Source organism: Lolium rigidum, chromosome 3 (assembly GCF_022539505.1).
Source record: "Lolium rigidum isolate FL_2022 chromosome 3, APGP_CSIRO_Lrig_0.1, whole genome shotgun sequence".
NCBI classification, from domain to species: Eukaryota; Viridiplantae; Streptophyta; class Magnoliopsida; order Poales; family Poaceae; genus Lolium; species Lolium rigidum.
This window is the reverse complement of record NC_061510.1, coordinates 101,312,145-101,373,288: the sequence shown is the minus strand read 5'-3', so window position 1 is coordinate 101,373,288 and position 61,144 is coordinate 101,312,145. Positions and strand designations below refer to the sequence as shown.

General features: G+C 47.2%; 4 protein-coding genes, 1 long non-coding RNA gene and 1 pseudogene across 7 annotated transcripts; 4 read left to right on the top strand and 2 right to left on the bottom strand.

The window, feature by feature from the left end:
* Positions 1-1,739: 1,739 nt before the first annotated feature.
* On the top strand, positions 1,740-13,106 carry LOC124702046. The gene is made up of 25 exons (XM_047234144.1): positions 1,740-2,086; positions 2,175-2,234; positions 2,331-2,423; positions 2,654-2,882; positions 3,406-3,512; positions 3,635-3,697; positions 4,222-4,322; positions 4,769-4,863; positions 5,093-5,113; positions 5,786-5,881; positions 5,985-6,105; positions 6,209-6,367; positions 6,465-6,655; positions 7,015-7,286; positions 7,704-7,805; positions 8,017-8,193; positions 8,281-8,469; positions 8,599-8,840; positions 8,916-9,062; positions 9,911-10,136; positions 10,342-10,470; positions 10,568-10,711; positions 11,803-11,988; positions 12,337-12,396; positions 12,489-13,106. The coding sequence occupies exons 1-25, from the start codon at positions 1,826-1,828 to the stop codon at positions 12,558-12,560; spliced, it is 3,543 nt and encodes a 1,180-aa protein (XP_047090100.1). The 5' UTR covers positions 1,740-1,825; the 3' UTR covers positions 12,561-13,106.
* Positions 13,107-13,562: 456 nt separating this feature from the next.
* Positions 13,563-14,080, top strand: LOC124697936. Its single transcript, XM_047230460.1, has one exon. It carries the CDS (start codon positions 13,563-13,565, stop codon positions 13,947-13,949), a length of 387 nt encoding a protein of 128 aa, XP_047086416.1. The 3' UTR covers positions 13,950-14,080.
* Positions 14,081-41,234: 27,154 nt separating this feature from the next.
* Positions 41,235-41,981, bottom strand: LOC124698214. The gene is made up of 4 exons (XR_007000906.1): positions 41,955-41,981; positions 41,556-41,749; positions 41,407-41,466; positions 41,235-41,303 (listed from the first exon to the last, which is right to left on the bottom strand). It is a non-coding gene; the product is annotated as an uncharacterized LOC124698214 (long non-coding RNA).
* An 8,350-nt stretch (positions 41,982-50,331) lies between these two features.
* On the top strand, positions 50,332-51,496 carry LOC124695264. Its single transcript, XM_047228128.1, has 2 exons — positions 50,332-50,400; positions 51,140-51,496. Exons 1-2 carry the CDS (start codon positions 50,332-50,334, stop codon positions 51,494-51,496), a joined length of 426 nt encoding a protein of 141 aa, XP_047084084.1.
* Positions 51,497-56,129: 4,633 nt separating this feature from the next.
* LOC124695263 lies at positions 56,130-58,304 on the top strand (annotated as a pseudogene).
* Positions 58,305-59,156: 852 nt separating this feature from the next.
* Positions 59,157-60,451, bottom strand: LOC124702044. 3 transcript variants are annotated; one of them, XM_047234142.1, is made up of 4 exons: positions 60,058-60,450; positions 59,885-59,977; positions 59,566-59,766; positions 59,157-59,456 (listed from the first exon to the last, which is right to left on the bottom strand). In XM_047234142.1, the coding sequence occupies exons 1-4, from the start codon at positions 60,268-60,270 to the stop codon at positions 59,415-59,417; spliced, it is 549 nt and encodes a 182-aa protein (XP_047090098.1). In that variant the 5' UTR covers positions 60,271-60,450; the 3' UTR covers positions 59,157-59,414. The 3 variants fall into 3 exon arrangements, with proteins under 3 accessions (XP_047090098.1, XP_047090099.1, XP_047090097.1); XM_047234143.1 differs by having other exon boundaries at positions 59,629-59,766; positions 60,058-60,438; XM_047234141.1 differs by having other exon boundaries at positions 59,157-59,766; positions 60,058-60,451.
* Between the last annotated feature and the right edge of the window lie 693 nt (positions 60,452-61,144).

Here is a 61,144-nt window from a genome sequence, read left to right as displayed (position 1 = left end):
GAGAGTTCATTGCATGACATGTCGAGAGACTCCAATGATCCAAGAAAGCCGATCTTCTCTGGAATCTTACGAGAGGACTGATTACGAGAGATGTTGATGCTTTTCAGATTAACAAGAGATGTTATCTCAACTAGAATCTCTTCAACCAAACTGTTGAGGATAATTCAAGGCCAACCATATAAACGAGGCAGCTGTTTAATCAAGGTACTGACCTTTTGTTACCACTTCTAAGCTATCGTCATATTTTGTTGCTTTGTACCCCTCAGAGTGATAACTCGACCACAAGGGGTTGCTTAGCCCTTGTGGATGATCCTGAGTCATTGCTTTCATATTGGCCAATGTATGAGGTACGAATCCTGATATTTTGTTGTTTGCAAGGTCCAAGTATTGCAGGTATATAAGTTGTTTGACCTGAGTCGGAATAGCGCCGGAGAATATATTATGTCGCATGCGGACATAAGATAGAGCTGGCACTCTTTTTCGGCTATCCATGTTGGTAACTTTCCGGTAAACTTGTCATTGCCAATATCAAGAATATTCAATTCATTGTTTCTAGACAAGTTATTTTTGTACAACATTAGAGCTTCAACTGAGAAGGTTGCATTCATCTTCTTAGTTCCCACTGATACTTCAGCTCAATCAGGAAATCATCCTATCAGACAGTTCTTTGCTGGATCCAAGACGTTCGAACCATGCAGTGCCATTGTTACTGTTCTAAAAAATCAATATATCACTAAAAAATGGAGCACCAAAGTTCTATGGTAGTGGCCCTGATAAAGTTTCTGGAAATGTCAAGTTCAACCAAAGCCTTGGTAACCGTGGCAAAGTACCAGTGAGCATATTAGAGTTGAGGTCAAATACTATAGGCATAGCTGAAGACCATCGTGTTGATTTTGATTACAAGAAATGTTTAAATATTAAACATTCGACAACACCGCTGAAAACCAATCTGTCATATGATCAACTATGTCTACATCAGAAATGCCACGGTAAGTAACACCACCTGCCTTTTAACCCATAAAGAAAAGTGTGGACAAAGTTTTCTAGAAGGGAAATAAGCCCACTGTAATTTAAATGGAGGAGTCCAATTTGAACTGATCACCATGTGCAGAGAATTGTAAGATGAGTCTGGTTCTTCCAGATTCATTAGACTGCCTCCTCTGGTATAGAACCATTGAACTAATTGTCATCTAGATACAATTTGCTGAGCCCATCAATCTCACGCGGCATCGATCCTGCAACCCGATTAGTTCCACTTTGAAATTTTCCCACGGTGATGGAGGAGGATCGTGTGTTTCCTTAAGAATCTAAAGATGATCTTTTTGTGATGCCCTCAAGTTGACTTGGTGATCCGTTGCTACTAGTTTGCTTTTGCTTTGTCGTTCACGGAGAACTTCGTCTTCTTTAAGCTGTGTCTTTTAGTTTCAAAAAAAAAAAAAAAAAAAACTGTGTCTTTTTCTTACATTTTGTGTGTTTAGGTTGTGCGTTATGTTGGAAGCTGTTAAACAGTGCTCGCGTATCTTTTGGCTATTCTGGCTTTATATTAATAGAAAATCTGGTTATTTATATATATCTTTCGGTAGTTTATTTATTTGAAAAAAAGAGAAAAGCAAAGAACCCCTCGTCGGTCGTTCGCAAGACCGGTCCGGTTGGAGCAGCCCAGCCAGAGCCAGCTACAGCATCACACACCACCCACCAAATCCAAACTGGCGGTTGGATCCATCGCATCGCAGCACTTCACCGTTCCAATTGCTCCCCACCCCGGCCGCACTGCTCGCCGGAGATCTCACTACCGCACGGCCGCGAGCCCACCACGCCCGCGGCCATGTCTTCCGGCTCCGGCTCCACGCTGATGGATCTCATCACCTCGGATCCAGCGCCGCCCTCGGCCGCCGGTGCGTCCTCGCAGCAGCCGTCCTCGGGCGGCTCATCGGGGAGGTCCGCGCCGGCGCCGGCGCCGGCGCCCGCCCCGGCGGATCGCAAGTCGAAGAGGGCCACCCTGATGCAGATCCAGAGCGACACCATCTCAGCAGCCAAGGCCTTCAACCCCGTCAAGAACCTCCCCCAGCGCAACAGGAAGAAGAAGGCTCGTCCCCTACTGCACCGCCGCCTCCCTCATTTCTTCTCTACTCTGTTTCCAGTCTCACGCTGCATTCTCTCTCCCCCTCCTGCAGCCCGTCTCGTACTCGCAGCTGGCGCGGAGCATCCACGAGCTTGCAGCCACGTGCGACCAGGTTCGTTGTGCTGCCTCGGTTGCTTCGAATTGCGTGATGTGAGCTTGGATCTGTTGCCCTTAGCTAGCTGCTCTCTCGTGCCATACCCTTTCACAGAAAAGTTCCCAGAGGCAGCTCGTGAACAGCGTGTTCCCCAAGCTCGCGGTGTACAATTCCGTGGATCCTTCGGTGGCTCCATCTCTTCTCATGGTAAGCATCCCATCTGATACTGCTCTTGCTCTAGCTATGCTTCCGTATAGACATCCATTTTAATTTTTACAAATGGAAATGAGCCCAACTCCCAGAAAATTCAGCTATGCTACTTAAACACGTGTTCTATGTTGTAACTTAAATTGCACGTACATCCAACTCTATGTTAACATTAGCATAATATAGCCATCTTTTTTTCTCTTACATCGAGTTAATTTCTGTTTTTACAGCTCCACCAGCAATGCGAGGACAAAAATGTTCTGCGCTACGTATACTACTATCTTGCCCGAATTTTGTCAGATAATGGCTCCCAGGGTTCAAGTGCTGCCGGTGGCATACCCACGCCAAATTGGGATGCTCTTGCCGACATTGATGTCGTCGGAGGAGTGACTAGAGCAGATGTCGTGCCCAGAATAGTTAATCAGCTTTCAGCAGAATCCACCAGCGATGATGTTGAATGTAGGTTCTATACTATCACCTCAGTGTACATCACATCGTATCATGCAAAAATCTGTGTCCTGGTACAGCTTTTGGCCACTGATTATAGAACACCTAAATATTTTGTTGCTGATGCTCCCTGATTGCATCAAAATCAGTCATGCTTATTCTTTTCACAACGTTAAACTTATGACCCCACCTTTTTGGAAACTGGTCTCCTCTTGGAGGTATTTTGGAGAGGCATAGTGACAATTTTATTCCTGGCAATCATTTCGTCCTTACTAAAAATGACACCATACGACCAAGCAAGTTTCTGAAATGTCATAGTTTTTTTTACATGTTCTGAAATGTCTTAGTTGAAGGTTGAAACTAGGCATGCTGACAGCTGACCATCTTGTTTATGAGAAAATACGCATTTTAAATATATTCATGTTAGGGTCAGCAAAAGAACAAGAAAGTCTTATGTTAACCAAATGTTTTCAGTCTCTTGCCTTCTTCAAGTTGTGTATGCTCAATTAATAATTATGGATGCTGGTATTTGAAGTTCACGCGCGGAGACTTGCGGCTCTGAAGGCCCTAACATCCTCTTCCACAAGCAGTTCTGAGATGTTGGAAAAGCTTAGTGAGATTGTGTTTGGCATTTTGGAAAAGGTATGTCATACAGTCCCTCATTCTCAAGCTTATACTTCTTTGAGCTCCTTACCAGTATCCCTGGTTTCTGGCTAGAAAGTTTTACGGTGCTGTGTTCATGATATTATTCTGGATACTTTCAGGTGGCAGATTCTAAACAGAAACGAAAGAAAGGTATATTTACCAAGCAAGGTGGTGATAAGGAGGTACTATTTAGATACAAGAGTGTGCATTTAATTTATGTACTGCAAAGTGCTTTTAGTGTGGTTATAACACTCAACTCTTTTCCTGAGACGTATGGGTATATCTGATACATTAAAACCTTAAATTACAGTTATTGGTACATTATACCTCATCTGACAGCTTTTCTACCTTATATAAGTATATACTACCTCCGTTTCAAGGAATAGGGCGTACTCGTATTTCAAGACGAACTTTGACCATAAAAATTGAGCAACAAAATCTTGATTATATTATATGTAATTAGTATCGTTAGATTCCTTTTGAAAAGAACTTTTCAATGATACTAATTTCATACAAACAATGTTTATCTATTTGAAGTAATTCTTGGTCAAACAAAAAACACGTAAAACGAGGGCGCCTTATTCCTTGAAACGGAGGTAGTAGTAACAATGAAAATGATTGCATGAATTCAATTTTTTTTAGATTCTCATTTATTACGACTGCGAGCTATCCTTATGTTTTTTTCTAATTTTAATTAACTCTGCAGTCTATTTTACGGAGTAACTTGCAATACGCTTCTCTAAGTGCTCTGAGAAGACTGCCACTTGATCTTGGCAATCCAGCATTTCTGCACCGAGCTGTCCAAGGGTCAGTATAACCTTATTGTCTTTAGAATGCTAAAATTAGCTTATTCTCCATCTTATAATCTATTTTGCACCTATGTTTATTTCACCAATTTCCAAGGGTTGTTATCACATGTAAATAAATAGATTCTGCGATTTGGAGCATTGTTCTATGGTTGCAATAGTATCTCTTTGTGCAAAACATAGAATAAACCATGACCCATGTAGTGATGCACTAACTGGCTTTTATCTATTTCTTATATTCTGTTGAATTACTCTATTGATTTGTTATCTTGTTAATATTTGTGTCAAAATGAACAGTCAACTTGTTGTCTGTCTTAGTGAACTGTCTTCTTCTACAATAAATTTGCAAATGTGACACTATGTAGCGTCATTTACCAATAGTAGGAAATAGGAGCATGCTCCTGCATAACTGTCATTGTGTTCTCATCTGGCTTCATACAACTGCAGGATTGAATTTTCTGACCCAGTTGCAGTAAGGCATGCCTTGTCAATTATATCGGAAATTGCTGTTAGAGATCCATACTCTGTTGCAATGGCGTTGGGTCAGTTTCTGCTGCTATTAATCGTTCAGAATTTCCGTTTTTAGTCTGTTAAGTGTAGTTTATTATGATGTAGAATGATGTTGATCTTTTATGCTCTAGAAACTGGGCAATGCTAGAAATGTCAAATGTAAATTCCAGTTAATATTTACATATTTTTTCAATTTCACACATCTGGTTCCATGTTATTTCTTTAGTTTCTCACCATCATGTATTACTTGATGTTTTGCAGGCAAAAACGCACAGTCTGGTGGTATATTTCGTTATCCTTATCTTTTTTTAGTTGAGTTTTTCATTATCGTTTGAACAAAAATACTTTAGGGCTTTCAGCTTATCTAATACTCCCTCCGTTCATACTTCTTGTCGCAAATTTGGATGTATCTAGACATATTTTGTCAATAGATACATCCGAATTTGCGACAAGAATTAAGGAACGGAGGGAGTAATTGAGAACTTCTTTGTGTCTGACATATGATTCTAGACTCGCAGTAATAGTTCGAATTAATTTGAGTTTGAGGAATCAAGTTTCCACAACCTTTTCCACCTTTTTTGCGGAATATTTCTCGATACTCCTTCTGTATTCAAAACACATATTGTGATAGGCGTCGTATTTTGTCAATAACTGCATATATTTTAAGACCAATCATATATCCATATCCAAGTATACTTACTTGCTGCCACATGAACAGTATATAAGTAGTAACCAAAAACTAGTAACCTGTGGGTTATGGGTTACCTGACTTGGAATAAGCGTCAACTTTTGTTATCATATTTTGTTCCCCGTTCCCCCTGAATGGCAGTGCCCAGCTACCCACCTTTGTCTATAAACACTTGCTTCCTGTTTTGCCAACATCAATGATACGGGGATTTTCTTCTTTACACTTCGATGCACTCATTTGTTGTGTGATGTGTCAAAATGAAACAGGAGCTCTTCAGGACATCCTTCATTTGCATGATGTTCTTGCAAGAGTGTACCTTGCAAAGTTGTGCCATTCAATATCTAGGGCTCGTGTACTGGATGGTAAGTGCAGTTTGTTCTTGTATCTGTGCATGAATCAAGATGAGCACTCTGCAATTCCAGAGGGCATGCATTGAATTGTCGATCTGACCAAATATTTACACAGAGAGGCCTGATATAAAGTCACAGTACAGTTCTCTCCTTTATCAACTTCTTTTGGATCCAAGTGACAGAGTCTGTTTTGAGGCTATACTCTGTGTTCTGGGAAAAGTTGACAACACAGAAAGGTGGCAATGATGTTCATCAAGTTATCCTTTTATTTATTGTGCTTCTTTACCTCAGATGGAGTTATATGTTGTGTAGTTAATTATCAATTATCACGTCTTGCAGCACTGAGGACAGAGCTGGCGGATGGATTCGGTTAACTAGAGAAATTCTCAAATTGCCTGAGGCCCCTTCTGTAGCATCAAAGGGTATTCTGTCAAAAGCCAGTGAAAAATCTTCGAAAGCAAGGCGTCCTCAACCCCTCATCAAACTTGTAATGAGAAGGTTTGTCATATATCTTGTGATTGTTCAAGTGTCTGATCGCTCCATTGCCCTGTATGCTGGTTCTTGGATGCTTACTATCTATTTCTTGTTCTGTCAGACTGGAGAGCTCTTTCCGTAGCTTTTCCCGCCCTGTTCTTCATGCTGCCGCAAGAGTAGTCCAGGAAATGGGTAAAAGTAGAGCAGCTGCCTATGCTTTGGGTGCTTATGATGAGGGAGCCAATCTTCAAGCTTATTCAGACAATGCTGATTCTCTTGATTCTGATCTTAATGAGAACTCGCAACCTGAAGGTACTAGGATGTTATCATAGCTTTGAGTTATTCGACTACATATTACGAAAACCATAGGCGCTTTACGTTGATTTAAATCATACCTAATTACCTATTGCTTCTGTCAATTTGTTCTGGATTGACTTTACTGGACAACTATGAAGTTAGCAAATATTATGTAAATATGCACCTCTTTCAGTTAGAGAGTGCAATATCTCTTGCATGAATCTGAGTGTATTGAGGCATGCTTAAAAGTTCACTACTGAGCTACCTTAACCTCCCACCCCTATTTTTTGTTAGGCATCAGACTACCTGTCTCATGTTTTATATTAGTTTCACTTTCTAATAAAATCATCTAACTCTGCATGTGCATGGTGTAGCTACCCGGAAAGCTAAACCACTATCCAACGGACATGGTGGATTGGATACAGTAGCAGGATTACTAGCATCACTAATGGAAGTAGTGCGGACAACTGTAGCATGCGAGTGTGTATATGTTCGAGCGATGGTCGTCAAAGCTTTGATATGGATGCAAAATCCACACGAGTCTCTTGATGAATTGAAATCTATCATTGCGTGTGAGCTGTCTGACCCAGCCTGGCCTTCTTCTCTCCTGAATGATGTCCTGCTAACCCTACATGCCAGGTTCAAGGTATTGTGCCCCCTTTCACTGCTAATAGTATACACACTGTCTTTTTTTTTTTTTCCTGTGTGAAGTTGCTCTTCTTCCCCATCTTGATGGCTTATTATCAGCCGTGTACCTGAAATCTGTCTGAAACTGGAAGCAACATTTATCTGTTCTCTATGTTCGCCTAGTTTCCAAGGTTTTTGTTATTTAAAATAACATTGTTAAAAAATGCTATGAAACTTTTACAGGGCTTTTCTTTGCCTTCTTTAATACAAGATTTTATTGTTGCAACTAGTTAATGTTTGAACTATCTTCGTTTGACCCCCTTGTTTATGTGTTCTATGATTATGATGTGTGCATTTACTGCTATTATTTTGACTACCAGTAATATGTTCTCATTTACTTGATTTAACCGTATTCTGGTTTGTTTTCACATGATAGGCAACCCCTGATATGGCTGTGACTCTGCTTGAGATTGCTAGAATTTTCGCTACGAAAGTTCCTGGAAAGATTGATGCTGATGTTCTACAACTGTTATGGAAGGTAGCCATTTTTTCATAAAGTATTTTCCATTGTTCTTCCGAATAGGTGACCCAACCATTTGTAGTCCTATGCAAAGCTGCAGCTAATTTAGCATATAGCCCTTGGCTTTTTACAGCATGTTGGTGTTATACTGTTATGCAATGGTTTGCATGTCCTGTTTTGTATAGGCAATAGTAACTTCCACAACAAATAACAATTTTTGTCTTTCCAGACATGCCTTGTAGGAGCAGGACCAGATGGAAAACATACAGCTTTGGAAGCTGTGACAATAGTCCTTGATCTGCCACCACCTCAGCCTGGTTCAATGTCTGTACTCACGTCTGTTGATATGGTTTCTGCCTCGGATCCAAAATCTGCAATGGCACTGCAAAGATTAGTTCAAGCTGCTGTGAGCAAAACTTTAACTTGGTTAATTAGTTCATTGATCATGAAATCAAAATGTGCTGATGCTTTGGCCCTTCAATTTGTTCAACAGGTTTGGTTTCTGGGAGAAAATGCAAACTATGCTGCATCTGAGTATGCATGGGAATCTGCAACACCTCCTGGCACTGCTCTAATGATGCTTGATGCTGATAAAATGGTTGCTGCAGCAAGCTCCCGTAATCCTACACTTGCTAGCGCGCTAACACGGCTCCAAAGATGTGCATTTAGTGGCAGCTGGGAGGTATGCACCTAATAAAATGATACTTTCGTATTTTTAACTTGACAATGTTGTGGGGGGAGACTGAGATGATACTGCATCTTCTTATACGTGCTTTCCGTTTTTTCCTTACCCTATTGTTTACTTCTGTAGATCCGTATTGCTGCTGCTCAGGCCCTGACCACCATTGCTATAAGGTCTGGTGAACCATATAGACTGCAGATATATGAGTTTCTCCACGCTTTGAGTCTGGGCGGTGTGCAGTCAAACTTTTCAGAATTGCAGCTAAGTAATGGGGAAAACCAAGGTGCTAGTGGTACTGGTCTTGGATCTTTGATAAGCCCAATGCTGAAGGTCTTGGATGAAATGTATAGAGCTCAAGATGAGCTTGCTAGGTACGTTGTCCACAAAATTCCTCTTGCCTGTTCTATAATAGTTTTGAAATGATTGCTTTGTATGGATTTTTGCAGGGACATCCGTCAGCATGATAATAGCAAACAAGAATGGAGTGATGATGAACTGAAGAAACTTTATGAAACCCATGAGAGGCTTCTTGATTTTGTTTGTTTATTCTGTTTTGTTCCAAGGATTAAATACTTGCCTTTAGGTCCTACCAGGTATGTATCTGTGATATTTGGTATTCTAATCTCCTCGTAGTTAAGTTGCTCCTGACACGAAAGGTTACTTCATTGTGGAAATCATTTATGAAGTAAAGCTGTAAAATTTCATGGCCCTCATCATCGTGAGTGTTGTCTGGAGCCATGGGCAATCCCATAAAATGGGTTTGGACTGTATTATCTTGGGCTATCTGGACCATTTGCTCCATATATTGCATAAAATTAAGTCTAGTTTTGGATCATCACCTGCGGGTTATGGTCCAAGCTGTCTACAGGTTCCACTGTTATACCATAGGGAACTTTTTTTTTCCTTAACCTTTAGCAATTTTCCTTTACTCTTAACCTTTTGTTTCAACCAACTTGGGATTTCATATAACTGGTGTCGTTCTCGTGATACTGAGAAGACTCACATGCTATGATGTTTTATAGTGATCACGGCCCTATAACGTAAATCAGATATTTTATGCTAGGTAGCCATCAGCTTAAGCTTTCTGGTCCGCACCTACTGCTAATTTCTAAATGTGTATTCTAATTGCCTATATTTTAAAATGTCTTTTACCATGGAAGATATAATATTTAGAAAAAGCTTGAATACTTGTTAAATAAGCTGTAATTATTCATTGGAGCTGCTTAGGGTTTAGGTGAAGTGTTATTTTTTCTGGCTTACGCAGTTCATGTAATCTACTTGACTATCATATTTTTATCACAAGAGAAATGTTGTAGCATCCCATAAGTTAACACTAGCTATTTCTCTACAGAGAGAAAAGGTTGAGTGTAAATGGCCAGCATCTTTTCCGTTTTTGATTGCTTGCAGTATTGTAATTATTAATATTGAGTATTTTGTACAGTGCCAAGCTCATTGAGATCTACCGCAATCGGCATAACATCAGTGCATCTGTCGGTCTAAGTGACCCTGCTGTTGCAACCGGAATATCTGACCTCATGTATGAGTCCAAAGAAGTACATAAAGAGACCAGCACTATGCAGTCTGGAATTGACCCTGATTTAGCCATGGCCTGGGCAGCAGGTTTGGAAGATGATGATTGGGCAAACAATGCCCCAGCTGTGGACAAAGTAAGAATCTTTAATTTGTTCTGATGCTGATTCCCCAGATTTCCTGATACCTATCAGTTCAGCTTAGAAAGCTGCCTGCTGTTATCGGTGGCAGATAGCTTAGTTGCTTAATCGTTTCCGCAACAGTTCTCCTTTTCCTCGCTGGTTGTGCTGAATTTGAGATTTTTTCATCTATTGGCTTCTTTCTTCTTTTATTGTATGATAGGTAAAGGACTTCCTTGCTGGTGCTGGAACTGATGCTCCTGATGTGGATGATGAGGAGGAGTACATGAATTCTAGGCCGTCAGTCGGTTATGATGATATGTGGGCCAAGACAATTCTTGAAACATATGAGGTGGATGCAAGTGTTACAATATTTGCTTAAACTACTTGACTCAAAATACTTATTTAAAATTTTATAGATAAATTACCCATTCTTTTATATGTTTCAGGAAGATGATGGGAGGTCTTCTGGTGGGTCCTCACCTGAGTCAACTGGTTCTGTGGAGACATCCATATCGTCCCATTTTGGTGGCATGAACTATCCGTCCTTGTTTAGTTCAAAACCACCGAGTTATGGGGCTTCGCAACAAACGGTATTTTGATTCATTCATTGTATAATTGCTATATTTTTTGATACAGTTTCTGTTATTGGATCTTACAATGCAGGTATCATATTTGTCATAAGACCATACTTTTCTTAAGAATAAGCACCATGCAACTTTGACAAACTAATTTCATAAATACTGGTATTTGCTGGTATGGGCATTGCATAAGATATGATCTGCACCACCTAAGGTTTGAAACCAGAATGTATCTCGTTCATCGGGGCTTGTGGTGCATCGCCGCACCCAACCCCTGTTGCCTTCTTAAAGTTTTGAAATATCGGGGAAAAAGTGAGGACATATGCATAGCATCTAGTATGTACTATGACACAAATTGCAAATCTTAATTTGGATACTGCATGAGAAACAAAAAGAAAAGTAAAATCCCACATGAATAGTACCTAATTAAATTTGGGTTGTGAATTTGATCAACACTTGTCTCTCTGTCTGTGTTTTGAATTTAAATTTTAAATTTTGTAAAATGATAGATAGATGGGATGCATCAACATTTTTCAGAATTTTTTGATAAAATTTAGAGTGGGCTACCGGGATAAGTTGCAACACGAGCCCTGCTGCAGCAGATGCGCTATGGGTTTGAAACACCATTTATTCCTGAAATCCCAGGCGCCAGAGGAATACAGGAAACCACACCATTTATTATCTTCACCGTATATAGTTTCCAATCTTCTCATTCCATTTTAACTGTTAGGAACTTAGGATGCTATTGGGCGTCTCACCACTGACCAAGATGAATCTTCGTTACCCAGCCAGTTACTGTTGAACGGATACAAACTCCGGGGTTCATCCTTGGAACAGGCTCATAAAATTTATAGCCAGCTTAAACTAATACTAGATCAGATGAGTTACAATAAAATCACGTCATATTTAGTTATAATCGAACTTTTAACATATGAATATTAAAATATATTCTTTTCCTATTTTTCTGTAAGGAAAGTATGCCATCGGATAGTAGTTATAGCTGTGTTGGTGTAGTATTTTAGATTGGCACTTCTACCCTGTGATTTCACATGGTATCTGTATTAAAAACACTGTTCCTGATATCCATTTTGGTTTTATTTCAGATACGTGAAGAACCACCATCATATTCAACATCTGTCCTACAGAAGCGTGAGTCGTTTGACAACCCCCTTGCTGGGCGTGGGAGCCGAAGTTCTGGATCACACGAGGATACCGAGAAGAGTTCCAGTTCCGGGAATCCTCAATCTGGGAAAGCACTGTATGACTTCACAGCAGGTGGCGATGATGAGGTAAGAAGGCTGTAATTCCTGGCTACATCTTATCTTTGTGAAGTCCAATGCATCCTTTCCAAGTTTGATGGGGTATTGTTTTTTAGAAGAACACTTATCTTCTATTGATGGATAGTTATTTACTTCCTGAAGCAAAAGTAGTTGGTGTTCATTTACTACTGGTTATACATTTTAGTTGGTGAAAAATACTCTATCAATTTTCTATCTTTTTGCAATAAAGACGGAACTTCAAGCGAATGTCAAATAATCAAAGTGTCTTTTTTGAAGAGAATCTTAAAATAATCAAGTTGTCTTTTCTTGTCTTGGAATGCAAACAAAATAACACATCATTTATGTAACTGTTTTCAGTTGAGTTTGAACTCTGGTGAAGATGTCGATATCGAATATGAGGTTGATGGTTGGTACTACGTAAGTTTTTATGACCTCTCGCCATTTATTTTACCTGTTCCCTGGCTGCAAATGAAACATTTCTAATAGGGCAACTGCTGCTATTTGCTTAGGTAAAGAAAAAGAGAGCTGGAAGGGATGGGAAGATAGCAGGTCTGGTGCCTGTTTTGTATGTGAGCTCGTGATAGCAATGAACCTTTGTGACATACTACTCTGAAGAGCTGGCTGGAGTAAATAGACCTAAGAGTGGCACACAGAAAAGCTTTTTATGATGTGCGTACTGGAGCTGCTAACAGTTTACAGGCACACAGCCTTGTGGAAGGGCATATCCAATCACCTTGATAGTTCTATGGTGCAGTTTTGTTTGCTTTTCATACTGCCAGGTCATTCAATTCATTGTTTATCTGTGGATAAGCATCTGGATGAGGGTTTTAACCTTTCATCTCCTCCGATCTGCTCCACCAGTTATACCCATTACCCCCTTCTTCAGTCGCCCCATCCGTTGTGCAATATATCCCATTGTAATTGTAGAACTATTAGCTGTGAAGAGGCTGTGGTAAACTGTAGCGGCTGAGTTTCCCCACGATTCTTGTGGCCTTGTGTATGGTGTGAAACGTGTGATTCAGTAGTAAGTAGTAGTGTTGTATCGATTTGTGTAACATTTTGTATTCTGGTGGAACAAGGATACATGAGAATATACCATAGCGAAGTGACCGGCATACATTGTATTACTCTCTTTGCATTTTTTTTTCTTTTCTTAACGGAGCTCCTTTGTCTATACGTTGAAGTGCATAGCTATGGTGATTTGTCGGTGTGTGCAGAGGTTGTGTGTAATTGGTGTCTTCGAGATATCAATATATTTATTTTATTGAAAAAACAGTGATTTGTCAGTGTCGCATGAAACGTTTAATCCAGTCATCCATCTGGTTGGACACGTCGCCAGTCCGTCTTCACGCGCCCTAAATTGTGTTTTCAACTCTATACTGCATCAGATTTACCGATCGTCATGACTTGTTCCATTGTTTTTTATCACAAAATCTATTCGTCGCTAGCAAATAAAGTGCGTACAGGTACACGTCTCTCTCAGCGGTCACCATTTCACCAACACATCGCAATTCGCAACAGAGCGGTCACCATTTCACCAACACATCGCAATTCGCAACAGAAAGCAAGCAGCTAGGCGGGCGATGGGGAAGAGGAGCAGCGGCGCCGTGGAGCCTCGGGAGTTCGGGAGCATGGAGGACTTCTGGGGCTTCTACCTGGGCCAGCACTCGAAGCCGGCGACGCGGCGCTGGCACTTCGCCGGCACGCTGGCCTCGCTCGTCTGCGCGCTCCTCGCGGCCGCCACGGGCCGCGCCGCGCTCCTGGTGGCGTGCCCCGTGCTCGGGTACGGCATGGCGTGGTACAGCCACTTCTTCGTGGAGGGCAACCGGCCGGCCACGTTCGGCCACCCCGTCTGGTCCTTGCTCTGCGACTACCGCATGTTCGCCCTCATCCTCACCGGCCGCATCGACGCCGAGCTCGCCCGCCTCCGCATCCGGCCCCGGAGCGACGCCGCCGTTCACCAGGAGTGACTGATCCGTCTCAAATTCCCCGTCTCTTTGCGTCTCGTGGTACCATCAATAAGTCAATTTTCCTCCCCGTGCACTTGCAGGTGCTAATTAAGTTCTTATTTGATGTGTGTCTACCGTACTAGCCGAGTATTTCCACGCACGGAGAATACCATGTGTCTTCGCAATTTGTGAATGCCCTGATCTTATTGTTCATCACCTGTTTGGCTTGGAGTCAGTGGTACACAAATTGGACCATGATGCAGCAGTCTCTGCCTTATTTCCTTCTTCTCAAGCCTGCTATATTAATATAGCAACCACACGGTACAACTGCTGGTGCATCAGTACAAACACGTATAAAAGAAAATATAAAAGAAAGAAAAGAGAAACAATGTTGAAAAGGTCGGATTGACAAAAACGAAGATGTCCCGCAATTGTTGTGTCCTTCAGAGAATTTCCACCACGCTCCTAGCACTCTGATACGTCGCGTACCAAGCAAAATCTTAAAAGGAATGCCACGATGATGACAATGCTGCACGGATTGGTCCTAGGGCTTTCCCAAGTACGCGCAGGGATAAGGGAGGATGGCTTCACCCAACGCTCTTCAAGAAGGAAGGGTGGCGCCTACGGGCGTCATCGCGTCAGTGTCGGCCAGACCGACAAGAATTTCTCCTGACCCTCGCAACCCCGCCCCGGACGCTCCAATGTGCTCCACCAAACTCACCACCCACCAACGTGCCACGATGACCTTGCAAACACCATCGCCGTCTTACCATGGCTAACGAACCGAAGCCAGCGGGACCAAGAAGGATGGCGAAATTGAGGAGCAGCGGGGTACTAGCCACACGGGAGGGGACCACCTCCACCGCCAATGGCGATACCCGTCCAAACAAGCCGGAAAGGGGCACACCAGACCCTCATGGCCTGACCGAGCACAAACGACCCAACTGGCCCATGCTCGTGAAGCCCTTGTCGGGATGTTGCAGGGCACGCGCCGCCACCCCAGCCATCCCCGCTCCAGCGCCTCCCCCGCCCACCGGAGGTAGCCCTGCTCTGCCGAGGCCCAGTCCCAAATGGGGCCCACAGGGCCCAGATCCGGGCTGGTAGGGCACCGCCGCCAACAAGCTACGCCATCGCTACCACGCTGCTCGAGAAGACGCGCCGCCGTCGGAACCTCCACCTACCGAAGAGCACCGCCGCCGAAACCTCCACCTACCGAAGAGCACCGCCGCTGGATGAGGGGACCCCACGCCCCTCCAAACGCACGGGTAGGAGCCGCTCCGCCGCCGCCGGCATCGCGCGGGCTTTGCCTGGCGGACTGTACCAACGGGGGCGGCCGGGGAGGGGAGAAGGGAGGCTGGTTCGCTAGGGTTTCACCGCCCTCCCGTTCTCTCGCCACCCGAAAGGGTGTCTCTGGGTTGGGTCTTCTGCCTTATTTCCCATAAATTACTTTGACAACATAGCGGTTTTTCGAGATCGGTGCACAGACTTTACAAGTAGAAGAACCTCGCAAGAATTTTATCCCATTAACGAATAGTAAATACAAGCATACTTGTCATTTGGTTTGTGAATGGCCAATTTAAGCGGAGTGGCTTCTTCCAGTGGAAATCATACACATCTGAATATCTGATATGACTGTAGATCATTCCTCGGCTCAGCTGTCGCTTCTGTTGGGCTTGTCTGACGCCTCACGCCTGGTACACCTGAAAGAAGCAAACGATTGCCTGGTTACCGCTAACGGATGCAGGAGGTTCTTGAACAGAATCGTATCGCTCGTTCGCGGATCATGAGAAGTGCAGAAATGCCGACTTGTATCGTAAGAGCGAAAGAACAGACAACCAGGATCATCTGTCTGCCGTACCGGCTACCGTGTCAGCTGGCGACGGGAACCACTCGTTGGTGGCAGGATTCCCCTTGCAGGAGGCGTGGCGCTCTGTGGAATCCGGGTCTTCGGAGAGTTCAAACGAGGCGCCAGTGGGCTTGTCATCTTGATGAAGCCCGTCCCAGTATGCAGGACATGCACCAAGTTAATTTAACAGCTCATGACACCGAGCTCACGACTCACGAGCGCCGATGGCTCCTGCCCCCTGGTTTGTTCTTCCTTCGCCTGTCGCGCACTGCTCCTCGCGAACTAATGGCGCCGGGTGCTTTAAGGTGAGACGCACATCGGGCAGAGCTTCTTAGGAAGAGCTAGAGGTGGCTAATTGTCTTGCTCCATCGACGGGTTCGTGTGTAGGAGCCGGCGGCGAGCCAGCGCAGCAGGCGGCGAGCAGAGTCAACCAAGGTCGAGCCGCAGCATGGTTGGGATAGAGATGATACAGGGGATCATGTGGTGGATGGCATGCCGTACTGGGTGGATCACACTGGACCCGGCCTCCGGAAACTGCATCCGCGGATCACGCTGGACTTGGCCATCTGCGGTGCCTCGTAGCTCGGCGGCGAGCAGAGTCAACCAAGGGCGACATGCGCGTCGTGAGCTGCATCCAATGGAGTGAACGGACCATGTCTGTGGCGCTGCCGCGCTGCCGGCCGGCATGGCCCATGTGGCGTAGTTTCTCCTCGTGGCCCTACTTTCACGCCAAGTTGCTCATAGCGCCTGCCCGCAGAACCTAATCTGATGATGCCGATGACCGCAGCCAAACTTCAGAGGAGATTGACGACACGGGCAGCCTCTCTCGAGGCCAAACGGATACATAACGATGGCTACAACTATGACTGCTTCTGCACCTACTGTGCTGCACTCCTGCCGCAGAATGTCGTTCATCTCATGGGCAAATTAATCAATTGTGCTCTGATTTGTACTGTCCACGAAAAGAGGTAGCGCGGACGCTGGCCTTGAGATGGAGCTACAGAATCTCAAACGGAAGCAGAACTGGAAATCTGCTCCTCCTCCCTGCTTTCTTTAATTCTTCAATTTTCCTCACGTGGAGTCATGAGATTTGAAGATTGGGGTTTGGGCACTAGCAGATTAGAGACTTATCATGTTTGAGAGGAAAATTACTGAAAAGGTTTCTTCGTGGAGCTCTGCCTGTGTCAGCAGAAATTAGAATTATATGATTTGAAAAGACAACTTCAGAACGCCCACAAATAGTTTCTTTTAGTGTTCCCTCAAACACGTTTAATCCTTACAAGGTTTTTCTTTTAATGTTCCCCCAAACATGTTAAATCCTTACAAGGTTTGGCCCATGTTACTATGTCATGCATGAATCTTTGGACTTCAGGGCATAGTCATTCACTTTTCTAAAAAACAATCAAAGGTTTTTGTGCGTTCCATTATGAATGTATGAACTTTAGGGCGTAGTCACCACGCACCGGATCGCGAGCACAACGTGGACACGCTGAAGATAGCTGATTTCTACGACACGGTTGTACCAACAATAACTTACTTTGTTCATCTTTGAGATGTGGTTTTTTCTCCCGGTGCAACGCACGGGCACATTAACTAGTTAATATAACAACCACACGGTATGGTGCAAACACGTTTAAAAGAAAAACACTAAAGAAAGAAAAGAGAAACAATGCCGAAAAGGTCGGATTGACAAAAACGAAGATGTCCCGCAGTCGTTGCGTCCTCCGAAGAATTCACACCATGCACCTAGCACTCTGATGCGTCCGTACCAAGCAACGCCTTCAAAAAGGAATGCCACGATGACGACACCACGATGACGACACTGGTATCCGGACTGGTCCTAGGGCTTCCCAAGTACGCGCAGGGACAAGGGAGGATGGCTTCACCCAACGCCCTTCAGGAAGGAAGGGTGGCGCTGCAGGCATCATCGCGTCGGTGTCAGCCAGACTTAAACGGATTTCTCCTGACCCTCGCAACCCCGCCCCGGACGCTCCAGTGTGCTCCACCAAACTCACCGCCCACCAACACGCCACCACAGCCTTGCAAGCACCATCGCCGTCTTACCATGGCTCACGAACCGAAGCCAGCGGGATCAAGAAGGATGGCGAAACTGGGCCGCAGCGGGGTACTAGCCACACGGGAGGGGACCGCCTCCACCGCCAATGGCGATACCCGTCCAAACAAGCCGGCAAGGGGCACACCAGACCCTCATAGCCCGGCCGAGCACAAATAACCCAACTGGCCCATGCTCGTGAAGCCCTTGTCGGGATGTTGCAGGGCACACGCCGCCACCCCAGCCATCCCCGCTCCGGTGCCTCCCCCCGCCCACCGGAGGCGGCCCTGCTCTGCAGAGGCCCAGCCCCAAATGGGCCCCACATGGCCCAGATCCGGGCTGGGAGGGCACCGCCGCGTGCCGCCCAACCGCCAACAAGTCACGCCATCGCCACCACGGCGCCCGAGAAGACGCGCCGCCGCCGGAACCTCCATCTACCGAAGAGCACCGCCGCCGGATGAGGGGACCCCACGCCCCTCCAAACGCACGGGTAGGAGCCGCTCCGCTGCCGCCGGCATCGCGCGGGCTTTGCCTGGGACGGGGGCGGCTGGGGAGGGGAGAAGGGAGGCTGGTTCGAGCGCTAGGGGTTCACCGCCCTCCCGTCGCCCACTCGGAGCGACGCGGAGGGCTGAAATGTTCTCTCGCCACCCAAAAGGGTGTCTCTGGGTTGGGTCTTCTGCCTTATTTCCCATAAATTACTTTGACAACATAGCGGTTTTTCGAGATCGGTGCACAGACTTTACAAGTAGAGGAACCTCACAAGAATTTTATCCCATTAACGAATATGAAATACAAGCATACGTGTCATTGGTTTGTGAATGTCCAATTTAATCGGAGTGGCTTCTTCCAGTGGAAATCATACACATCTGAATATCTGATATGACTGTAGATCATTCCTCGGCTCAGCTGTCGCTTCTGTTGGGCTTGTCTGACGCCTCACGCCTGGTACACCTGAAAGAAGCAAACGATTGCCTGGTTACCGCTAGCGGATGCAGGAGGCAGGGCCGGCCCAAAGGCCGGGCAAGAAGTGCGCCCGCACTGGGCCCCTGTGAGCTAGGGGCCCCAGCCCAGGTAGTAGTTCTACTACCAGTTGTTGAAATTTTCGATTTTAGGCCTCCAAAATGTTAAAAGGCCCAATTACTACCCGCGCTGAAGCACACCAATCGATCGATCGTTCGACTTCTGTCTCTCGTAAAAAAAACCAATCGTTCTCTTCTCCTCTACCAAGAGTCCAAGACGACTCATCTTCTTATTTCAAAAAAAAAGAAGACGACTCATCTTCTCTGTCAAAAATAAAAAAAAGACGACTCATCTCCCGCTCCCCCGAATTCCTTGAAGGGAATCGCCACTGCTGTGCCTTCCAAGATCTCGACCAGCCATTAACGGAGGCCAACGGCGCAACTCCATCGCTCCCCAAACTTAGAGCATCTCCAGTCGCGTCCCCCCAAACCGTCCCCTAAAGGGATTTGGGGCGCGCCGGACAAAAAAAGCGTTCCAGCCGCGTCCCCCAAAGCCCTTTTTTGTCCGGCGCGCCCCCATTCGGTGTTCGGCGCCCCGAGCCCGTCCCCGTCCCACAGGGGACGCACCGGGGACGCCGGACACAGCGAAAAGCGAGGCGGGGAGTGGCGGGGCCGACCCGTCGGCCGGCACAATTAATTTAAACCTAACCGTCGCCTACCTCGCGACGGAAGTTATTGGCGCGCAGCCGACGGTGCGAGTTCCGCGAGAGGGCGCAGCGACGCGTCCCGTCGCGCCTAGCTCCGCGTGCCGGCGTTAATGAGCGCCACCGCTCCTCCGCCTCCCTCCGGCCTATAAAAGGGGCGCCTCTCATCGTCCCTCTCACACACAAACCCTAGCGCCTCTCTCCCAAACCCTAGCCGCCACCATCTCTCAACAAGACTCGACGCTATGTCTGGTAGAGGCGGACCTCGCGGCCGCGGCCGTGGTCGTGGTCGTGGTCGTGGCCGCGGCATAGCTGAACGCTCGCCGTCGCCTTCCATGCCGCCGCCTTCATCATCGTCGGAGATGGACGTGGAGCCGGACGTCCCGTTCGAGTTCGTCCACGTCCTCGAGGGCGACCCGCGCGGCATCCGGAGGCTGCCGGACTCCTTCGCCGAGTACGTCGGCGGCGTACGCCCGCGCACGATGCATCCGCGGGAGCATTCGTGCGGCTACCGCCGGTGGATCGTCAAGGCGATCTACGACGCGCGCGGCAAGATGTACTTCAACATCGGCCGGGAGAAGTTCGCGCGCCACCACAGCCTCCAAGCCGGCTTCATCCTCGTGTTCTCCTACTTCGGCAACAGGGACATGAGCGTCAAGGTCTTCGACGAGAGGCGCTGCCTCCGGGACTACCACGTCGACAGGGACGACGACGAGCACCGACGAGGAGGACGACCGAATGAGTGTTGTTTCTTCGCAGCGAATACGTGCACGGAGGTTTCTGCCTGTTCGCCTCATCGGTAGAACCAACAAGGGCACCATCCTCCCGCTGGATTTTCCAGTTTAGGTGACTGGGTATGCCCTCGAGTGTTCTTTCTTAGCAGCGAACACACGAAACCTTCGATGCACGGCCTAGTTAGGTTTAGTTTCTTTGCAATATTTTATATTTGTGTCCACCATGGTTCAAACTATGTATTAGTTTGTGGAAAACCATGTTCCAAACTGTGTTTTCGTGTAAACCACGTTCCAAATTATGTATTAGTTTGTGGAAATTGAAATAAAAATGCCAAGAAAAATTATTTTAAATGTTTGGGGGCGGCGTTTGGGGACGCGGCTGGGGAGCGACGTCCCCCAAACGCGGCACGAACGAAACACGTCCCCCAAACGCTCGATCCGGCGCGGTTTGGGGGATGGTTTGTGGGACGCGACTGGAGATGCTCTTATCCCCTTCAATTCTCAATGGTTCTATTCGTTCCCAATGAAATAGGCGTTTGGGAATTGAGATTAGAGACAGGTGAACTTATTCAGCTCTTCAATCCACTGTTAAATAGCTTCCTTATTCAGCTCTTCAACTCAAGCAGTCAAGATCTTCATAGGAAAAACATAAAGCGATGGGGATGCGGCATTGAATGGATCCAGGACAGAGGGTGGTCAGTGCCAAAGTGCTGAAGAGAAAGGGGATTCTGTTCATGGGGGTGTGGTCTTATTGTTCATTCTACATAGATCAAGTCTACATCAGAATCGAGTCAGGTGCTTATGTTCCCTCTCTTGATTGTTTTATGCAATTTGTATCACTTATTTGGTGATATGTGTTCTAGAAATCTTTCACCCGATAGTGAAAAAAGGGAAGAAAAGAAAACATTTAGAAGCGTTGGTAGAATCTCAGAAAGGAGCTATCCTGATAATCCATGCCATGTCAATCTTGTATAACAAGTACCAGGATATGGACCACAGATTGTCGAGGACTAGAAACAGATGTAAGTCACTTCATGTAACCATCAATTTTGACAAACATATTCCTTTGCAGAAGAAAGATAATGTTCTCCCTTTTCAAGCCTAGCAAAATGGTCCTTTGTGAAATCAATATGGTTCCTTACTACCATCATTTGTCTGCTTGATCCAGACAAATAATTAGTATGTGCTGTCATTTTTAGAGCAAAAAGATTAGAACGCGCTGTCATTTTTAGAGTCGAAAGATCATGGATATAAGCTATGTACTCAATATGACTTTGTTAATGATATGTAAAGTTTTTTTTAGCTTGAAATACTGTTTTAATAATTTGTGTGAGTAAGGGCCCTTTGCTGTCATTTTGCACCTGGGCCCCATATAAGCATGGACCGGCCCTGGCAGGAGGGTTCTTGAACAGAATCGTATCGCTCGTTCACGGATCATGAGAAGTGCAGAAATGCCGACTTGTATCGTAAGAGCGAAAGAACAGACAACCAGGATCATCTGTCTGCCCTACCGGCTACCGTGTCAGCTCATCAGCTGGCGACGGGGAACCACTCGTTGGTGGCAGGATTCCCCTTGCAGGAAGCGTGGCGCTCTGTGGAATCCGGGTCTTCGGAGAGTTCAAACGAGGCGCCAGTGGGCTTGTCATCTTGATGAACCCGTCCCAGTATGCAGGACATGCACCAAGTTAATTTAACAGCTCATGATTCAGAGACCAAATGGTCACACTGGGCAGCAGGAAGATTGCAGAGACGGACCGTTGTGGTGCTGCTTGCCGACGCCGCCGAGGTCTTTGTAGTACTCCGTCTCCACCAACTCCTCCCCCGGCCTTGCCGCCCCCGAGCGCCAGTTTCTGCAACAAACAACCCACGGCCACGCGCATCGGCTCCATGCATGTAAACGAACCTCACGGCTGCCTGCGTCCAACGCACCCCAGTCCAGTCGATGCCGTTATTCTCCATTTTTCAAGTGCGCGTGATTATAGGAACGTAAGCGTGATTCCCTAACAGAAATCCGCAGGTTATAAGAACGCATCTGACCTACGAACTTGACGAGCCGTGAACCTCCAAGGCGTGCATCAACAAGCACAAGGCCGACCTCCTAAAACCCTAGCAGCGCGAGCAGCGGGTGGGGTGGGGTGGTAAGGAAGGACGTCCGACGCTCCGGAAGAGCCACCGAGGTGCCACCATGAAGCTGACGGTGAAGACTCTAATGGGCATCGACTTCCAGATCCGGGTGCAGCACCATGACACCGTGAGATTTGAAAAACGTGTTTAGGGTTTGCGTGGGCTTAAGCCTCTCACGCCTCTCTATATATATATTGATCAGCAGGTACAAATACATGTGTACAATACATGACAGAATACATATACTAGACCTATGTTAACACACCCCCTCAATCTGAACCGCTACTATGTACAAGATTCAGATTGGGTCCAAAACGGTCTAGCATCTGTCGAGTGGCTGGTTTAGTAAACACATCAGCCAGCTGATCATTGGAAGAGAGAAACCTGACTCGAAGATCTCCAGACGCAACACGCTCGCGCACAAAATGGAAGTCGATCTCAATGTGCTTAGTCCGAGCGTGGAAAACTCGGGTTTGCAGTCAGGTATGTAGCCCCTAGATTATCACACCACAAAATGGGTATATGCTGCTGAGAGACTCCCAACTCCTTAAGTAAGGATTCAATCCATATAGCTTCAGCAAGCACCATTAGCCGGCGCCTTATACTCTGCCTCGGCACTAGATCTTGAGACGGTAGGCTGCTTCTTCGAACTCCAAGAAATAAGGTTCGGTCCAACAAATATAGCAAATCCTCCAGTGGATCGTCGATCATCAACACACCCTGCCCAGTCTGCATCGGTATAGATGTTGATGTCGGTGGAAGAAGACTTGCGAAATCTCAGTCCAGTGCTCAGTGTGCCCTTAACATAGCGTAGAATGCGCTTGACGGCCTCCCAATGAGAATCAGTGGGTTGTGAAAGAAACTGGCACACCTTATTGACAGCAAAGGATATGTCCGGACGAGTAAGAGTCAAGTACTGCAAGCCGCCAACTACACTGCGATACCTGAAAGCATCTTCAGTACTCAAAGCAGTGCCGGAATCACGAGCAAGACGCTCGGCTGTGGCCAGTGGCGTAGAAGTGGGTCGACAATTCTCCATGCTCACACGGTGCAATAGATCCAATGCATACTTCCGTTGTGTCAATGTCAGCCCCCCTGAAGTGCGAGCCGCTTCAAGCCCAAGGAAGTAGTGAAGGGGACCTAGATCCTTAATGGGAAAACTGGCAGAGAGAGACCGAACGAGACAGTCAACAACACTAGGAGTGGAGCCAGCAATCACGATATCATCCACATATACCAGCATATAAACCTGAACATCCTGGTGAGTGAAGGTGAACAGGGATGTATCCGCTTTGGAAGCAACAAAACCAAGAGTGGCAAGGAGAGCACTAAGTCGGGCATACCAGGCACGGGGAGACTGCTTAAGTCCATATAAAGATCTCTGAAGTTTGCAGACATAGGAGGGATAACGCGCATCCTCGAAACCGGGCGGCTGCTGCATATAGACATCCTCAGAGAGAAAACCATGAAGAAAGGCATTGCTCACATCAACCTGCCGTAGAGTCCAGCCGCGAGAGATAGCAAGCGAAAGAACCAAGCGAACGGTGGCTGGCTTGACCACCGGATCGAAGGTATCACCGTAGTCGATGCCATGCTCGCTGAGTGAAACCACGCGCGACAAGCCTGGCCTTGTATTTATCGACGGAACCATCCGGGCGCCGTTTTGTTTTGAATATCCATTTGCTGCCGACAATGTTAACACCAGCGGGGCGGGGAACCAAAATCCAGGTCTTGGTCCGACGCGAGCGCAAGCTCCTCGGACATTGCATCCCGCCAGGCCGCATCATGCAACGCATCACGGTGAGACACTGGCGTGGCGAAGATGGCATGGCGGCGAGGGTCATAGCGGACGGTTCCGTCAGTATATTGCTTGGGGCGACGAGTATGATCACGTGCACGAGTGACCATCGCGTGTGTAGGCGCCGTGGAGGATGGCTCAGCCGAGGGTGTCGCGGTCGAGGGGGCGCCCTCAACAGCAGGCGACACGGGCTGGGACGACGCCGACGCGGTCAGCTCTGCGGAGGGCGCAGCTGGAGGCGAGCCAGGCGAGGGCAACGCAGGTGAAGGCGGGGCAGGCGTCTCGGGGAGCGGGACATGCACATGCACGTCGAGCGGCGATGTCGACGAATCGGCCGAAGCGGAGTCCGCAGCCGGTGCGGTAGGGAAAACCTGCATGGGAGAAGCACTACCTGGAACAGGTGCATTAGTGGACAAATAAGACAGGTCATATTTCCGCATATGATCACTAGTAGCCGGTTCGGTGGAAGGAAACGTGATCAGATCGGCGAGAGTGGACACATCGACATGGACACCTGGGGTGGCATAGGGGAAAACAGATTCATCGAAGACGACATCACGAGAGATGTAAATACGACCCGTGGAGCGATCAAGACATTTGTACCCCTTATGCATAGGACTATACCCAAGGAAGGTGCACATAGTGGAACGAAACGCGAGCTTATGTGCATTATACTTACGCAGACTGGGCCAACATGCACAACCAAATATGCGAAGAAAGGAGTAGTCTGGCTCGACCTTAAAAAGGCGATGAATGGGCGTGTCCTTTTGTAAGACAGGAGTGGGCATGCGATTAATGAGATAACATGCAGTGAGGAACACCTCATCCCAAAAACGCAATGGAAGAGATGAATGGGCTAAAAGTGCGAGACCAGTTTCCACTAGGTGACGGTGCTTGCGCTCGGCCACCCCATTCTGTTGCGAGGTATGTGGACACGAGACGCGATGAGAGATGCCGGTGCGCTGAAAATATCGGTGCAGCTTATGGTACTCACCACCCCAATCCGACTGAATGGCTTTAATCTTAGTGTCGAGAAGACGCTCTACATGCGCCTGGAAGGCATAGAAAACCTGCTCAACATCGGACTTGTGCTTGAGGAGATAAATCCAACGTAAACGGGAGTAGTCATCGACAAAGCTAACATAATATGTATACCCGCCCGAGGATGCAATGGCAGGACCCCAAACATCGAATGAATTAATTCAAGAGGCATAGTTGAAACACGATGGGAAGCATTATAAGGCAATTGTCGACTTTTAGCACGCTGACAAGCATCACAAATAGAAGTCTGAGTGTTGGAAGAACACACTAGATTATTCTGACTAACAATGGTTTGAACGACATTATTGGTGGGATGACCGAGACGATGATGCCAATGCGACGAGGTGGTCTTGACGCTGGAAGAAGCCTAGCGTCGTGGTGCGGGCGAAGCTCGACTAAGCGGAATTGGGTAGAGGCCGCCATGACTTCTACCGTGAAGAAGAATTTTCTTCGTGGCCTTGTCCTTAACAAGGAAAAAGAACTTATGAAATTCGACAAACACATTATTATCACACACAAGACGATAAACGGAAAGAAGGTGTTTGCTAATGTGTGGAACATGAAGGATATCACGCAAGTGCAAAGGTGAACCGGCTAGCTGAGAGTGACCAATATGGGAGATAGACAAACCTGCTCCGTTGGCCACCCGCACTTGATCCTTCCCGCCATAGCGCTCATGAATTTGGAGGCGATTGAGATCACTAGTTAGGTGATCGCAGCCCCCGTGTCCATAATCCAGTGGAGGCGGATCACTAGAAGAGGTCGAGCGCAGTTCCCGGCGCGGTGGTCGGTGTCGTAGCGCTTGCGGCAGTCCGCCGCCTCATGCCCCCATTGTTTACAAATTTGACAACGAGGGCGCCAGCGCCTGTTGCGGCCATTGCCGCCTCCTCCATTGCGGCCACCATTGCCGCCACCGTTTCCACCGCCGTTGCCACCGCCATTGCGGTAGCGATCCTGTCCATGGTCGCCATAGCCTTGGCCACCTTGACCGCCATAGCCGGGGCCTCCCTGCCCAGAGTCACCACCTGCAGGACGGCCGCCACGGCCGGTGTTGTTGGTGTAGCCCGGCCGTGAGACAACATTAGCGGAGGACGTCCAGTCCCCATCTTCCTCTTGCTGCTTCTGAAGGGCCTCGAAATTGAGGACATTGTTGTAGAAGACGGGAAGGGTAACCGGTACCGGCGAGAAATTCATCGAGGCGGCGATGGGGTTGAACGCCTTGCCAAGCCCGGTCAGCATGTAGTCGATGATCTCGTCATCGCGGAGCGGGGAGCCTGCGGCGGCCATAGCATCCGCCATCCCCTTGACCTTCTGCATGTATTCAGCAGCAGGCTTGTCCTCCTTCCTCAGCGCCTGGATCTGGCGCCGGAGATGCCGAACACCGGCGCTGTTCTGCGCGCCGAACATGGCATGCACGGCAGCCCATGCGGCGGCGGCCGTGGTGCAGCCTATCAGGCTGGGCTGCAATGTCTTCGTTCATCGATCCAAGGAGGAGACCGAGAACCTTCGATCGAGCGTCCACCGGTGCTCAAAATCGTGGTTGCTCACGGGGCGGGCGGCATCGCCGGTGCCCTGTGTAACCATCTTCGGCGGTGCCGGAGTAGAGCCGTCGAGGAAACCATGCAGGCGAGCGCCTGAGAGATTGGGGAGGGTGAGGGCCCTCCACAGCATGAAGTTCTTCCCGTCCAGGCGGACGGCGATCGGAGCGACGACGGGCGCGGCCGCGGTGGGAGCAGGCGGCGCGATCACGGGACCGGCGACGGTGGTGAGCGACAAGGCGGAAGAGGTCGCAGGAGTCAAGGCCATCGCGGCGGCGGCGGCGTGGGGACGCGGCGGCGGCGGCGGAGGAAAGCGCCAAGCTCGCTAGGGTTTAGCGGCGGCGCGCGAGGGAAGCCTCGCTCTGATACCAAGTTGAAAAACGTGTTTAGGGTTTGCGTGGGCTTAAGCCTCTCACGCCTCTCTATATATATATTGATCAGCAGGTACAAATACATGTGTACAATACATGACAGAATACATATACTAGACCTATGTTAACACCCTACCTACCTGCTCTTCCATTTATAGTACTACTGAAAATGTCAGTGGGACAGGAAGTCACTTAGATGAAGTGTGGCTTCTGGAATGGTAGAGGGATTCAAGCCCTGGGTAGGCAAAGGTATATAGATGAAAACCTTGTGCCTCTGCAACTAGACTATATTGGTTTCCAAGAAACTAAAAAGCAGCAGTTTAGCAATTCTTACCTTAAATGTGTTTTAGGGAACAGGAACTTTGCTTGGAATCACCTACCTGCGGTTGGTTCTGCAGGGGGAATTTTAGTAGGTTTAAATCTTGATCTGTTTGACATTATATCTTGGGATGTTAGAAGTTTTTCTGTTAGTGTTATTGTTAGGAATAAGATAAATGATATAACTGTTAGAATTACCACTGTGTATGGCTCTCCTTATGAAGAAAAAAAGGATGACTTTATTTCTGAACTTCATGAACTCTTCCTTCATTGGGAGGGTCCTGCCATTATTGGTGGTGATTTCAACCTTGTTAGATCCCAGTCGGATAAAAGTAATGGTGTCATTGATCATAGGTGGGCAGATAAATTTAATGCCTGGATAGATATTTGGGCACTAGTAGAGATTGGTTTAGCTGGTAGATCTTTTACTTGGGCCAATAATCAGGAAAACTTGATCATGAGTAGAATTGACAGGATTTTCTGCACAACTGAGTTTGAAGAAAAATTTCCTTTAGCTCATGCCAGAGCTCTACCTAGAATAGGGAGTGATCATACCCCCATCATTTGGGAGTCTGGATGTAGCCAGATTCCAAAGAAAAGTGGTTTTAAGTTTGAAAAATGGTGGTTATCTAGGCCTGACTTTAAGGATTTAGTGATCAAAGCCTGGAGTTTGAATAGGGGTAATAAAACTGCTATTGACAGTTGGCATGATAAGTGTAAGTATTTTAGGAAACTAGCTAGGGGGTGGAGTGCTAATTTAGAAGCTGATATTAGGAAGCACAAAAAAGAACTTATGGAGGAATATGACTCCTTAGATATTGCTGCTGAAACCCAGCCTTTAGATGATAATAGTAGGAAAAGGCTAGATGATATTATCACTGAGCTAAATACATATTGGATCATTGAGGAGACCAAGGCTAGACAGAGATCTAGAGATAGGAATATCCTTGAGGGGGATAGAAATACAGCATATTTCCATGTTATAGCTAACCAACGTAGAAGGAAGAAAAGAATCAATGTTTTAGAGGGACCAGAGGGTCCGGTTACTGATCAAAAAGGCATGCTTAAAATAGCTACTAACTTTTATAAAGAGTTATTTAGGAGGGAGGAGAGACCTGACATTAGGTTAATAGATGATTTCTTCTCTCATGAAGAGAAAGTTACTATACAGGAGAATACTGAGTTAGAGAAGATGTTTACTGAGAAGGAGATTAAAGAGGATGTGTTTGGGTCTTATGCTGAGGGAGCACCTGGCCCAGATGGCTTGTCTTTTCTGTTTTTCCAATCCTTTTGGGATGTGGTTAAAGAGGATCTCTTTGAACTTTTTGATGATTGGTATCATAACAGGCTAGATATATATAGATTAAATTTTGCCATGATCACATTGATTCCAAAAGAGGATGATGCAAAAGAAATGAGGAAGTTTAGGCCTATAAGTCTTTTAAACTGTGTGTTTAAGATTTTCACCAAAGTTATTACTAATAGATTCTCTTCCCTGGTAGATAGATTGATTTCCCAGCAACAATCTGCTTTCATTAAAGGTAGGTTTATCTTAGAGAGTGTGGTTTCAGCTCATGAAATCATCCATGAAGTCTATAGAAGGAAAGAGAAAGGTTTAGTTTTCAAAATAGACTATGAAAAGGCTTATGATAGAGTAAATCTTGACTTCCTTTATGAAATTTCCGCAACTTAGAGGATTTGGGGGAAAATTATCTCCATGATTAAACAGATAACCCAAGGGGATCTCGTTGGTGTTAAAGTAAATGATGAGGAGGGAGACTTTTTCCTCACTGGTAAAGGTTTAAGACAAGGGGACCCTTTTGCTCCCCTTCTTTTTAATTTTGTGGTTGATGTTTTTTCGAAAATGGTGAACAAAGGTGCTTCTTGTGGTTTGATTACAGGGTTGTGTCCACATTTAGTCCCTGGTGGAGTGATTAGTCTCGCAGTATGCGGATGACACCCCGCTTTTCCTAGAAAAAAATGAAAGAAATGCTATAAACCTCAAGTGGACCCTTACTTGTTTCGAACAAGTGTCGTGGATGAAAATCAATTATCACAAAAGTGAGTTGATGGCTATTAATATGGAGGAGGAGGAACTTGTTCCTTTCTTAGATATATTCCAATGTGTTGCTGGAAAATTCCCTGTGAAATATCTAGGTCTTCCTCTGCATTTTAGTAAACTCAAAAGAGAAGATCTGCAACCTTTGGTTGATAGTCTGCTTGGTAGAATGGCAGGATGGAGGGGGAAACTGTTGTCCTTAGAGGCAAAAAGAATCCTCATCCAGACTGTTTTATCTAGCATTCCTATATATATGCTCTCCTTTTTCAAGTTCCCCAAATGGGCTTTAGATCTTATCAACACTCGGATAGCTAATTGCATGTGGGATGATGTAGATGGGAATAAGAAAATTCACTTAGCTAACTCGGCCTTCTATTTGCATGAGGAAGGAGTATGGTGGGCTTGGTATCCCAAATCTACAAGATCTAAATATATGTTTAGTTGGCTCATGGGTCAAAAGATATATCTATGGAGAGGGGAGTCTTTGGAAAAGAATTGTTGATGCTAAATACAATACTAGAAACCCCAACATTTTCTGTTGCCAGGACATTAACCCTTCTGTATTTTGGAAGGGTATGATGTGGGCGGCTAGAGCAGTTAAGTTTGGTTATAAGTGGAAAATTGGGAATGGTAGAACTGTTAGATTTTGGGAGGATACTTGGTTTGGAAATGCTCCTCTATCCACTCAGTATTGGGACATTTATTTTGTGGTTAATCAACAAATGAAAACTGTTGCCGACCTATGGGATGGGCAACAGTTAAAATGTGACTTTAGAAGAACTTTTACTTCACATATGATGGAAATGTGGCTTGAGATTTGTGAAATTGCTCAAACCATCACTTTTTCCGTAGAAGAGGATCGCTTGATTTGGAAGTATGAGTCGAAAGGGGTTTATTCTTCTAAATCTTTGTATGCTATTATTAATTTTAGAGGGGTTCAACCAGCTTTCTTGCCTCGTTGTCCGGGACTTAAAAATCCCACCTAGAGTGCAAATTTTCCTCCGGTTGTTGTCCCAAAACAAGATCATGACTAGGGACAATCTTAGACAAAGAGGTATTCGAAACCTTTATATTGTGAACTCGTAGTGAATTAGAATCAGTTAAACACCTGTTCTTTGACTGCACTGGTATCTAGGTTGCTTTGGTCTGTGGTGCAAGAAATCTTTGATGTAGAAATTGTAGATTACTTATCCCTTGCATCGAAGTGGCTGTGCAATAAAAAACTGGAGCAGTTAAATGTGGTTTCATCTGCAGTTATTTGGTGCATTTGGAACAATAGAAATCACTTGGTGTTTAACAGAAAAACTTGGTTGTCCATGAAGCAGGTGTGGGGATTACTCCTATCATACCTAAGGATATGGCAGGTTCCTTTCAAAACCCTGGCTTGGGATCTGGTGGAAAAATTCAAGTGCGCTCTGGTGAGGAGACTGAGGATGGTGCCATCGCTGATGCCGGATTGAAATGCTCGTCGTTTGACTGGATTTCGACCTGGAAGTCGTCCACGACTTCTCTCCATCAAGGGCGCGCCTCTGAAGCCTATCTGTCCAAGCACCCGGAAGAGGCTGACAACATCCATGTGGTGATCTGAGGGCCTGACCTGGGAAGCTGGAGTTGTGGTTTAGCGCTTTATCCCTAGTGTTGCTAGTTCTTTCTGGCTACAAGTGACGAGGGAACACCTCGGCAATGCCTACGTATTGTAGACTAGGGTTTTCGGGAAGAGCGACGATGGAGATTCCGGGAACGAGATTAGGCACACGACGTACCCAGCTTCGGGTCCCCTCGGTGGAGGATCCCTACGTGCTGCTAGCAATCTACTATATGATCATAAGTATGTTTACGTGGTGCCGCCGTAGGCGGAGCTATGTTGTCTATCTGTTGTCCCCTTTATTTCGGGTGCCCTGGCTAGCTTTATATATGCAACCAGCCTAGGGTTTTACAAGAGTCCTAGTCGACTACTTCTTCGGGTTGCCTTGTTGGGCCTTCTTCGTATTGGGCCGAGCCGATCTAGGTATACCAATAATGGGTACCCGAAGGGTATGCCCATGTCAGTAGCCCCCGAGTTTATAGGGAAGTCGAAGACTTGCGTAGAAACTCCAAGCATAACCATCTCCGAAGTCGAAGAAAATACAAGGCGAGGTCCATGTCGAAGATCATGTGTAGCGTAGATGATGTCGACGATTCTTGTAATTATTTTTCTATCGGGTGCGCGACAGCGCTCCCGATGGGAGTAGCCCCCGAGTCTATGGGTAAGTGCTTGCACTTAGGCATAGACTCAAGTTGTACTACTCGATGAAGAACTTAACTATATTTCTGGAGGACTTGATGAAATCCATGTGCTCCCGATGGGAGTAGGCTCCACTCGAGTCGAAGAATCGAGTTGAGTCTACAAACCTTGATTGTCATATATGTTGTTGAAGTTATTTTTCTATCGGGTACGCGACCAGCGCTCCCGATGGGAGTAGCCCCCGAGGCTACAGCCAAGTGTTTGCACTTGGGTGTAGGCTCAACTTGCTTGTAATTGACTCCACAATTTTTCCTCTTTCTTATCGGGAGGGTGAACAATACTCTCGATAAGAGTAGCCCCGAGCCTATGAGCAGGTGCTTGCACCTAGGCATAGGCTCAAGTTGTACTACTCGATAAACAACTTGATGCGCCCTCTTTTTATCGACTCCGTGGCCGTTGCTATTTTTATTTGACATCCATATCTATATTGTACGGGGATAATGGTAATTGGGACTAGTTCATCCGACGGATCGTGTACTAGTTAACTGCTCTAGTGGCAATCCGCAAAAACCTACTTCAAGATCACGTCCCCGGACATGATCCCGGGATACCGGTGTTAACTCGACGAGTGCCGCTTAAGGTCTTACCATTCTGTCGAGTCCCAGTCATATTTATCGGGTACCTAACGCGTCCGTTAGGATTTTTCTTCGTATCTGTTGATACGGATAAAAGTAGCAGAGCGCAGTCTTTGGCGATGCCACGCTCATCAGAACGGATCTGGGGTCTTACCTTCGCAAAGTTTTGCGGCATTCAGAGATTATTCGCGACTTTGGCGCTCTGAGAATATTTTGTCAAGTGCCTTGTTCGGCTGATGCAATGACCCATTTTGCGGGTTCTTCTATATTTTTCTCTCGGGCTTGATGAGATAGCCGAATATATTAGTTCTTCTATATTGTCGTCAGGCATATCGCCGATGCTCTTGCTCAGAACAAATAACGAGTCAATGGACCCGAAGATTTGTCCATCCTCTTTTTTTTTTTTTACTCCTCTTCTTTTTTTTTTCTCCTTGATGATAATTTCGTCGAGTTCCTCCCTCAGGAAAATTTCTTCGGGTCCTCCTTGAGGACAATTCTTCGGATCCTCTTTGAGGACAATTCTTCGGGACCTCCTTGAAGATAATTTTTCGGGACCTCCTTGAAGATAAATTTTCGGGACCTCCTTGAAGATAATTCTTCGGGTTCCTCCTTGAGGATAATTTTTCAGGTTCCTCCTTGAGGATAATTTTTCAGGTTCCTCCTTGAGGATAATTTTTCGGGTTCTCCCTGAGAAAAATTCTTCGGGTCCTCCCTGAGGACAATTCTTCGGGTTCCTCCTTCAGAAATTTTTTTGTCGGGTCCTCGTCCTCTCTTGAATAAGATTTCGTCGGGTTCTCTTTTGAAGACAATTTCGTCGGGTTCCCTCAAGATTTCGTCGGGTTCTCTTTTGATTTCGTCGGGTACCTCCCTGAAGATAATTTCTTTGAAATTTGCTTTCTCCTGCACAAATAAACAAACTTTTTCTATCTTTTCCTTGACTCTCTTTTTCGCATGCGGTGTCAGATGCTCAGATTCGATGATATGTAAAATGAATATATGCCGCGCAGCCCCCAAGTGTCGGGTGCAACGAAAGTAAATGATAATAAACTTTGTACAAAATAAAAGAACACTTAGCTTTTTGGTCACGACGAAGTCGATGCATGATGAAGTCTTCGAGTGTAGATAAGAAATCTAGCCAAAGTAGAAACCGCATATTTGCGAAAGTGGATGCCACAAAATTGTTGATGAAGAGATAGCCGAAACCCTGAGCACTGCTGGGGTGATGTCATGATTGTTGCTTAGACGCCGTATCACAGTTGTTACTCGGGGCGAAGTTGTTGTCGAGCCCCCGAGTATTATCCGTGTCGCCGAAAGAAGGCCATATGGATGAAATACTAAAGGTGAATCCGAGATGAAGTACTTGAAATGACTTCATATTAAAGATTACACCATGAAATATGAATCATATATTTGAAGATGAATTCGCCGATATCATAAAAGATGAATCCATTGACCCGAAGAATCCAGAAATAACCATAGAAAATGAATCCGCTGATATCATAGAGGATGAATCCATTGATCCGAAGAAAATAGTTTCAGTAATAACCATAAAAGATGAATCTGCTGATATTATAATCCATTGACCCGAAGAATCCAGTAATAACCATAAAAGATGAATCCGTTGATATCATATAGAGGATGAATCCATTGAGCCGAAGAAAATAGTTCCAGTAATAACCATAGAAGATGAATCCATTGATCCGGAAATGCATCGGGTAATATTGTATAAGTGAACCAATTATTAACTAAAGAAAACCAATCTAGTAATCCGAAGAAATTATATCCACTGAGCCGAAGAAAACAAAGCCACTAAATTGAAGAAAATAATTCCACTGAGCCGAAGGAAAATAATTTCACTGAGCCGGAGAAGATATATCCAGAGCCGAAGAAAAAAATTCACCAGGTAACCGAGTATATTTGTGATAACGAAGTAATGGCGCAGCCCCCAGTGTTTGGGTGTGGCGAAAGTAAATAATAATTGACTCTCAGAAAAGGAACACTTAGCTTTTTTATCGGGTGCGACGGAGTCGACATGGAAGTAGGTCACCCGGCATACGGAGTTGATGTAACGGACGCAGCCAATGCAGCGGAGCCGTGCGGCGTTTAGCCGAAAATATTCGACAAGGTGGAAGTAGTCGGCATGGAAGAGAGAATCGTCGAAACTTGTTCCGATCTGTAATTATATTACGGCGGAAAAAAACTGTGCGCAAATAATAGTACGAACCGAAGATTATTTTGCGAAATAAACTTTGCATAGTTAGAAATATAGCACCTGGTTTTTGCATCGGATGGTAAATTCGTGGCGGAGTGTTGCCCAACAGTTGAAGTTGTCAGCTCTACGATGGCAAGTTTGTGCTGGCGAGCCCTTGAGCAAGACGGGTGCATGATAGGCGAATAGTCGGAGCTTTATTCAGATCTGATCTTTTTGTACTGAATGGTCTTCACTGATGAACTTTTTGTTGGATGAACCTACAAAAAAAAAATTTGCCGAGCCTACATGACTCGATTTTGTTAGCCATTGCTCATCCGGCGAGAGCTTGATGCAGTACGGATGCCGTTTGCTGGCGGTGAACGGTTCCGCCGAACAGGATGAAATCATCCAAACGCAGTATGACTGGCGTTGATAGTGAAGAAGGCCGTGGTTAGTCCTGGTAGGTTTGCTTCTTGACTCCACGGGTTCCTAGTTCCCTCACGTGGACTTGTTGCGTTGATTGATCTCGCTCCAGTGCCTCAAAGTGGATCCACTCGTAGGTACACAGGTTGGAGCAAGGATTAGCAAATTAAATAATCCAAAAGATGAATAGGAGACGCGTATTAGGCGCTTTCTAAGTTGCAGTCGGTCTGGTACACAATGATTGAATTAAATAATAGACAGAGCACATTACCGATTGATCTGTTGAACTTAATAGCTGTGCTAGTTTCCGCGCATCGCCCGCTTGCAGGTACCTGGTGCCAGGCATCTGACTGTCCCGCTTGATCCGAGGATGCTGCAGCATCGAGCCGTATGAGGGCGGGCGCTACCGCCTCTGCCTAGATCTCCAAGTATATTCGGGTTCCACCATCAAGTCAGAAAATTGTAGTTTGATCGAGTGTTGAAGAACGCGACCAGATGCGATCTGGCCACCGATGTGGATGAGGGATCCCGCCCGGATAACGAAATCCAGTCGCCGCAAGTCCCCACGGACGGCACCAATTGACGAGGGAACACCTCGGCAATGCCTACGTATTGTAGACTAGGGTTTTCGGGAAGAGCGACGATGGAGATTCCGGGAACGAGATTAGGCACACGACGTACCCAGCTTCGGGTCCCCTCGGTGGAGGATCCCTACGTGCTGCTAGCAATCTACTATATGATCATAAGTATGTTTACAGGGTGCCGCCGTAGGCGGAGCTATGTTGTCTATCTGTTGTCCCCTTTATTTCGGGTGCCCTGGCTAGCTTTATATATGCAACCAGCCTAGGGTTTTACAAGAGTCCTAGTCGACTACTTCTTCGGGTTGCCTTGTTGGGCCTTCTTCATATTGGGCCGAGCCGATCTAGGTATACCAATAATGGGTACCCGAAGGGTATGCCCATGTCAACAAGCTTTAGAACCGTGTGTTGCGGCTGGTCTCTCTTAGTTTGAGGCCTTTAAACATGTTTTCTTATAAGACCCTCAGCTTAGCTGGTGGGCTGGATGTCCTTTAGTTTGAACTATCTAGGTTGCAAAACGCTATGTGTTTCATTTTCTAATGAGAATGGAGCTGGGGAGCGCTCCCTGTTTGTCTAAAAAAAAAAATGTCAGTGGGAGTAATTATTTCAAGATCTTGCTTACTTTTTTGCTTTTGAATCAGATTATGGCTGTCAAGACGAAGATTGAAGAGATCCAAGGAAAGGATAGCTATCCACGGGGTCAACAAATGCTCGGGCAAGGTGTTGAAGGATGAAAGCACACTGAAAAAGAATCAAATTACTGAAGATGAGTTCCTGGTCGTCATGCTTTGTAAGGTAGGCTGCTTATATGCCATGTACGTATATTGGGAATTATTTCAGTTCTGCACTATGCTTTGGATTATTTTGACTAGCAGGCGGCTTATATTATATGCCATGTGTATTAGGAATTATTTCAGTTCTGTACTATGCTTTGGATTATTTTGACTAGCTGAATGCTTGGTGTAATAATTGTATGAATTTGCAGGTACTGCAGAGTTAGCATAAGAGTCTCATTTGATGCATCACAGTTTCCTGACCTCCTGGCGTAGGCTATCAGTATTGTTACTTACTACTACCTCCGTTCCGATTTAATCAACGCTCGACACCATGTACATACATGCTCTGGTCGCCACCACTCTACGTCGATTAAATCGGAAAGAGAGAGTATGTAGCAGCTATACAGTACAAGTTCATTTATATCAACACCACAGAAAGTGCTTGAGGCATACAGCATTATTTTCACATTATTCAATATTTCCCCGCTTTGTGCGCTTTGGCCTTGTTCTGTTTATTTCTAAATATTGCTATTTACTTATTTGCTGCAGAGTAAAGCTTCAGCTTCCAGCGGAACTTCATCTGCTAAGGTAAACTTCTTCTTTTGGGGATAATACAATATAGCAAGCATATGTACTAACATACTAACGTGAACCATTACTAGCCTTTGAACACTCCTGTATCCAGGCAAGCGCCTCCAATTGTTCAACCTCAAGCTCCTCAACCCATGTGAGTCCCTGCTTTCTTTCCTATTGGCATTCTATTGGACGGGTCATGGTCGTACTCAAGCCAAATGTATCTTTATGCAGGGTCTCAGCAACTACAACTGCTCAACCTGAAATATCATCTGCAGAGTATGTTCCATGTCTGCCTACTGATATATGTATTAGTGTTCTTTTTTACCACTTAAATTTCATGTTTCTGCATGTACACTCCCAAGGGAACACCTGTGGCTTTAAATTTTTTTGTAGTCACGGCCTTCTAATGTTTGTTGCAGCTTTACATCATGCAGTTGGAATCAGGCCAACCCGTCGCGCTGTTTTGTCGCCTCCCCGGCGGTCCAAGGCGTGCATCAACAAGTAGAAGGCCGACCTCCTAAAACCCTAGCGCGAGCAGCGGGTGGGGTGGGAAGGAATGATGTCCGACGCTTCGGACGATTCCACCGAGTTGCCACCATGAAGCTGAGAGTGAAGACTCTCAAGGGCATCCACTTCGAGATCCGGGTGCAGCACCATGACACCGTAAGACCCCCTAGCTACCTGCTCCTCCATTTATAGTGTCGGAAATTTTCCTCGAATTTTCCCCTTTCCTACTTCCAATCGCACCTCGATCGTCTTCTTCTGTGCTAGATGCCACACTTCCTAGTGATTTTGTTCGGGAGATTTTCTAGCATTTTGATCAAATGCAGGTGCAGCGCACGATGGTGATGAACTAGCTGCTCGGCGCCTGTGGTTATGCGTTGATGCAAGGGATTAGCTCGTTAGGTTTTAGATATGTGGTTCTGCGAGGTGGCATTTGGCTACGCTACTACTTAATTTCGCTTAGCTGATTGGTCCTGAATGAATCCTAATGCCGTTTGCACTCCATATCCTTGCGTTTGAGTGCTCAGCACGCCTGGGTGCGACTGATTTTTTGATGGTGACCGTGTGTCCTTATACAAGTTTTGGCAATGTTCCAAACATACATGGTTGGTGGAGGCACCATGTTCATGGTCGAATGTTTTTAGTTAAGATATACTACCTCCGTTCTACAATTCTTGTCACAGATTTGGATGTATCTATAATCATATTTTATGAATTGATAGATCCAAACCCCCGACATCGGAAGGCCTTGAATCGAACTTGGGGAAAAGGCACGCCTCTCGGGTTGCCCCCTCCAGGCGACCAGGGGGGCGAAACCCTAGTCGCGCCGCCGCCGCCTCCCCCAGCCGTCCTCTACCTCCTCGTCGCCCCTAGAGGCGCCGCCGGTGAAGGGGGCGGCGGGGATCTGGGCCCTCGCCCCCCGCGCGGAAGATCGGTGGAGGAACTTCGCGCTGGGTCCGGTGGGGCTGCTCGGTGGCCCTTCCGTCACCGTTGGCTGGGTAAGGGAGGGTGCTGCCGGCGGCGTCCTCGACGGGGGCTCTGGACCTCAGGGCGGCGGCCCTGATCTGGTGGACGGCGCCGGTTCTGCGGCGAGTGGTGCTGTGAGTGCTTGCCCTCCTCTCTGGTCGTGCGGACGGCGGAGGGGCGGTGGGCGTCTGGTGTGGCCGGGGAGCTGCCGCCAACTCTCTATGCCTGTCCCTAGAAGATCCCCCTTTTCCGGCCGGTGATACCCGGATCCCATGGCCAGATCTGCTTGCTCTGGTTTGCTGGATGGTGGTGGGAGGCTCGGGACCGGGAAACCTGTGGCCGACGGTGGTCACGACGCTGGCGACGCTCCTGGCGCTGTTTCCCTCCTTGGAGGCAGCGTTCAGATCCCTTGTTTCTTCCCCATCCACACCTCTGCCCGGGGTGAAAACCCTATTTCCTCGTGTGGGCGTTGGCGGCATTGAGATGGTGTTCCCTTCCTGGAGGTTTCTTCTGAGGATTGCAGGGGTGGTTGGCGGGTTTTCGGTTGGTCGTGGTGGTGCTTGGCAGTGCGTTCTGCTCCTTTGTCAACCTTGCGCTTGGCCAGGTTGATGCTCTTGTTTGCCGGTCTTCGTGGTGCGCCGGCGCCCAGCAGCTTTCGTCCTCCCCATGGTGGTGCCGAGGCAGCTGATGGCGCTCGTCGGGAGCTCTCTGTTGCGGTAGCCGGCTTGCCCACTTCCATGCTCTTTGGGTGTTCTTACTTTGGTTTGCTTTTGGGAGAGCTTCTCTGTCTGCCGACGGCGGCGCTATTCGGACCAGGGCGAGAGGGAAGGGTCCCTCTTCGGAGTCAGAGGCCATGAGTTGGACACTAATCACTCTTCTGGAAGATGGCGAGCTTGTTCCTTCCGCTGATGGTGTTTCCTTCTAGCTTTGTTTCTTCCTCTGGTGGCTGCTCGGGAAGACGATGGCCTTAGTGATCATAGCGTGCGTTGTGCTTTTTCTCTTTGGTTTGTAAGCTGTAAGCTGTGTATGCCTTGTTGCACTCTGTATCTGCCGTTTTGGCTCTATTAATTTAAAGCTGGGCCTTTGGCCTTATGTGTGGATCGGAGGGAGCACTACCAAGTTTTTTAGCTTGATGTTCTAGGGTCTGTGGTCGCAAAGTTTTCACGGCCAATGTATTTGAAACTATCTAGACCGTTTGTATAAAAATTATAGTATGAGATTTTTTGTTGATATGTTTTTCATGGTATTATAACTAATGTATTATGCTAGCACATCTTAGTGTAAAGTTGTTAAAATATTTTTGAAAGTAGCATCTGAGAGACTTTTGAACTTAGAGTAAAAAAATGTTAATGGGAGTAATCATTTCAAGATCTTGCTTACTTTTTTTTTTTTTGCTTTGAATCAGATTATGGCTGTCAAGAAGAAGATTGAAGAGATCCAAGGAAATGATAGCTATCCACGGGGTCAACAAATGCTCATTTACAAGGGCAAGGTGTTGAAGGATGAAAGTACACTGGACGAGAATAAAGTTATTGAAGATGAGTTCCTGGTCGTCATGCTTCGTAAGGTAGGCTTCTTATACGCGGAGGTGGACGATTTGCACCCGGGTGCATGTGCACTCTATTTTGAAAATGTTATTTCAAAATTTCAGAAAAAAATGAAATAATTTTTTTCATGTATATCCTATGTTTACACTTGTTTTTCCAGATTTCGGCATAATAAAACGGCCATGTACACATAAATGTGACAATGGAATTTTCTATTTCCATGAACAGTGCAGAGCCAATCATTATAATCTCATTTTCGTGTAGGCCATATACAATCGAATTTTTTCATAAAAACTTACAAAAGTGATCGAGTATCAACATAGTATGTACATAAATTTTTTATTTCATTTTTTGAGATTTTCAAATAGCAAATAGTATGCACCCGGGTTCTTCCGGGTATTTCCCCTTTATATGCCATGTATATTAGGAATTACTCCCTCCGTGCAGAAATATAAGACGTCGGGGACGTTTTCCGACCAGGTGAAAAAGTAGCAAAAAGACATCGATACCCCTATCAAAATTTGAATCCCGATCTCGATTCTCCCGTCGTCTCCCACCGGAATCGATCCTCCCCGGCCATCTTCTCCTCCAGGCAGCTCCTCCCCCACCGGAATCGATCCTCCCCGGCCATCTTCTTCCCCAGGCAGCTCCTCCAGCTCCTCCCCCAGGAGGAATCGATCCTCTCCACCAGGCGCGCGTGGCCCAGCTCCGATCCACCAAGCGCGCGTGGCCCAGCTCCGATCGATCCCCTGTTTCATCGCAAACGATCCAGGCCTTCGCGTCCAGGCTCCGACCGGTACCGATCGATCCCCTATCTCGTCGCCCAGCTGTACTCCAGGTCTAGCTCCAATCATCCACTGGCTCGTCGCCCAGCTCGCCGATTGTTGCAGTTCCCGGAAGCTCGCCGCCGTCCCCTAGCCAGAAGCTCGTCCAGGGCTTCCCTTGGGGGCGCTAGGGTCGGGCCCGGAGGTAACCAAGAGGCACCGGGGCCTGGAGGTCACAAGGACGCCGGGGCCTGGAGGTCACAAGGACGCCGATTGCGGGCAAAGCACTACTTCTCGCTCATCGCTGCGTACAAAGGTCGGCGAGGTCGCGCTCGTAGACAATGGTGCTTCCGGATCTCAATTTTAGTCCACCTGAAGAACAAGATGAGGATGTCAATCAACCAGGTACTGAACTACTGATCAGCACACGTCAATGAATTTCTAGCAATTCTGTCATAACAAGCATCGATAAAATAAGTGGAAATGATGAGCAATATTCTACAGTACAACATGATCTAGCAACAGTTGTATCTATTCTATGTATAGCAGCACATGTTCATTGCTTACATGCATAGGACCCTCAAATTTTTGCAATGGTAAATGCCGTGGCAGATCCGATCAAAGCACCATATAGCGAGCCGCTGACCTTCGTCACAGATAATGGATTGAAAATGCAGAAAATAGATAAAATGATGCCAGTGTTGGCCACAGATTGATGGAGTTTGATGCGATGCGGAACAGAGCATTACCACGAGGCCAGTCTGCACTGATGACAGGTTGTACCATGATGTACCACTGAATGCCGAGGACTGCAAAAAAAAAAAAAATGCAGAGAGATGGTTATAACCAAGCAAATCGTGGCGCGGTTGCGTGGACAGAGTGATGGGAGGAGTGATACCTTGAGCGATATGGTAGCACCAGATGTAGCCCCGATGTCATAGCCGTAGAGCAGGCCTCCCAAAGCTGGGAAGAAGAAGCTACAAACAGTTCACCAAACCATTCAGACAAGCGTGCTAGCTAGGCATATACAGGTCTTCAGACAAGAACGCAGACTAATTTCTCTCTTCTCTTCATCTGACAGAATCTCATGCGCTGCAAAGGCGACACCAGCTCGGTTTAGACAGTTAATTGCCACATATAAATTTAGTGTCAATGAACTATGTTAATTGTCCAATGAAGAATTGTCTCATATAGACATATACACATTACACAGTCAGTATGTCTAAAACAGCAAATAGATCGAGATTCTAATACCGAGTATAAGTACTTGATATGGACATAGTTGTGTGTGTCTTACCATTATTTATCTCTTCGAATTTCTGCTGAGCACCCGTCTTTATTCTTGTCGGGGTGATATTTTAATGAAAGCCTGTGGACACCAGAAATTAGATAAACTTTTGGTTGTCGGGGTGATATATGCAAGGCATTTCTGAAGCGCATAAAATTTCCAATTAGATACTGAAATTAATTCATCCAGTAAGAAGAGATTTTAGTTCCTGTAGTCTGTAGAGGAAATGCAGTCTCATTGCATGATTCATCAAGTACATATTGTTAAACGGAGTAGGATGACACCTGAGCGGGTACGATCCTGTCACGTCAGGCTAACTAGACTTGCGGTAGAAGTTGTAATCCTAACCATATTGTAAACCCTAGATTGTATGTCTGTTATATATAAAGAGTATACGCCTGCCCTAGAGAGGTACGACAATTCAATCCAATCTATACTTTTTACATGGTATCGAGCAACCCGCTCTTTGATCATCCATGGCTCCTCCCTCTCCCGCAGCCCCCGCCGCCCAGCCAACATCGCTCAAACCATCGGCGCTGCGATCACCGTCAAGCTCGACCAGGACAACTTCCTGTTATGGAGGGCTCGGGCTCTTCCCTGCTCTCTACAGCCTCGATCTGTTCGGCTTTGTAGATGGGAGCAACACCGCGCCGCCCAAGAAGGTTCCGGCGTCCGAGGGAAGCTCGGAATCGGTGGCGAACCCCGAGTATGCAGCGTGGTTCAAAACGGATCAGCAGGTTCCGAGTGCTCTTCTTGCATCTCCGAACCCATCCGTGCTCGGCCATGTGATGCTGCTTGGACTCATCCGCGAGCGTATGGAGCGTACTCACCCGGATGTTCTCGTCACGATCCAAGGCGAAGATCGTGCAGCTCCGCACGGCGCTTGTGAAGCCGAAGAAAAGGGAGATGTCCCTGTCTGACTACTACAACCACGTGAAGAAGATTGCTGACACCATGGCGACAGTCGGCAACCCTCTGAGTGATTCAGAGGTTATTTCATATATTCTTGCTGGGATCAGCGAGGATCACGAGAATTTCACTACGTCGTTATCGGTGATAGCTTCAAAGGGTGATGATGATTTCACTCTCAGCGACCTCTACGGGCACATGGTCGCATACGAGGCACGCAACGTCGATCGCGTGTCCAATGGATCTCCTCAGTTCCAACACTCCGCCAACACTGCATCGCGTGGAGGAGGATACGGTGGCTTTCAGCGCGGTGGCGGAGGCCGCGGACGCGGCGATGGTGGCCGTGGCTATGGAGGAGGTCGCAACTACAACAATGGTGGCGGCTACAACGGTGGTGGCTATGGCGGCGGAGGTGGCCGCAACGGAGGCAATAATTCTGGGCGAGGCAACGGTCAAGGAGGAGGTCGTGGTCGCAACGGTGGCGGAGGTGGCAAATCCACCTGCCAGATCTGCGGCACCTATGGACACGATGCTCTTCGCTGCTACAATCGGTTCAATCACGCCATCCAACCTGAGACATCAAATCGCGCTGCCAACTACTCCAACTCGAACGAGATTGCTGAACCGACCTGGATCATGGACTCCGGGGCGACAGATCACATGACCAACGACATGGATCGCCTCCACGTGCAGAAGAACTATGACGGCCATGATCAGATACAGGTGGCCAATGGTATGCATATTCCTATTTTACATGTTGGTGAATCTTCTTTGTCTGGTCCAAACCAATCTGTTCTACACCTGAAAAATGTCTTACACACTCCACACATTAGCAAAAATCTCATATCTGCCAATAAACTTGCTTTTGATAACAATTGTTTCATTGAGCTTCACCCCTTCCATTTTCTTATCAAGGATCGCATCACGAAGCAAGTTCGTCTACACGGTAGGGCTCAAGGTGGTCTATATCCGGTGCTGCATCCACGCTCTCGTCAAGGACATCTTGCCACTCCATCCAAAGATCTGTGGCACCGGCGTCTTGGTCATCCCACGTCATCGATTGTTCAAGCCATCATCTCCACCAATAAATTAGTTTCGTCGTCAAATAAAAAGCTAGTTGAGCATATTTGTGATGCATGCCAACAAGCAAAGGCACATCAACTTCCTTATGAGTTGTCGTATAGAGTCTCTACTGTTCCTCTAGAGTTGGTTCACACGGATGTGTGGGGACCAGCGGTTAAATCTTCTGGTGGCTTTAGTTATTATGTAAGTTTTTTGGATGATTTTAGCAAGTTTTCGTGGGTCTATTTGTTGAAACACAAGTCAGATGTTGAGCATGTCTTCTATCAATTTCAGAAACGAGTTGAGCGATCTTTGGGTGTTAAAATTCTTTCTGTTCAGTCCGATTGGGGAGGGGAATATCAGAAATTGCATCGCTATTTTCAGAATACTGGCATCACTCATCGCCTCTCCTGTCCCCACACCCACCAACAAAACGGTGCCATCGAAAGAAAACACCGTCATCTTGTCGAAACTGCCCTTGCTCTTCTTGCTCAAGCTTGTGTTCCTCTTCGTTTTTGGGATGATGCCATCCTCACGGCTTGCTATCTCATTAACCGGATGCCTAGTCGAGTTATTCACAATGAAACTCCCGTCACAAAATTGTTTAACATCCCTGTTCGGTATGAAGCTTTACGTGTTTTTGGGTGCGCGTGCTGGCCGAACCTTCGACCCTATAACAACCGGAAATTGTCTTTTCGGTCTATTCGCTGTGTATTTCTTGGGTACAGTCCGGATCATCTTGGTTTCAAGTGTCTTGATCGGTCTACTGGCCGTATATATATCTCCCGTGATGTAGTTTTTGACGAAACAATTTACCCATTCTCTATTGACCACTCCCAAAATTCCCAACCCACTGAAGATCTTCTCCTTCTTCCGGATCCAGCAAGAAATTCCTCAATGTGTAATGATATGGACTGTGCTACTAACCCGGTTCCTAGTATTGCTCGTATCGAGTGCAGGCGCTCCCGTCGACTCCTCATTTCATGGCGTGCATGTCCCTCCTGATGACGATCATGGGGCACCGGATCCTGCTGCTCCGGACGACCATGCGGCTCATAACGATGTGGCCTCAGACAGACTCGGAGCCCGCTTCTCCGCCCACACCGGCTCGTGGGCCGGCCTATGATGCGGATCATGACTCCCCTGCACCATCTCCGTCTGCTGCTTCCTCGCCATCGCCAAGTCCTGCACCTGCCCCTGCACCTACACATCCTATGCGCACTCGGCTGCGGAACAATAAAGTGCGTCCGGTTCGCCTCTATGATGGGATCATCCGATATGACTCGTCCAAGCGTGCCTTTGCTGCTGAACCCACATCTCATCATGACGCTTTGGCTATTCCCTGTGTGGAAAACGGCTATGGATACGGAGTTTGATGCGCTTCGTCTCAACAATACCGGCGTCTTGTGGAACTGCCCCGTGGACATCATATCATCGGCTGCAAGTGGGTTTTCAAGGTCAAGCACAAATCTGACGGCACCATTGATCGCTACAAAGCTCGTCTCGTCGCCAAGGGCTTCACTCAGCGTGCTGGTATCGACTACACTGACACGTTCTCCCCGGTGGTTAAACCCACGACAGTTCGCCTGATCTTGTCCATCGCCGTTTCTCGCGGCTGGGCTCTTCGTCAAGTGGACGTCCAAAATGCCTTCCTCCACGGCGATATCCAGGAGGAGGTATACATGTCTCAACCACCAGGATATGTTGATCCAGATCGCCCTCACCATGTCTGTCGACTGCAGAAATCGCTTTACGGCCTCAAACGAGCGCCAAGAGCGTGGTACTCCAAGCTAAGTGTCAAGCTTCGATCCATGGGTTTCGGGCCATCCAAAGCGAGATAACTCCTTGTTCATTTTCCTTAACCCACGAGTCACTATTTATATGTTGATTTACGTGGATGATATCATCATAGCTGGCTCGTGTCGACGGATCGTGGAAAAACTTACGGAGCAACTTCGTGTCTCCTTTGCTCGTTAAGGATCTTGGAGAACTTTCCTATTTTCTTGGAGTAGAAGTGACAAAGATGTACGATGGAATAGCACTAACTCAGACCAAGTATGCTACCGATCCGCTTCGGAAGGTGAATATGCAAAAATGCAAGGGTATTGCAACGCCCATGTCTTCATCCGACAAGCTCAGCAAGAATGCCGGCACTATACTCACCGAAGCGAGAGGCCTTCGTTTATAGGAGCACGGTGGGAGGTTTGCGGTATCTATGCTTGACACGGCCGGACATTTCTTTTGCGGTAAATAAGGCGTGTCGGTTCCTCTCTGCTCCTACGAGATGTGCATTGGTCTGCAGTTAAAAGGGTGCTTAGATATGTGAAAGAAACTCGAAGGTTGGACTCGGTATACGGCGTTCGCAGTCCACGGAGTTAAGTGTATATACGGATGCAGATTGGGCAGGGTGTCCCGATGATCGCCGATCAAGCTCGGAGGATATGCGGTGTTCTATGGACCCAATCTGATATCGTGGAGCTCTCGGAAACAACCTACGATCAGTCGTTCGAGTACCGAAGCGGAGTATAAAGCCATTGCAAATGGCACGGCGAGGTATCATGGTTGCGATCGGTTCTTCGAGAGCTAGGTGTGTTTCAGGCTCAAGCTCCAATTTTGTGGTGTGACAATCTCGGTGCAACTTTCCTCACAGCAAATCCTGTGTTTCACGCTCGGACCAAACATATCGAAATTGATTTTCATTTTGTACGAGAAAAGGTGTCACTTGGAGCATCGAAGGTGAGGTTCATCTCTACGCGTGACCGGATTGCTGATATATTCACAAAGGCCCTTGGCAAGGAGACGTTTGATCGAATGAAGTATGGATTGAATTTAGTTAGCCCTTGCTTGGATCGAGGGGGATCGTTAAACGGAGTAGGATGACACCTGAGCGGGTACGATCCTGTCACGTCGGGCTAACTAGACTTGCGGTAGAAGTTGTAATCCTAACCATATTGTAAACCCTAGATTGTATGTCTGTTATATATAAAGAGTATACGCCTGCCCTAGAGAGGTACGACAATTCAATCCAATCTATACTTTTTACACATATTACTGCAATCTTTAGTATCCATTTTATCACTAATTTATATATATTGTTACTAATACATAGATGATGATGAACAAGCAAATGAAGATGAATATGCAGTAGATGAAGAGGAAGCTGCACTCGGATGAAGGTCAAGATGCGGTAGATGAAGAGGAATATGCGAGTAGATGAAGAGGAAGAACCAGGTGGTCAGCAAGCAATACGACATCGAAAAATTCTCCCTGACCAACAGAAGTACGCTGCATATGTAGCTATGCACTCACTTTGCATGAAAAACGGAGGGAAGTTTGATAGGAATGATAAGAAAGATGTTGCTGCATTCTTTCAAGTAGAGCAGTCACAAGCAAACAGTGCATTGGCAAGGTCATGTTTCTTACAGCAGTTGCAAGACCAAGATTCGACAGTGCAAAAAATGTGACTTTTTCTGGTAAGATTGGTGTGTGGCCATTTGTTAAACAATTGCCAGCACAAAGGAAAAGCGATAATCGGCCTAAAGGGACCCTAGAGACTAAGTCAATCAAAGTCACTAGGGATGTTATGAGGGAGTTCCTAATAGATAAGGTGTTGCCAGCCATTCGAGATGCTTGGCCCGCACAAGATGCTTGGACGGACTATCTTTGTACAGGCAAGATAACACCAAGCCACACATACTACCTACCGATCAAGAATTCGGAGATGCTCGTAGCTAAAATTGGAATGGACATCAGGCTGGTGCAGCAGCACGACGAATAGCCCAGATTTGAATGTTAATGATCTAGGGTTCTTCAACTCCATAGAATCCCTAACGAGACCATGCGAAGCCCTAGAACACTAAACGACCTCATCCGTGATGTGCAGGAAGAGTTTTCTGCATATGATGCACCTACCTTGAATAGAATTTTCGTATCTCTTCAAACTTGTATGACTGAAGTATTGAACAATAGTGGAGGCAATGGGTATACAATCCCTCATTTGGGCAAGATAAGCTTAGAAGAACAAAATCTGCTACCTACCAGCATTCCTTGTCCCGCTCTAGTTTATGAAAATGCCCTAAAGGCAGTAGCTAAGGCACTGCAAGCAGAAGAAGAAGCAAAGCAACAAGAAGCTCGAAAGAAAGAAGAAGCAAAGCAAGAGGAAGCTCGAAAGAAAGAAGAAGCAAAGAAAGCAAGAGAAGAAGAAAAGCAAGAGGAAGCTCGAAAGAAAGAAGAAGCAAAGCAAGCAAGAGAAGAAGAAAAGCAAGAGGAAGCTCGAAAGAAAGAAGAAGCAAAGAAAGCAAGAGAAGAAGAAAAGCAAGAAGAAGCTCGAAAAAAAGAAGAAGCAAAGAAAGCAAGAGAAGAAGAAAAGCAAGAGGAAGCTCGAAAGAAAGAAGAAGCAAAGAAAGCAAGAGAAGAATCGAAGAAAGCAAGAGAAGAAGAAAAGCAAGAAGAAGCTCGAAAAAAAGAAGAAGCAAAAAAAGAAAGAGAAGAAGCAAAGAAAGCAAGAGAAGAAGAAAAGCAAGAAGAAGCTCGAAAAAAAGAAGAAGCAAAAAAAGCAAGAGAAGAAGCAAAGCAAGAAGAAGCTCGAAAAAAAGAAGAAGCAAAAAAAGCAAGAGCAAAGAAAGCAAGAGAAGAAGCAAGCAATCAATCTAGCAAGCGCAAGAGAAAAGAAGGAAATCATGCAGAAGGAGATCAAGAAGAAATACCTACAGCAGAAGCAAGCACAAGCAAAAAGCGTAAGCAACACAAGAACAAACAAGCACAAGCACAAGTAGCTACATCAGAAGTGGAAGCAAGCTACAGGAATTTGTTAACTGAATTTGTTGCAAGCAAGCAGTGGAACGCTACTGGAATTTGTACCTATTGATCTTCAACCATTGACACCAGAAAATGCAAGCTACTGGAGTACATTACTGTAATGCTACTGTATTGTTGTTGTTACACAAACTACTGCTCATGCTACTGTACTGTTGTTGTTGTTACACAAACTACTTCTACTTATTGGTGTTGTCAGATTGTAAACTTGAAATAATTGAGGAACCTCAGCCAGGGTTATTCTTAGTGACAATGACACCAAGCAATCAAGGAGTAATGTTTGTTAATTCAGTTAACTATTGTTGTAATGTTTTTTAAGGATCAAGTATTGGTACACTCCTACTGTGCAGGAGTAGCTACTCTCCCTAAAGAGAATACTGTTCTGAAACAGCAGCCAAACGAAAATGAGTTTCAGGGAAAAATAAGTTCCATGAAAAGGAGTATAAAATCTACTGTACTTGGAGTATTCGCCAAAACATGATCATAGTAATAATACACAAATTGACCACAGGATGCAAACGTTTTCAGTATCTTTTCCCTGGTTATTATTTTGATTTTATTTATTAAAATTTGCATGGATAAAAGTTACTTGGAGTAGCTAACTATAGCATCCCATGGAAGGTGCATCCCACAGTAAATCATTGAGTTAAATAAGTGCAGAGACAAACAAGGAATAAAAGTAATTGCAGCCTGATAGAACTGAATAATAAAAAGTCAGAAACCTGGCAGTGCTACAAAATCAGAAACAGGTAAAATGCAGCAAGACGCAATGACAGGACATACAAAAGATGGAGCTATTCTCCATCAGGAGTATGTCCTTCAAAGGGCAAAGAAATGCTGGATTGCTGACCGCTAGTTGGCCAAAAGCTATGCATTGACCTGAATCGTTCTAGTAGGATGGAAAAGACGGTCGCAGTCTTGCAATTTACAAGAAATTCTGTCCAGGCCTTACCCCGACCCGATGTAATAATATAGCTCATCAACGCTATCACTGATATTAGAACATTAATTTGGAACCACTGGCTAAGCATGTTTACAGAGCATGGATCAACTTAATTGAACAACTTACATAAGACTAGAGAGTTAATTTGGACGCAGTGTTAAAATTGTTTCTTGGGAAATCGGCAGCAATCGTATGGGAACGAAATCATGCATAAAACGGCAGCTTTCTGCATCAAGCTAGAAGCAAGAAGCATGAGCACTCACGTATAGGATGGAGAAGAAGACCCCGCGGTCGGGCCTGCCGTCCCTGCCGACGGGCACGACGGCGGTGACCCCGCGTCCGCCGCACCTCCCGGTGAGCATCGCGAGAGCGCGCCACCGGCGCCAGGTCACCACCTGCGCCCTGCACAGCGAGATTAACCAACCGAGTGGTGTCAGCTCCTGAAAACGAGCAAGGCGGATTTCTGACGGAGCGAGGAACATACTTGGGTGAAGGCGGCGAGTCGGCGGCGGTGGGGGAGGGCGGTCGGGGTCGGATGTGGATGCGCGCTTGCGGTCGGGGTCGGAGCCCGGGAGGCGCGGGGTGAGCGCGGTGTCCTCGAAGTCGAGCCCCGAGGCGGCGGAGGACTCCGTGGAGCTCCGCTCCGTCTCCACCGACATGGCCGGGAGGAGTTGGTGGCGCGGCGCGGGCGGGTTTGTCGTTTGGCTCTCCGGTGACGCAGAAGCGGTGACTTGACCTTGACGGCGGCGACGGCGGGCGCGGACCAGGCGGCCGGCAGGCCCTCGAGCTTGGCGGGGCCGACCGTGACCCCCCGGCCCCGGCTACCTCCACACCACCATGCCGCCCTCCACCTCGTCACCTCGTCACCTCCTGGGCTTTGTAGCTCGACGCAGAGAAGTGTGGAGGAGTTCCAGCCGCCGGCGGTTGGCCGGATCTCGTGGCCACGGCCTCCGACGATCGACAGATCGGGCACCACTGCTCACAGATCTTGGGGCACCGACGAAAAATACGGTCTTGAGCGGACGGAATCCTCCAGCCCTTTAGGGAGAGGCGGAGATTGAGCGAGGCGGCGTGGGCGGGGACGGCATGGCGGCGGCATAGAGCGCGCCGTGTGGGTGCCTGGCAGCGGCGTGTGGAGAGCGACTGCGGCTGCGCTGTGTGCGGTCGGTGGCCATGGGAGGAGCGAGTGAAGCGACAGCGCAGTGCGAGTGCGGAGGGGTAAAATGGGAAAGTCCAAAGATTACGTAGCGTAACGAAATTTGGCCGTGAAACCGCCGACGTCTTACATTTCTGCACGGAGGGAGTATTTGAGTTCTGCACTATGCTTTGGATTATTTTGACTAGCAGGCGGCTTATATTATATATTGATATGCCATCTGAATTAGGAATTACTTCAGTTATGTACTATGCTTTGGATTATTTTGACTAACTGAATGCTTGGTGTAATAATTGTATGAATTTGTAGCCGAGGGAGTTCGGGAGCATGGAGGATTTCTGGGGCTTCTACCTGGGCCAGCACTCGAAGCCGGCGACGCGCCGCTGGCACTTCGCCGGCACGCTCGCGTCGCTCGTCTGCGCACTCCTCGCGGCCGCCACCGGCCGCGCCTCGCTCCTGGCAGCGTGCCCCGTGCTCGGGTACGGCATGGCGTGGTACAGCCACTTCTTCGTGGAGGGCAACCGGCCGGCCACGTTCGGCCACCCCGTCTGGTCCTTGCTCTGCGACTACCGCATGTTTGCCCTCATCCTCACCGGCCGCATCGACGCCGAGCTCGCACGCCTCCGCATCCGGCCCCGGAGCGACGCCGCCGTTCACCAGGAGTGACTGATCCGTCTCAAATTCCCCGTCTCTTTGCGTCTCGTGGTACCATCAATAAGTCAAATTTCCTCCCCGTGCCGTGCACTTGCAGGTGCTAATTAAGTTCTTATTTGGTGTGTGTCTACCGTACTAGCCGAGTATTTCCACGCACGGAGAATACCATGTGTCTTCGCAATTTGTGATTGCCCTGATCTTATTGTTCATCACCTGTTTGGCTTGGAGTCAGTGGTACACAAATTGGACCATGATGCAGCAGTCTCTGCCTTATTTCCCTCTTCTCAAGCCTACTATATTAATATAGCAACCACACGATATAACTGCTGGTGCATCAGTACAAACACGTATAAAAGAAAATATAAAAGAAAGAAAAGAGAAACAATGTTGAAAAGGTCGGATTGACAAAAACGAAGATGTCCCGCAATTGTTGTGTCCTTCGCAGAATTTCCACCACGCTCCTAGCACTCGATACGTCGCGTACCAAGCAAAATCTTAAAAGGAATGCCACGATGATGACAATGCTGCACGGATTGGTCCTAGGGCTTTCCCAAGTACGCGCGAGGGATAAGGGAGGATGGCTTCACCCAACGCTCTTCAGGAAGGAAGGGTGGCGCCTACGGGCGTCATCGCGTCAGTGTCGGCCAGACCGACAAGAATTTCTCCTGACCCTCGCAACCCCGCCCCGGACGCTCCAATGTGCTCCACCAAACTCACCACCCACCAACGCGCCACGATGACCTTGCAAACACCATCGCCATCTTACCATGGCTAACGAACCGAAGCTAGGGGGACTAAGAAGGATGGCGAAACTGAGGAGCAGCGGGGTACTAGCCACACGGGAGGGGACCGCCTCCACCGCCAATGGCGATACTCGTCCAAACAAGCCGGCAAGGGGCACACCAGACCCTCATGGCCTGACCGAGCACAAACGACCCAACTGGCCCATGCTCGTGAAGCCCTTGTCGGGATGTTGCAGGGCACGCGCCGCCACCCCAGCCATCCCCGCTCCAGCGCCTCCCCCGCCCACCGGAGGCAGCCCTGCTCTGCCGAGGCCCAGTCCAAAATGGGGCCCACATGGCCCAGATCCGGGCCGGTAGGGCACCGCCGCCAACAAGCCACGCCATCGCCACCACGCCGCCCGAGAAGACGCGCCGCCGTCAGAACCTCCACCTACCGAAGAGCACCGCCGCCGGAACCTCCACCTACCGAAGAGCACCGCCACCGGATGAGGGGACCCCATGCCCCTCCAAACGCACGGGTAGGAGCCGCTCCGCCGCCGCCGACATCGCATGGGCTTTGCCTGGCGGACTATACCAACGGGGGCGGCCGGGGAAAACTAGTGTCTCTCCTTTCTGGCGTGTCACCGCCCTCCCGTTCTCTCGCCACCCGAAAGGGTGTCTCTGGGTTGGGTCTTCTGCCTTATTTCCCATAAATTACTTTGACAACATAGCGGTTTTTCGAGATAATTTACAAGTAGAAGAACCTCGCAAGAATTTTATCCCATTAACGAATAGTAAATACAAGCATACTTGTCATTTGGTTAGTGAATGGCCCATTTAATCGGAGTGGCTTCTTCCAGTGGAAATCATACACATCTGAATATCTGATATGACTGTAGATCATTCCTCGGCTCAGCTGTCGCTTCTGTTGGGCTTGTCTGACGCCTCACGCCTGGTACACCTGAAAGAAGCAAGCGATTGCCTGGTTACCGCTAACGGATGATGAGGAGGGTTCTTGAACTGAATCGTATCGGTCGTTCACGGATCATGAGAAGTGCAGAAATGCCGACTTGTATCGTAAGAGCGAAAGAACAGACAACCAGGATCATCTGTCTGCCGTACCGGCTACCGTGTCAGCTGGCGACGGGAACCACTCGTTGGTGGCAGGATTCCCCTTGCAGGAGGCGTGGCGCTCTGTGGAATCCGGGTCTTCGGAGAGTTCAAACGAGGCGCCAGTGGGCTTGTCCATCTTGATGAAGCCCGTCCCAGTCTGCAGGACATGCACCAAGTTAATTTAACAGCTCATGATTCAGAGACCAAAATGGTCACACTGGGCAGCAGGAAGATTGCAGAGACTGACCGTGTGGTGCTGCTTGCCGACGCCGCCGATCGAGGTCTTTGTAGTACTCCGTCTCCAGCAACTCCTCCCCCGGCCTTGCTGCCCCCGAGCGCCAGTTTCTGCAACAATCGACCCACGGCCACGCGCATCGGCTCCATGCATGTAAACGAACCTCACGGTTGCGTCCAACGCACCCCAGTCCAGTCGATGCCGTTATTCTCCATTTTCAAGTGCGCGTGATTATAGGAACGTACGTGATCCCCTGACTTCTCGCCAGTCGCCACCTAATCCCGTAAGCGTCATTCCCTAACAGAAATCCGCAGGTTATAGGAACGCATCTGACCTACGTACTTGACGAGCAGTGAACCTCCAAGGCGTGCATCAACAAGCACAAGGCCGACCTCCTAAAACCCTAGCAGCGCGAGCAGCGGGTGGGGTGGTAAGGAAGGACGTCCAACGCTCCGGACGAGGCCACCGAGGTGCCACAATGAAGCTGACGGTGAAGACTCTAATGGGCATCGACTTCCAGATCCGGGTGCAGCACCATGACACCGTGAGATCCCCTACCTACCTGCTCTTCCATTTATTGTGTTGAAAATGTCAGTGGGAGTAATTATTTCAAGATCTTGCTTACTTTTTTGCTTTTGAATCAGATTATGGCTGTCAAGACGAAGATTGAAGAGATCCAAGGAAAGGATAGCTATCCACGGGGTCAACAAATGCTCATTTACAAGGGCAAGGTGTTGAAGGATGAAAGCACACTGAAAAAGAATCAAGTTACTGAAGATGAGTTCCTGGTCGTCATGCTTTGTAAGGTAGGCTGCTTATATGCCATGTACGTATATTGGGAATTATTTCAGTTCTGCACTATGCTTTGGAATATTTTGACTAGCAGGAGGCTTATATTATATGCCATGTGTATTAGGAATTATTTCAGTTCTGTACTATGCTTTGGATTATTTTGACTAGCTGAATGCTTGGTGTAATAATTGTATGAATTTGCAGGGACTAAGGAGTTAGCATAAGCGGTTACATGTAAAACGACACGTAACAACTTTCCTCTAATAAATAAATAATACGCATGAAACAATTTCCAGCCTCATTTGATGCATCACAGTTTCTGACCTCCTGGCGTAGGCTATCAGTATTGTTACTTCCTACTACATCCGTTCCGCTCGACACCATGTACATACATGCTCTGGTCGCCACCACTCTGCGTCGATTAAATCAGAAAGAGAGAGTATGTAGCAGCTATACAGTACAAGTTCATTTATATCAACAACATTACAGAAAGTGCTTGAGGCATACAACATTATTTTCACATTAGGGGACAGGCTGCAGTGGCGCGGCTTGCCAAGGCCGGCTGCTTGCCCCTTTTGCGACCAGGAGCAGGAGACGCTCCAACACCTCCTGCTTGGTTGCGTGGTTGCTCGTGAGGTTTGGGCTTGGGTGCTAACACGTTGGGGCAAGTTGCAGTGGATGCCTGACGTGGGCACAGAGGTTGTGCCCTGGTGGACCTCCCTCACCTGCACCAGATCTGTGAGGAGGGATATGTGGACGGCTATCATTTTGGTTTTCTGGTGTATCTGGAGGCATCGGAACGACGTGGTGTTCAATGGCGCCACCCCGGCAGAGGCGGCCATTAGGCATAGGATTAGGGAGGAGTACCAGAGATGGCGTGTAGCTAGGCTTTTCCGCTCTGAGTCCTTTGGATTTCCTGAGCCTTTTCCTTTTTCGTGGAGGGATGGAGATTAGGCTTCCGTCTAGTAGGGAGCTGCTACCCCTTGTTGGCAGTGATACCTGTGGCTCGCGCTTTCTTGCCCTTTCTTCTATATGATTAGTAGACCTTACAGGGTGTATTCTCGAAAAAACATTATTTTCACATTATTCAATATTTCCCCGCTTTGTGCTTTGGTCTTGTTCTGTTTATTTCTAAATATTGCTATTTACTTATTTGCTGCAGAGTAAAGCTTCAGCTTCCAGCGGAACTTCATCTGCTAAGGTAAACTTCTTCTTTTGGGGATAATACAATATAGCAAGCATATGTACTAACATACTAACGTGAACCATTACTAGCCTTTGAGCACTCCTGTATCCAGGCAAGCGCCTCCAATTGTTCAACATCGAGCTCCTCAACCCATGTGAGTCCCTGCTTTCTTTCCTATTGGCATTCTACTGAATGGGTCATGGTCGTACTCAAGCCAAATGTATCTTTATGCAGGGTCTCAGCAACTACAACTGCTCAACCTGAAATATCATCTGCAGAGTATGTTCCATGTCTGCCTACTGATATATGTATTAGTGTTCTTTTTTACCACTTAAATTTCATGTTTCTGCATGTACATTCCCAATGGGACACCTGTGGCTTTTATTTTTGTAGTCACGGCCTTCTAATGTTTGTTGCAGCTTTACATCATGCAGTTGGAATCAGGCCAACCTGTCGTGCTGTTTTGTTGCCTCCCCGGCGGTCCAAGGCGTGCATCAAGAAGTAGAAGTCCGACCTCCTAAAACCCTAGAGCGAGCAGCGGGTGGGGTGGGAAGGAAGGACGTCCGACACTCCGAACAAGGCCACCGAGGTGCCGCCATGAAGCTGACAGTGAAGACTCTCAAGGGCATCCACTTCGAGATCTGGGTGCAATACCATGACACCGTGAGATCCCCTAGCTACCTGCTCCTCCATTTATAGTGTCGGAAATTTCCCCTTTCCTACTTCCAATCGCACCTCGACCATCTTCTTCTCCGCTAGATGCAACACTTCCTAGTGATTTTGTTCGGGAGCTTTTCTAGCATTTTGATCAAATGCATGTGCATCGCACGATGGTGATGAACTAGCTGCTCAGCGCCTGTGGTTATGCGTGGATGCAAGGGATTAGCTCATTAGGTTTTAGATATGCGGTGTCGCGAGGTGGGATTTGGCTACGCTACTACTTACTTTCGCTTAGCTGATTGGTTCTGAATGAATTGTAATGCCGTTTGCACTGCATCGTTGCGTTTCAGTGCTCGGGATTACGTACCCAAGGTGTATATCAATGCTTTTTTTGGGGTGGGTGGGGGGGGGGGGGTTCAGTGCTTGGGATTACGTACCCAAGGTGTCTATTAATGCTTTTTTTGGGGGGGGGGGGAGACGAAGAGTGGTCAGCGCGCCTGGGTGCGACTGATTTTTTTATGGTGACCGTGTGTCCTTATACGAGTTTTGGCAATGTTCCAAACATACATCGTTGGTGGAGGCACCATGTTCATGGTCAAATGTTTTTAGTTAAGATATACTACTTCCGTTCTATAATTCCTGTCGCAGATTTGGATGTATCTATAATCATATTTTATGAATAGATACATCCAAACCCCCAACAAGGATCGTGGAGCGGAGGGAGTACTATCCAAGTTCTTTTTAGCTTGATGCCCTAGGGTCTGTGGTCGCCAATGTATTTGAAACTATCTAGACCGTTCGTATAAAAATTATAGTATGACATTTTTGTTGATATATTTTACATCGTATTATAACTAATGTGTTATGCTAGCACATCTTAGTGTAAGGTTGTTAAAATATTTTTCAAAGTAGCATCTGAGAGACTTTTGAACTTAGAGTAAAAAGAAAGTCAGTGGGAGTAATTATTTCATGATCTTGCTTACTTTTTTGTTGTTGTTTTGAATCAGATTATGGCTGTCAAGAAGAAGATTGAAGTGATCCAAGGAAATGATAGCTACCCACGGGGTCAACAAATGCTCATTTACAAGGGCAAGGTGTTGAAGGATGAAAGTACACTGGACGAGAATAAAGTTATTGAAGATGAGTTCCTGGTCGTCATGCTTCGTAAGGTAGGCTTCTTACTGCGGAGGTGGACGGTTTGCACCCGGGTGCATATGCACTCTATCTTGAAAAAATCCAACAAATGTTATTTCAAAATTTCAGATTTTTTTTTCATGTATATCATATGTTTACACTTGTTTGTGCAGATTTTGGCATAATAAAACGGCCATGTGTGACCTACACATAAATGTGAAAATGGAATTTTCTATTTCCGAGCCAATCATTATAGTCTCACTTGGACATTTTATCATTTTCGTGTAGGCCATATACAATCGAATTTTTTCATGAAAACTTACACAAGTAAGTATCAACATATAGTATGTACATGATTTTTTTTTTGAGATTTTTAAATAGCAATTTTTTCAAAATTGGTGAAACCGGGTGCATGTGCACCCGGGTTCATCCGGGTATTTCCCGCTTATATGCCATGTATATTAGGAATTATTTCAGTTCTGCACTATGCTTTGGATTATTTTGACTAGCAGGCGGCTTATATTATATGCCATCTGAATTAGGAATTACTTCAGTTATGTACTATGCTTTGGATTATTTTGACTAACTGAATGCTTGGTGTAATAATTGTAAGTATGAATTTGTAGCCAAGGAGTTCGGGAGCATGGAGGATTTCTGGGGCTTCTACCTGGGCCAGCACTCGAAGCCGGCGACGCGCCGCTGGCACTTCGCCGGCACGCTCGCGTCGCTTGTCTGCGCACTCCTCGCAGCCGCCACCGGCCGCGCCTCGCTCCTGGCAGAGCGTGCCCCGTGCTCGGGTACGGCATGGCGTGGTACAGCCACTTCTTCGTTGAGGGCAACCGGCCGGCCACGTTCGGCCACCCCGTCTGGTCCTTGCTCTGCGAGTACCGCATGTTGGCCCTCATCCTCACCGGCCGCATCGACGCCGAGCTCGCCCGCCTCCGCATCCGGCCCGCAAGCGACGTGCACCATGAGTGACCGATCCCTCTCTTCGCGTTTCGTGGTAACATCAGTAAATTTCCATCCACCGTGTGCACTTACATAGTTGCAGGTGTGGATTCCTTGAAGGAAAAAAGAAATAACACTTGCAGTTGCAGGTGTTAAGTGGGTACTATCTATTTTTGGTGCGTATTTATCGGGGCATCCTTCCTGGTGTATGTGCATTCGCAGTGTAACAGATAATGCCATGCGGCTTTGCTATGTGTGATTTCTTTATAGACTAATCTTATTGTTAATCATCTGTTGGCATAGAGTCACTGAGTCAGTGATACACATAGTTTGGTCCATGATGCAGCAATTTATGCTTTATTTCCAGTAAATTACTTGGATAGCACAGCGGTTTGCAGAACGATGGACAAGCTTTAGTTGTGCACTTGCAGAGTTGCAGGTGTGGATTCCTTGAAAGAAAGAAAAAAAAACACTTGAAGAGTACTATTTAGATGTGTATTGCATTTCTCATTTATCTCCACGCCAGATTGCCATGCATGTGTCTTCGCCTTTTGTAATTGCTTTAGAGACTAATCATATTGACATCTGTTTGGCGTGGAGTCAGTGATACATAGATTGGACCATGGTGCAGAAATTGCTGCTTTATTTCCTGTAAAATTACTTCGACAACACAACGGTTTTCAGATCGATGAACAAGCTTTATAACCTCACAAGAATTTCATCTCATTAACGAATAGAAAAGACACGCGTATGCATCCTTAATTTGTGAATGGCCAAGTTAATAGGAGTGGTTTCTTATTTGGCAGTGGAGAGCATCCACATCTGATGTCTGAAGATGCCCTAATCTTATTGTTTATCATCTGTTTGGTTCGGAGTCAGTCGTACACAAAATTGGACCATGATACCGCTTTATTTCCTGTACTTTTACACCGTGCTTTAATACCGCAACAGAGGTTTCGAAATCGACGCACAAACTTCATTAAGTACAACGTCACAAGAATCTCATCTGAATAACGAATAGCAAATACACGCACGCTTCGTGGGTTTGTGAATGACCAACCAATTTGACCGGGGAGGTTTCTTCTTCGCTGGTGGAAATCATACACATCGTGAACTGATGGCTGTAGATGATTCCTCAGCTCAGCTGTCGCTTCTGCTGGGCTTGTCTGACGCCTGGTACACCTGAAAGAAGGAAAACCATTTGCCTGATTACCGCTTAGGGATGCCGGAGGGTTCTCGAACAGAATCGTATCGCCCGTTCATGGATCATGAGAAGTGCAGAAATTGCGACTTGTATGGTAAGAGTGCAGGGTAAAAAGAAGAGACAACCAGGATCATCTGTCTGTCCTCCTACCGTGTCGGCCGACGGGATCCACTCGTTGGTGGCAGGATTCCCCTTGCAAGAAGCATGGCGCTCCGACGCGTCGGGGTCCTCGGAGAGCTCGAACGAGGCGCCGGTGGGCTTGTCCATCTTGATGAAGCCCGTCCCAGTCTGCAGGGCATGGGCGCAGCGCACCAGAGGTTAAGTTAACAGCTCGCTCATACTGTAATTTTTGGAGATCAAAATGGTCACCCGGGCCGGCAGCAGAAAAAGGCATACGGAGACCTACCGTGTGGTGCTGCTTGCCGACGCCGCCGAGGTCCTTGTAGTACTCCGTCTCCACGAACTCCTCCCCAGGCTTGCCGCCCTCGAGCACCAGTTTCTGCAACAAACGATCCACGCGCATCGGCTCCATGTAAATTTTCTGTTTTAAAGACGGAGAAAAGGGGACGGCTAACGGACCTTGGTGTGGGCTTCGAGCTCCTGGAGCTTGTCGAGCTCCGGGTGGGAGGAGTCGACGAGCGCGTCGTCGGTGTAGACGGTGGAGTGCTCGCTCCGGGAGGGCTTGGTGTGGCGCTTGGGCGCGGCGTCGTCGTAGTACTCCCGCACCTCCGCCACCCGCACCGCCTCGTCCACGGGGGACAGGTGCGCGTCGCTCCTGCTCGGCCGCGACATCGACCGATCTCTCCACTGCACTGTACGCTCGCAGGTCGATTGCTAGCGCTACTACGGCTACTTCTACTTGTGCACTTGTGCTCGTGTTTGTGAGTAGTGGTCGATTAAGCGCGGTTGTGTGCCGGTGGCGGAGGCTGATCGAAAGCGCCGTGCTATTATGGTGCCGCGCTCGACGGTGGCGACGGTGCACCGGCGCTGGGGCCAACGCGATATTTGTGAAGGGAAAATATCCACGGGATCTAGGTGGAGTGGATAGAGAGGATGGTCCATGGCTTAGCGGGAACGACGACGGACGAGAGGCCAGGAATGCGCAGTCGCTCGGCCGTCACGTCGGAGGCGGCGAGGCCGGGGCCCAATTTGGCCATGGTTTGTCTACGGTGCCAAGATAAGGCGTTCTACTGCACACTCGATGGTGATGGCTTCTTAGATTTTGAAAAGGAGGCCGGCCGTCTTTTTTCTTTTTTTGCGATCAAACGGAGCTATTGATTAAATAATGAGATTACAATCCTTCAATAAGACATTCTCTAAAAAAGGTGGCTTATAATTAATCCACAAACATATTCTTCTATTACTACTAGCACTCTTGGCGCAGAGATGAGCTACCTCATTTACTAGTCTGCCAACAAACTTAAAATTAATGCTAGAAATAAACCAACTAAGCTCCTTTATCTCCTCGCAAATAGAAGTAATTTATGATCTACTAACCCCAGGATCTTTCAACTGGTTCAACACTATTTTGGCATTGGTTTCAATCTCTACTGATACAAGATTTTGGTCAATTGCGAGCTGCACCCCATCATGTACCGCTAGAGCCTCCATAATCAACGAATTAGCGGCATGTTCGCACCACAACGCCTCGCCTAGTAACAATTGG

Coding starts and splice junctions, on each gene's coding strand:
- LOC124702046 (XM_047234144.1), top strand. CDS start 1,826: ATGTCTTCCGGCTCCGGCTCCACGCTGATGGATCTCATCACCTCGGAT. Junction 4,864..5,092: donor CTCTGTTGCAATGGCGTTGG/GTCAGTTTCTGC, acceptor GATGTTTTGCAG/GCAAAAACGCACAGTCTGGT. Junction 6,368..6,464: donor ATCAAACTTGTAATGAGAAG/GTTTGTCATATA, acceptor TTGTTCTGTCAG/ACTGGAGAGCTCTTTCCGTA.
- LOC124697936 (XM_047230460.1), top strand. CDS start 13,563: ATGGGGAAGAGGAGCAGCGGCGCCGTGGAGCCTCGGGAGTTCGGGAGC.
- LOC124695264 (XM_047228128.1), top strand. CDS start 50,332: ATGGCCGGGAGGAGTTGGTGGCGCGGCGCGGGCGGGTTTGTCGTTTGG. Junction 50,401..51,139: donor TCTCCGGTGACGCAGAAGCG/GTGACTTGACCT, acceptor ATGAATTTGTAG/CCGAGGGAGTTCGGGAGCAT.
- LOC124702044 (XM_047234141.1), bottom strand. CDS start 60,270: ATGTCGCGGCCGAGCAGGAGCGACGCGCACCTGTCCCCCGTGGACGAG. Junction 59,978..60,057: donor AGCTCGAAGCCCACACCAAG/GTCCGTTAGCCG, acceptor CGTTTGTTGCAG/AAACTGGTGCTCGAGGGCGG. Junction 59,767..59,884: donor TCGGCAAGCAGCACCACACG/GTAGGTCTCCGT, acceptor CATGCCCTGCAG/ACTGGGACGGGCTTCATCAA.